The following is a 72,089-nucleotide window of genomic DNA, read 5'->3' as shown; positions in this document are numbered from 1 at the left end:
TATGTTATGGCGTAGTTACGATAGGAGTCGAATTGATGTGTACATACAGAAATGTATTATATTATTGAATTTGAGCTTTTATGTTGATTCCACACGCTGTATCAGGCGTATATAAGAAGAGACGATCTCCATAGAAAAAAAAAATATTCCGAATGTTTATTCCGAATAAACTTTCTCAAACACCACCACCACAGCAAATCTATGACGTCATCAACAGTTCTCGTTTTCTACTTAACACTGTCTCTACATTGTGCTAACTAATCATCGTTTCATAAAACAATAACATTTTCGTGGTTTCCATGGAAACAAGTACTACTATTGGCTGCTATATATTATTGTTGTCTATTGGTTAACAACTAGTTACACATAAATCTATTAACCACACTAAAACATGTTAAATAAAATAAAACAATTATATCCGTGGTGTCTATCCTTAAACTTCTTCTGTACTTTTATATTGTTTCAAACACAAGTTTGACAATGTGTTATCTGCTTCAAATTGTAATCAGAATGTGGCATGTGAATCTGAATGTGAAATAAATAACATTTGAAAGAATATATTTCTGGGCATCTTTAAATCTCCTGAAAACGAACAGCGGCGTTAATTCCTGAGCTGAAAGAAATAGAAACTAAGTTGACACGAATACAATTAACTGCTTCCCATGATGTTGCCAGCATTTTCGATTAATAACAATATTAATTATTGAATTTTCCATATGATTCCACCTGCTCAAATAATTTTGGGGTGGTTTGAAAATCTACACAACTACACCGAAAAGATGTCATTGCTTGCATTTTGAGTTTTAATTTATTTTGAGGGAATGCTTTTGTTTTTACATTTCTCAATTAAAAAAATAAAAATAAATAAATACCCAAAAGGAGCGTCAAATGTGGTTGATAATAATTTAAAAAGCTCATTACTGAATTACATACAGTCGAAGTAAAGAAATTAGTCTAGTACGTGGCATTACGGACATATTTAATTGCATTCTACATCAATTGTGTGACACCAAAATAAAAAAAAACAAAGTGATTGGTAAAAAGCGCCACGATCCATTCAAATGAGCGGCTGCTGAATGGGGGGGGGGGCGTTTTCACTTTAATTATTTAGGCCTAATTTGTGGTGGGGGCGCAAAATTGATATTTCACCCAGGTCGCCGAAATCGATCGCTCCTTCTGTGTATATTACCCAGCCAATAGTTTATATAATATAATCTAAGCTATTTATGAATACGTATTTTTACTAATCGCTATCACACACTATTGCGCCGCTCTATATATTTTTATAGCGCCCTAGGCAACTGCCAGCACTGACTAGTTTACTACATCATTCAAATTCAGACTAGAACATCATTCATCTAATTGCATTTATTGACGTCTTCTATTAAAGCTTCATTGGTCATATCAGAATTATTGAACAATTTTAAATGTAAGATTTAAAGATCTACTTTAAACTAGAGATGATAGAATCAAATCATAGTTTTACGCAAATTATAGTTAAATGTTTAATAAAATTATGTTTAACTAAATTAAGAATCAGCAATAGCACACAGTTATGCCAGTGCATCTGATTTACCAGATCTCTGATAAGAACGTTCTACTTTTTAGTTTAGATTTCTGTATCGCTTCTCAGCTGTAACGACACTTTCCAGTGACATTGACTTATGTTTTGTGTGGTCCAGTCCATACGGAGACCATCTTGGTAACGTTACATTGTTAGGTGCCTGTAATGTAGAATAGACATTGAACTGTGATTCTGTTCATGGAAGCTTAACCTACACCAATCGTCTGTATTTGACTCAATGCCCTAAATGTAAACAATGCATTTCTGTAGTTTTATTAACGACACGGATGTGACGACCTCAGAAGTGTGTTCGAAGTATGTTAGCACCATGTTATTTTAGTCTACTTTAACGAGCCAAGGTTTGTAACATACACACCGAGGACTGCAACATGTCGACCTATTACTTTTACCTCCCATTACAACAAATCTTTGTTTTCAAGGGAGGCAACATGTAAAAATAAATAATGGTGAGCTGTTTATGTATAGTAAAACATTTCCCTGATAAATGTAAATATTTATATGTTGTTTTTTAAATGGATATTATCATTTATTGCGAATTAGAATTGAATTTATGTATGCTAAAAAGGTAATTTGTTGTGGTCTTTTTTCATGCTATATAAACACATTAGCTATACCAACTGCGTAACTTATCGACCCGTAATAATTCAGATTTATAATTGCCTGTTACGTTTCGCTAATTTTCTGTATAGTTTTGGTAATTTTTTTTGTAAATTTAAATTAATTGTGTGTGGGATGGGGGTTACGAATATGTAATTGCTATCTCCGGCCGGTATTTATTATTCAATTATAGGTAAGGCATTGTAGTTTATTATCAATGTTAAACTCATCTAAAACTATAAAGCAATATCGCACTTTATCCTAACAATTATTTTTACTTCAGCACCCTTATAAAAATATATTTGCGCCCTCTATTCCTACCCTCTTGTAAGGTGTTATATAATCCTTCATCTTCGTTCTTAAGTTTAATGTGGGAAGAGATTAAGTATAAGTGTCAACTGGTTATGCACCAAACAGTTCATTAACTCAGATTTCAGCCTGCTTTTCTTTCTAGATTTGCTTCCATAGTCTTTGTTCAATAGCCTACACACAAAAAAAGAATATCTAGAGTTTATAATAATTTCCGCAATACAATTAATCTAACATTTTAATAGTCTAAGTTTAAACGTCTAAACAATAATTTGTAAAATATCTAAGAGGTTTGAATTTTATTAATTTTTAATGAAAAAATTGGAATAAGGAAACAAAAAAAACTGATAAAGAAATATGTATTTTGTTTGGCATGTTTATACTTTTGTACCATCATATTTTAATACATAGTTTCGTTATTCGGTTTAAATTGTTCGTGGCACCCAAGTGACTGTCATGTCACATGTGTGTGAGACTTTCTAAATGTGTGCTCCACCCGAGTGACTGTCATGTCACATGTGTGTGAGACTTTCTAAATGTGTGCTCCACCCGAGTGACTGTCATGTCACATGTGTGTGAGACTTTCTAAATGTGTGCTCCACCCGAGTGACTGTCGTGTCACATGTGTGTGAGACTTTCTAAATGTGTTCTCCACCCGAGTGACTGTCATGTCACATGTGTGTGAGACTTTCTAAATGTGTGCTCCACCCGAATGACTGTCATGTCACATGTGTGTGAGACTTTCTAAATGTGTGCTCCACCCGAGTGACTGTCATGTCACATGTGTGTGAGACTTTCTAAATGTGTGCTCCACCCGAGTGACTGTCATGTCACATGTGTGTGAGACTTTCTAAATGTGTGCTCCACCCGAGTGACTGTCATGTCACATGTGTGTGAGACTTTCTAAATGTGTGCTCCACCCGAGTGACTGTCATGTCACATGTGTGTGAGACTTTCTAAATGTGTGCTCCACCCGAGTGACTGTCATGTCACATGTGTGTGAGACTTTCTAAATGTGTGCTCCACCCGAGTGACTGTCATGTCAAATGTGTGTGAGACTTTCTAAATGTGTGGTCCACCCGAGTGACTGTCATGTCACATGTGTGTGAGACTTTCTAAATGTGTGCTCCACCCGAGTGACTGTCATGTCACATGTGTGTGAGACTTTCTAAATGTGTGGTCCACCCGAGTGACTGTCATGTCACATGTGTGTGAGACTTTCTAAATGTGTGCTCCACCCGAGTGACTGTCATGTCACATGTGTGTGAGACTTTCTAAATGTGTGGTCCACCCGAGTGACTGTCATGTCACATGTGTGTGAGACTTTCTAAATGTGTGCTCCACCCGAGTGACTGTCATGTCACATGTGTGTGAGACTTTCTAAATGTGTGCTCCACCCGAGTGACTGTCATGTCACATGTGTGTGAGACTTTCTAAATGTGTGGTCCACCCGAGTGACTGTCATGTCACATGTGTGTGAGACTTTCTAAATGTGTGCTCCACCCGAGTGACTGTCATGTCACATGTGTGTGAGACTTTCTAAATGTGTGCTCCACCCAAGTGACTGTCATGTCACATGTGTGTGAGACTTTCTAAATGTGTGCTCCACCCGAGTGACTGTCATGTCACATGTGTGTGAGACTTTCTAAATGTGTGCTCCACCCGAGTGACTGTCATGTCACATGTGTGTGAGACTTTCTAAATGTGTGCTCCACCCGAGTGACTGTCATGTCACATGTGTGTGAGACTTTCTAAATGTGTGCTCCACCCGAGTGACTGTCATGTCACATGTGTGTGAGACTTTCTAAATGTGTGCTCCACCCGAGTGACTGTCATGTCACATGTTTGTGAGACTTTCTAAATGTGTGATCCACCCACCGCCACTTCCTCCTGATCATTAATGTCATGGGTTCCTGCCTTTACCTTCTAGACATGTCTATGTTAGACAATAAATTGCCCTGCCGAACCTATTTCAATAAAATCTTAAGATATCTGTTAATAGTGTTATATGGCTTGTCTCTGTTGGGTTTGGAGACTCTAAATGTGGATTAAATATATGAATAAACAAAGGGAAAAACATCTATACATGTGTTCACCAAAGTCTAATAAACAAAGTATTTGAGTAAAATCTACAACCAGAAAAATAGTACGTAAAATGTCCAGTCATAAAAATAGGTCTAACCGAAGCACTTGACTATGTCTCCATTAAAATTGGCATGACAATAATTCTACACATTAAAGGTCTCAGATCATATCAGCGTAGTAAAACAATCTTTGCAAACCTTTTGCACTTAAGTATATTTTGTACAATAAGATGTTATTGTGTTGCAACAATTTCGCAATATCGCACATGTCAGATACCAGTGCTGCATAAGGTCCACAAAAAAAAAAAAAAGAAATAGACACGGTGGTAGTTACTTCCCATTTTTACTATGGAAAGAATCCAAGGGGTGCTACCTAAGAATGTAAAATTGTATTAAAAAGGAAGAAATAAGAGAAATATATATTAATAAGACATAATTATACATCTTGAAATTTTCTTTTTTATTTCCAAAAGAAAAATTATAGTGTTTTTTATGACGTTTTATATTTTATTATTTTTAAAAAGTTTGTACATATTAAAACAATATACTTATTAACTCATTAATATATAGCATTGTAATTATTTAGATTAAACAGTGTTGCATTGCAGATGATTGTTCCAAATGTCTTCAATGTTCTTTTTGCGTTTCAGTACGCAACCATACATTTTATGCTAATATTATGTAGATACTTGACGACCATTGTTATACACAAAGTAACTGCACATGTGCAGTAGTACAAAAAGAGACACCCTGCACATACACGCACTAACCTGAATCTCGCAGTATCGTTAACTTAATTTTATTTTTCTCTTTAATTCTTCTACTTTACTATTTCTATCAGAGTATCTGATTTATTAAAAAAAAAAAAAAAAAAAAAAAAAAAAAATTAAAAGAGCAGGGTTTGTAAGGCGACGATTTTTTCCTATTCTTTTTTCCAGTGTAGATGTAGGAACAAAATATTTAAAACATTCATGATTCGAAGGCGATTTTCACACTTTGTTCGTACAGTTTAGGAAAACTTAGCTTAGACATAACATTTAATTTTAGAACCAGTTCAAACACCTAGTGCCGATATCCTGCCAGTGAAATGATTTTTATAAACCGTTAGTCAACAAATGTGATACACTGTTATTTGACCACAAGTGATTGACCATTGGATGTTTGTTTTCGCCCACAGTTTGGCTTTTTGACTTTTGCTTTTGGTTCACGTAAAGCCTACTAAATGTTTGCTTAAGTATAAAATGGGCACCAATTAGGCATCAAGTAAAATATTTGGTGATCTAATCGACAGATCTGCAATCAGGGGCGGAACTACAGTGCCGCCAGACCCCGCAATGCGGGGGGGGGGGGGGGGCACGCCATTTAGGGGCCCATAGCCGACTATAATAAATTTATGCTAGTTAAAAAAAATAATTTTCTTGAATTTTTTACATGACGTTAAAAGATTTGTAAATAACAAACAGATCTACTAGAGTAGAGATGTTTTACAGTAGCTAACACATGCTGTTGCGTAAAAATATATATATACCTGAGCTGTAGTGTGAAAGATAGGCAAACGTTCAAAACATTTCCATGACTTATTTCCCTTTTTTAAAACGTTAAATAGGGGTGATCATAAGCTCATTTTAATATGTTTGCACTAAACAAATTAAAAAGCAATAACTTCTCTTAATTATTTTTTTTTTAAATACACACTAAAGAATAACATAGAATATAAAGGAAATATATTTAAAACAAATAATAAAAATACATAAAAATATAAAAATTAACATAACACGAGAAACCATTCCACATACAAAGCTTTCACGCTTTATATTCTTTTGATAGGCTATAGACTAGATTGGGGGTTACCAACCCTGTGCCTGCGGCCATGGCCCTTTAGCTAAACGATTCTTATGTGCCCTCCTCTCACTATTCGACAGAGACAGAATTTTTTTTCATAAACATTATTTTAAAACATGATTTATTTTTATTCATTCGTTACAGTTTTATTTTTTTTTGACTGCCTAGGTTTATTAAATAGGTTCAATATTTGTCCCAACTTGTCTAGCGGCGAGCCAGACTGCACTATCCTGGAACGGCTAATGCCATTTGAATCATTTTTCGGTTCGACATATTTATGCAAATCATTGTTTTCAAACATGAACTTAATAAAATCAAGATATAGATCTCGACTCGCCGATGGGCATCTTTATGATTGTCTGCTAACAGGATAATCGCCATACTCTCCTAATTATAAAGCTCTGGCCAATGAAATGCAATGCCAAAGATTACATCGACTTTATTATATTTTATAATTAAATGTTTTCTTTGTATTTATGTGTTTTGTTTAATTTCTTTACGTTTTGTAAATACATTTCTCTGTGTGTATGCAATTTGAAAAAAATGCCAAATAATTTTATTATTTTGAAACATGTTTGTTTATTATTTATTAATACATGATGACTATAAGAAAATAAGAAAATAAATTATGGGAAAATGACATGTTATGGAAGGAGTTTGTCGATTTAAAATAGGTGGTGCCCGCCACCGTACCGATATTTTAGAATGTGCTCTAGAGTAAAAAAAGGTTGGGAACCCCTGGTCTAGTATATTCATAGTGTCTGTCACCAAGGAATTTGGTTGTGGAACGCCCACAATAATGGTTTGGAAAGGTCAAGGCCTCTCACAGAAATCTTAACAGGGTTGGAGGGGAATAGTCTAACGTCTGTCTTCCTGTGATCTAAACTATGCTTAAGTCGTTATTACTTTTTTTTTCTTAACTGTTTAGGCCTACACTGTGTTGCCCTATAAGCTCCATTGTGCACACACACACTATGAGAACGTTTTATAAAAAAAAAATCAAACTAAGAATTGATAAAACAGCCCTCTGATCTCCTTCTACATAAAATGTGATAAAGATGTCTTAACCATTTTAGATAATCTTCGTGATAATGCTGTCTAGGATACTCTATTCCATATACAATGTTATAAAATTTACCCTACATTCCCCATTCAACACACGTGTGATATTGTTACGAAAAGCTTTAAGATTCCCCCAGTTTTTTACAATGCTGTGCTACACCTTACCTCTCATTCCACGAACATTATGTTCGTATATACATTTTTCAAAGGCCTATAACTTAAGTACAGTTTCAGATAGATACATGAATTTCACATGTAGGTAAACGATCTAATTATCTGCCTTTTGACAAAATTTAAGTAAATCCCGTTGACCAGAAATAGTAATTTACGCTATTTCTGATTTTTCAAAAACGCATGTCAGTTTATAAAGTACTAATAATATTCCGCACTATTATACACATATTTTTTTCGCAATTCTTTTTTCTACGGGATTATATTCTATTTTAAAACGTTTAAGTAATCAAAATGGATTAAAAATCATGTCTCTATCCCGAGGTGCCATCCCCCGTAGTGTTATATAAGAATATTCGAGAAAGTTTAGGGGAAATAGCTCCCGGTTCATTATTGTAGTAATTATGTAAATGAAAAAAAAAATCCTGCATGAATAAAAAAAAATATCATCCTAATGATATTTTACTTTTCGTTACACTGTTTGTTTATTCGCTTCTTGGTCTTTTGGATAAGAACAAAGTGTAGTATATGTTCTTGATTCTGCTCTGACCATTGAATTTAGCCAAGTTACTTCCCATTATAATAAGTCATCGTTTTCAAGGGATGCGACCTATACAAATAAATAATTGTTGAATGTTTATGCTTAGTGAAACACTTGAAATATAAATGTAAATAATATCCTCTTATGTATGTGTTTAATAATAATAACTATTACTGAAAATTGGAAATTAATTTTATGTCGTTTAAAAATGGTCATTATTTCATCCATTTTGCTTTTATTTGAACGCAATAGCTATAATAAGTGCGCAACTTATAGACACTTTATTATTCAGATTAATATCGTTGGTCTTTTTATTTCCCGCAGTAGTTTTATAATTATTTTTAAATTTATATTATAAAATATCGATGCTTTGGATTTTCCATTCGGATTAATCTGTGATAAAATTCCACTGATCGTCAATGTGTCAACAAACAACTATTCAGCTTTATCATATAAAAATAATTTTAGATATAAACATTAGTATGTACGTAACTGATATTAATTAGACAATAAATATTTATACATATATTTTAATGTTTGTTTAATTGTGAATAAGATGTCGTTTCAAAATATTTTATTGTTGTTCTATAGTTCTATGTATGTCAACGTGCAACTTTCCCTAACTTGAATCAGTTACTCATAAGAGCTACGTGGACTCAAGTACAATCTACGGACTTGAACCCCGATTCGAACTTGAGACTTTCAGGTTAAAAGACTAGACTTTACGTGGAGAACAAATGATTAGATTTAAGCAATGTTTTAATTTTGGGCTTAGCTATTGGTTACTAGATCAAGCCATAATATCTGTATGGTGTACATTTTATGTGCAATCGGACATATGCATATCAGTGGAAGACCTAAAAATGTCTGCAAAATTAGAGATTAAATAGGGACCTATAAATCTAGCCATTTCAATTTGAATTACTTTTAACTTGAAGCAATATATTTTGATAAATCATGTTTGGACCCGACTGGTACAAAAAGAGTGAATAAACACAATTACACTCTAAGGTAATACACGATTTCTAGCCGGTCAAACTCTAAGCACTTTTTCTTTAAATGAATAGAAAATAAGTCACATTTTTATAGGCTAGCAACAAGTATAATTATCACGCTACTTAGCCTTCATTGTGTTTATTAAATATTAATTACTGGTTGCGCCTCATCTTCTCCTTGGTAAATGATTTAAGTCTACACACCAGACGTCCCTCATACCAAAGTCACACAACCACAGACTGATATGGAAACAGAAACACCAATATTCAAGGGAAACTAGTTTTAGCAAAATAGTTTTTTTACAAGTCTATAAGAAAGACGCTTCGTAAACTAATAGTTAGTGCAAACGTTGAAATATGTGATGTACTTTATGATGATCATAGCTCCATATTTAAAAAAAAAAAGTTACATAACTGAAGTACTTACTTATTAAAACATACATAACACAAGTACAGTTTCTTATATACACTATGAATGTTTTTGTGTGTATTTTTGTTAAATTTAACTTCGGATCTAAAATAGCACTTTCTTTTCACACATCTTTTTTCTCTTTTATATAGGAAAAATAGACTCACGTCAGTGTCCACCACACGAGTGGCGTAGCTACCGTAAAGCTAGCGTAAGCAAGGCATAGGGGCCCAAGGCAAATAGGGGCCCTGTTTCGAATGTTTGAGCAGGGGGGAGGGGGTGCAAATCGAAAGTCTGAGGGGGATGCAAACCGAAAGTTTGAGGGGGAAGGCGGGGCGTGCAAATCGAAAGTTTGTCCCCAGTCGCCGGGAAGGGTCGCTACGCCTCTGAGGGGCCCACTAACACTTTATGCATAGGGGCCCAAAAATCCTAGCTACGCCACTGCGCCACACCCTGATAAGTACACAACGACCACGCTAAACTCTTTCTTTATAACATTGTTCTCTTTTTAATTTAAAAAAATGTATTTTTTTTATCTAGAAATAGTATTACACATTACACTGTATTAAAATGGTTATTATATATTATTCTGTTGTTTCAGTTATCATGAAATAAATATGATTTTCTAAATATAAAAAAGCGTATCTAATTTGCTGTGTAGTTTCCAATCACCTGTATGTGATACAGTCTTTGTTGTTTTAGCTTTGTTTACTACACATCACACGGTCCACGTCTTTAGCTCTCTCCCCCACCCCACCCCCACCCGCACTATCACCACCCCATCCCGCACTACCCAGCATATTACTAGCTACAGTTGTTGCAAGAGAAATAACATACATTTTTTTTTGTAGAGATGGCAGGTGACCCAGGAATAAGCCACTCGTTAGACAATACATAGTCTAAAGTCTAAACTAAGTTAAGATACAATTATGTTTCACCATTCTAGACATACAATTAACCAGTCATTATTTTAATTTTAATTGAAATTCAATTTTAATCTAAAATGTAGAACATGTTTTATTCCTAATTATTTCTCTTTGACTCACATCATGTTTCAATGGGTAACAACCTCCATTAAATGTAAACAAAGCGTCTAACAATAAAGACTATTTAAATTTAAACAACTAAAACAATAGATTAAAGTAAAAATACAAACAAATAATATATACTTAAGAAAACCGTATAATATGTCCTAAATAATATTGCCTAAATACGAAGATACTACCCTGTAGAAGCCTAAATACATAACAACAGGTAATAGGTGTAGCAAGACTCTTACACTTGCAAGATCCCCACCATCTCCCCTTCCCTCCTCACAAGTTGTTAACTGCTGGTTTCATACTACTTAGTAAACAAGCCTTGTGATAAAATCCAGTACACATATTTTCCATTTTAAGCCTAATGTTAAGTGTGATAAGCTTATTGTGCTCATTGTATAACCATATATTGTGGCGCTACTTAAACCATCGATCACATTATTGTGTTTGTAACAGTTAAATGTAGATGAATGTATGTTTGAGTGTGTATCTTAAAAAGGCGATATGGATCTAAAATGTAAGGTGGGTGTGCGCATGCGCTAAGGAAAGGAAGGAGAGGGTAAATAGCGCGGGAACTGCATGGCGATGTTTGGGAGTGAAGGCAATGTTCTTATGAAACAATGAAATTATGGAAATTAACCAAACAAGGGTTGATTTTTGTTTTGAGGGTGTGCCATGAAATAGGTAGGAGAAAAAGGCCGTGACAGTGTTCTTTGAAATTATAAAGTAATTTTAAAAAATGTGTTCATATATTTTAATTTGCCCTTACTTAAAATATGATGTCGAATTTCAACATTTTAAATATGTGTTCTTTTTATTTCTACGTGCGACTTTCCCTAATTTGAATCAGGTACTCATAACAGCTGGGTGGACACAGGGATAATCTACGAACTTGAATCCCGAGTAGAATATGTAACATCCATAATTATTTAGTATTTATTCGCAGTGGCGTCGCTAAGTCGGGTGTAACATGGTGCGGCATCTCAGGGTAACTCCCCCACCCACCAAATGAAAAAAAAATAGGCTCTTATAGTCTGTTTCCCTCTTTCTCTCTCTGTCTCTCTCTCTCTCTTTATATATATATATATATATATATATATATATATATATATATATATATATATATATATATATATATATATATATATATATATATATATGTAATTATATATATATATATATATATATATATATATATATATATATATATATATATATATAATGTCTCGCTAATTGTGAGTAGGTTGTCGTTTCAAAATATTTATTTCTACGCGCAACTTTCAGTGACTTGAATCAGGTACTCATTAGTGCTGGGTGAACTCAGGGACAATCTATAGACTTGAATCCTGATTCGAACTTGAGACTTTCACGTTAGAAGTCACAAACACTACCAAACACTACCATTCGACCTAAACATCACATGTCAGTTACCTAATTAAGTAGTCCTTATACTGTATTACAATTATAACTATCTATAAAGTTTTACTTGAGACAAAGTCAGGGGGATAGGTGTTGAACCCAAGTGTTTGGTTCAGAGTTTATCTTCATTAACCAATCAGTAACTAGAATACATATACGTCGATCAATCAGAGAAGCTGTACCAATTCTACCGCTTTTGCTACAATACACGAGCTGGGTAAGTTTTGCCACAATATTAAGCTTTACTACTAACATGACTATTGACCTATTCAACTAACATTTATCTTTCTTGTGTCCGACTTCGTTTAGGTGCAAACAATGTTTTAACTACTGACAAGACAATAAACATCTTTAATTCCAAGTCTAGCATTTAACTTGTATTGTATACATTATAGTTTGAGTTATTGGACATAAGATTCACAGTAGTAGTCCCAAGTATTTATTGCGAAATTAGAGATTAAAATTATATCTAGTCATTTTAATTTGATTTTCTTTTACCTTGAAGCGAAATGTGTGTAGATAAGGTATGTAGGCGATTTATCGTTTAAAACATACAAATAAATTGTTTTTTTTAAAATTTTATTATCCTCTTTATACTACTCATTTTGTTTCTATTATCTAAGTTATAAGTTCAACATATTGATTTAATTTCAACGAAATTTAAACCATGATTTTGATCCTTATCACATGTGTCGGAAAAGTGTCCTATCGAGAAGTAGCTTACATTCATGCTATCTTCTATTTAGAAAAACAGTGGCCTCTGGGAAAACGATCTTTTAAAAAAAATGTATTTAAGAATTTATATTAAATAACATCACATCATAGGGCTACACATTTTATTTTGATAAATAGAGTTTAGACTCGACTGGTACAAACAGTGTGAATAAACATAATCTTATATTCTAAGACAACAGACAATTTAAAGCCGATCAAACTCTAAGCTTTTTCTTTTAATGAATAGAAAATAAGTCACATTTTTACAGACAAGCAATATGTATGGTTACCAAGCATTTAAGCACACACTGTGTTTATTAAATAGTTTTTGTTAGTTAAGAGAAACATACACTCAAAGCCCCAAATGTAAACAATGCATTTCTGTAGTTTTATTAACCACACGGATGTTACGGCACCAGAAGTGTGTTCGAAGTATCTTAGTACCATGTGTTTTTTTTTTTTGTGTACTTTAACGAGTCAAGGTTTGTTAACTACACCCCGAGTACTGCAACAGGTCGGCCATTACTTTTACCTAGTTACTTCCCATTACAACAAATCTTTGTTTTCAAGGAATGCAACATGTATAAATAAATAATGGTGAAATGTTTATGTATGGTAAAAAACTTGAATGATAACTAAATATTTTTAAATAGTTTTTCAATGGATATTATCAGTTATTGCAAATTGGAATTAATTTTATGTCTGTTAAAAAGGTAATTTGTTGTGGTCTATTTTGCTTTTAATTGAACACATTATATATACAAACTGAGTAACTTATCGACACTTGATAAATCAAATGTGTCATCATTACGTCCTCTCGCCATGGTTCCTGAACAGTTTTGATAACTTTTACTTTATAATTTGAATTAATTACATTTTTTGTGTGGGGAGGGGAAGGGGGAGAGGGAGGGGGCGGGTTCTTTCTATCTCCGGCCAGTATTTTCAGCTTAAGTAGGGTGTTTTATTTAATGTGTTATTGAATTTAGTATCCAATTATAGTTAAGGAATTGTAGTTTATTATCAATGTTTAACTCTTCTAAAACAATAAAGCAATATCGCACTTAATCCTAACAATTATTTTTACTTCAGCACCCTTATAAAAATATATTTCGTACCCTCTTGTAAGTTGTTATATAATTCTTCTTCTTCGTTATTAAGTTTAGCGTAGGAAGGGATTCCCTCCAACACAGTTAAGTATAAGTGTCAACTGGTTATGCACCATACAGGCCATTGACTCCTATTTCAGCCTGCTTTTCTATCTGGATTTACTTTATAGTCTGTGTCTAACCTAGAACAAACAACAAGACAGCAGTTGTTTGCTTTGGAGTTGTCTTCTAGGAAAGACAACTCCAAAAGCAAACAACTGCTGCCTTGTTGTCTGATCTTGGTTAGACAAACAGTATGGCAGCAAATCCAGAAAGAAAAGTAGGCTGTCAATCCGAGTCAATGGCCTTTATGGTACATAACCAGTTGACACTTATACTTTTTTTGTGTTGGAGGGAATCCTTTCCCACATTAAACTTAAGAACGAAGATGAAGAATTATATAACACCTTACAAGAGGGTAGGAATAGAGGGAGCTGAAGTGAAAACAAATGTTTAAGTGCGATATTGCTTTATTCTTCTAGAAGAGTTAAACATGTATTATAAACTACATTTCCGTACCTATACATGTATAACCAATTCATTAAAACATAATATGAAACATCCTCAGAAAACTGAAAATACTGGCCATAGATAGGAATCAAATATTCGTAACCCCCCCCCCCCCCCACCCCTACACAAATTAAAAAGAAATTAAAAATATAATTGAATAAAATAAAATACTGCCTTACTCGTTACACAAAACTATATTAAGAATGTGCGTTTTAAATCATTCATAACAAATAGAAAACGCCTTTAAAAAAAACAAAACCTACAAATATTTCGCAAAAAAAAAAATATTAAAGTATTTTAGCTAGCTCTGGTACGATAAAATTAGTAATCAAATAATAAAACTATAGGATTACCCCGATCCACTTTACAAGCCAATGATTTTTGTTTGTTCTTTCTTTACGGACACCACCGGCTCAGGCTCCCTAGCCAGGCAGCCATCAACACGACAAACTCCGACTAACTGGCTTGGGTATCGGTTTGATTACCGTGTATAGCTCGCTTTTGTCATTTGGTTCTCACCAGGCTTATCTTCCAACCTACTGAAAGCGGGGCTAAGTCGTACCCCACCGTCCAGTACCCGGCTCAACCGTAGGAGGTAAATAACAAAAAATCTGCGTCAAATCAATGATTACTGACAGATAGAGAAATGCATTCTGTATAAAACAACATTCCCCATTTAAAGATATTCCAAAAAGTCGGCACTTGGGCTGGACCTAGTTCCCAAGCGGCTGTCAGCTGTCCGTATACTTTCTACTTCACCTATGCTCACTGTTCTCTGATGAGTGTTTTTATCCTGCTTAAAGCTGTATTTCTTTATAATATTTTTATTGAGTTTTGAAAATAAAATAATATAAGTATTAAGATTTGTGCATGGAAATGGAGAGCCGCAACTTGACATAAAAAGAGCCGCATAAGGTTGCCGACCCTTGCGCAACTATATTTCAGTATACATAAAGTATGCATTTAGTTAACGACATAAAGCAGCACCTTGCACATAGGCCTGCAAGCGCAAATCTAAATCTCGATGTATCTTTTCCTTCATTATATTTCATTATATTGCCTTCTTTTATTAAGCTAATTATCTTTTTCTAGTAAGATTTCTGATCACATAACATCTTAAAAGGATCGAGCTTTGTGAGGTGCAAACATAAAATGTTTAAAAAAAATTAGGTGCCCTTAATTTAGGGTTCGAGGGCGATTTTTTAATTTGTTTTCTATTATTTAGGAAGACTTGAATAACTTAATGAAAATACTTAAGCTAACCTTTATTTTTAGAGCAAATTTAACATCTGCCAGTGAAATAATTTTTTAATAAAACCGTTGGTCACTGTATGGGATACACTGTGTTTTGTCCACAAGTGATTCGACCGTTGTGTCAACATAGATGATTTTATTTACTTTGCTGCTCGGGTAAAGTATTTTTATAATGTATTTCCTTTATAGCTATACTGTGTACAGTACTTAGGTAACTGTTTTAAAAACGCTAAAGCAATTGGAAAAATAAAAGATACACGTATCTATATGCATTAACATTTTAATTTAAAGTATATTTTTAAAAAAAATACCGTTCGTTTTTGTTCTTTTATGTATAAACCATTATTTAGAATTTAAATTAAAAAAATAAATAAAGAAATACTTTTAACACTTGCGTTATGTAAGATGTATCAACATTTAATTGTCTGCTTGCGTTAGAACAACTTCAAATGGGATAATTGAACAATAAAATCATTATCATTTGTAATATCCTGCCTTTAAAACTGTATGCCTTTATAGTGTTTTAAATTAAAAAATAAAATTGCAAACTTTAAACATTTTTTTTGCGGTTTACGACACAAGTGATCTTTGATAGTTGTAATGTGCAAATGTAAAATAAAACGTCAACTTATCTTTTAAGCATTAAGTGATAACTGTCTAGAGGAAATATTTTGAACCAAGCATCAAATCTCTCACAACCATACTTAAGACCGCCTGGATTGGAAATGGGTTCTAATTACAATGTATTAAAACAAACGTGTTCTGGACAATGTCAACACTTACAGTAAAATCCCAAGTGACAATTTCCTGAATGGGGCAGACAAGAGCATTGTTAACGTGACAATACTTTTATTCTTCATGTGGCGTATGGGGGAATGTGTGCTATACTCAGGTACATCAGTAGTCGTAGAATATTTCATTGTTATTTTTTTTTCTACTAGATATGAACTCGTTATTGGAAACACAATGTGTATGATTCTATTAGGAAAAATATTGTCTATATTAAGCTTTCGTCTTTCACTGAAAATAAACTTTTTTTTTTTTTAAATCTACTCAACCAGAATCATGAGTTCAAACTAGTGCTATGATCACACAATTTATATATGCTTTTACGATTGAATGAACTCTAAATTGGAAGCATATTTTTATTCATCATAAACAGAAAAGCAGTTACCACAATGCATCAACCACGATATAGAATGTGGTGTAACATTGTATTAGTATATATATATATATATATATATATATATATATATATATATATATATATATATATATATATATTGATTTCTACTTTTATATGTGTTTATCAATACAAAATAATTATCCATATTTCGTGATAAATTATTTTTTCCCAATGTTGCTAGCGTCCCATTGTATTAAAAAAAAATATTGATTTAAAAAAAAAAAAATCTATAGTCATTCCTTCATTCAGTGCCCAAAAGCTAAACCATATCAAAAAATTATTAAAAAATTGAGACCTTGGGATAATATGGGTTAACTTTCCCCATCGTGAGTCAGGTACGCAGAGCTGCATGGACAGAGGGACATCCCACCCACCCTCCCCATGAGGGTAACCGTGTCATTCTGTGTATTTTCTGTAATTATAACAGAGAGTGATAGCGTTACCTAATAAAAATAATTTTTTGTGTTTCGAATAGAGATTGCATTAAGTCCGCGATTCATATTGTTTCGCTGCATAAATCACACTAAAGAAAACCTACCCTGGCCTTGCTCGGCGTATCAGTTCCAACCCTGACGTCGCCTCAATGTTTTGACTTCCTTTCATGATCATTATTGTTTGACTCGCTAAAACTGATTTGAGCATCCAAATAACGCAAGAAAAAAAAAGAAATAATACCGGGCAATGTTATTTCTCTTTTACTTTCTTGTGTATACAAAGTATAGGAAAACATGGTAATCGTGCAAAAAAAAAAGAGATTTTTGCAAATCTCGACGTTTTACAACTCTCTGAGTCGGAAAAAACATAGTTTTGCAATCTTGTCCGTATGTGTGTGTGTATGTGTCTGTGTGTCTGTAAACACAATAACTTGAGTATCGTTAAAGCTAGGTTGGTGAAATTTTATATATAAGTATTATATCAAAGGTGTAGATCCGTATACTGGTTGTCAATAGGAATTGTGAATCGTGTTTTTGAATTGAAAGATGAAATCAAGTTGTTCTTGGTAGTGCAAGGGAAACAAGGCCCTTTGATATACTTTAACGACAAAGAGTGGATGGAGATTTATTCGAACATCAACATAAGCTTAACCTGAAAATGAACGAATATTATCTCCTTTCTTGATAATCACATGGCATTTTTATTAAAGCTGCAAATTTGGCCAAGAAAAAAAAAATATTTGAAATATTGCCATGTTTGAGAAACTGATTGTGAGATGTTTAAACATTTTAAAGAGGATTCTGTGCATCTTGAATTTCTTGAAAACGAACTTCGGCGTTATTTTCCCTGAGCTGTAAGAAGAATAATCTGCATTGACACGTAACCCATTCTCTGCTTGCGTTGATGGTGCCAGCATTCCCAAGGAATTACAAGATGAATTCTTAAATTTGCGGTATGATTTCTCGTCTAGTACCGTGTTAAATGAAAAACTGATCACACAATTTGGTGTAGTATGCACCGTTCATACCTAAACGTGAAATCGATTGAATTTTGAGTTTTAGTTCCTTTCGTGTCTACATATCTTTGCGAGAATAGATTTTCAACACTTCTCCAATAAAAAAGCAAAACATAGAAATAAATTAAATGCTGAGCATGAAATGAGGTTGCCGTTAACAAAAACTCCACCGCGAACTTTGAGGATAGTGAATAACATGCAATTTCACCCATCGCTTTAAAGTTATCAGGAATAATTCATATTAAAAATATTCTTTTAGTATTTATTTTCCTTATTAATTTCGTTTTTGTTATTTCTATGGGGTTGCGGGTGACTTACTTTTTATAAAAGGGGGTCGCCACTCGAAAAAGTTTGGGAACCACTGCTTTAGATTAAATAAGAATTAAGTGAATAAGCTTTTGAAAATGTATATTCATTTTCGAGGGTAGATCTGTTTGTTTAAAAATAAAGTTTAAATTATTGAAATTATATATATTTAGTCAACTGTTTAAAATGGTTTAAGATTTCGATGAAGATTATAAATAAATTGACAAAATATTGTGTCTGGATTTATTATATAAAAGTATTAAAGATTTTTAATATTTATGGTTTCTATTTATTTGTGTCTTACAGTGTACAGTGTTCATTTTTATAGAAACATGTTTATATATGACACACCTAATTTGTATTTTGAGTACGAATCCAGTGTGTTTAATTATATCAGACCACACCCCCCCCCCCCAATTAGCTTACATTTCTGTCTACACTGCCGACATCTGTACTTCTTATTTGAATCAGCGATTTTTTTCTTTAATTATATATATATATATATATATATATATATATATATATATATATATATATATATATATATATATTTATATATATATATATATATATGTATATATATATATATATATATAAACATTGACACAGACCGTAGAATTAGCTATCAAAAACATTTGCAGGAATTACCAAACTAAACATAGACACAGTGGCGTAACAAGGTCGGGGTGTCAACCGGTGCGGCACATAATGGTGTCACCCCCCCCCCCCCCCCAACGGCGTAGCGACCCTTCCCGTGGACACATTTTCGATTTGCACCCCCTTCAAGTTTTCGATTGGCACCCCCCCCCCCTCAAGTTTTTCTCTATATATTTTTCTATTTTGGGTCTTGGTGTCAACCGGTGCGGTCCGCACCCAAGCCCCCCCCCCCCCCCCCCTCGCTATGCCTCTGCATAGACACAGACCGCAAAATATGTTGTCAAGAACATTTGCAGTAATAACCGAAATTAACATTGACACAGACCGCATATTTGTTGTCTGTTATCATTAACACTTAGATACTTTGTTGTGTTGGTTACTTGTACACACACTCTCCCCTGGAAGGAAATCATTAAAAATATTTTTATATAGGTTTAACCAAACCTTTGTTCTTCCTACTCCCTTAAGAAAGGTTCAATAGTCTGCCTCTGACCGGGAGAAAAAATATCTTAGAGAAACCCTGCTTGTAGTTATCACCTGGGGTTTATTGAAAAAGATGTGTGACTAAACCATTCTTCTTCCAAGTTACACTGCAGCATTGCTAATCGAGATATGCGAGACATTATTTTCTTACTGTGATTAGTTGAAGCGTAAGGCAACAGTGTTACCTTTCGACAACATTATTGTGTTACCCTCCCACAACATAATTTTTTGGACAGTCTATCTTCCATAATTGTGAACATGAAATAAATATACCCATCCAACAATCAAACATGTTGGTAATTGACACCATGGATCTTAATAAACACAAGCAAATGACAGTTTTTGAAATATACTTTAATTTAAGAATGTTAAAAGAACAAAAGTCAACAAAATGTTAATAGAAAAAATATTATCATTGTTAGTCTGACACCAACCTATGGACAAGACAACAATTTACTGGCAAGACACCACTCCGTGGAAAAGACATAAATCTTTTGACAAGACACCAATCTGCTAACAAGACATCAATCGGCTGACTAGACACAATTCTGCTGACAAGACACCATCAATCAGCTGAAAAGACAGCATTCGCCGAGGAAGACACCAATCTTTTGACAAGACACCAATCGCCGAAGATGACATCTTTTGACAAGACACACAATTTTTACATGACACCAATCTACTGACAAGACAACAAATCTACTGACAAGACTACAATTGCCGAAGTAACCAATTTTTTGACAAGAAACCAGCTTGCTGAGAAGACACCAATCTGCTGACAAGACACCAATTTGCTGACAAGACACCAATTTGCTGACAAGACACCAATCTGCCGACAAGACACCAATCTTCTGACAAGACACCAATCAGCTGACAAGACACCAATTTGCTGACAAGACACCAATCTTTCGACACGACACCAATCTTCTGACACGACACCAATCTTCAGGTAAGACACCAATCTGCACGCATACTTATATTTGATGTGGAGACAACAGTATGGAGCCTCCAATCAATGTAAGCCTACTTACAAGGCATCACATCTCCATAGATGATCATGTTTTCAATTAGCCAACAGTTACATGAATGATCTAATATAGTAAACACGTCGCATGATCAAACATAAGGCAAAACATAATATATACATAGATACACTGCTAGTGGGTACAATTTTAACTTTCTGTATTTAAGTACCAATTTACAGCAACAGGCTTGTAAAATAAAATGTTAACCACAACATTAACAAGTTGTGACTAAATGGATAGGCTACACGAAACTAAAATCCATATAAACTATAAACAAAAACCTAATACAGACACAATTATGATATGAGATGACATCCATTGCGGACGTAATGGGAAATAGTAATGACACACCAAGGAGCTAGTTGGGTGATTTACAACGTTGACGCAACTTTGCGACAGAATGTATAGAACCGGGTGTTTTAAACTTTTGACGCAAATTTGGGACAGAATGTTTAAATAGACTCGAGTGTTTTAAAATGTATTCTGGATGCACTTTGATCTCCGACAACAAGACATCTAAAACAGCTTTTATCTTGCTTATACTGGTACCCTTAAGCTTAGTAGATGAGAGCAGTTTATCAGCTGTTTCTTTAGAACATTTCAGACTCATTTGTTTTGCAGCCTTCTAAAGCAACAAGATCTGCTTTTAATCTCTTGTAAGTTATATTGTTCTCACATAGCTTTAAGAAATTATCTACCGATATACCTGCAGCCAGCATTACCTGCCATATTTGTTTTAATCTAGGCACAGAATATTTAAACAGTTTTCTATGCACAATTACATAATCTGAATCTAGTTTTGCTTCGTTTAGTAAAAAGTCTAAAATACGAATCAGTTTATGTGTTTTGATGTTACGCAGATATAGACAAGATGACAGATAATTAGCTTCTCTTTCGTCACATCAAAGTCTTATTTGCAGAATCTCAGATCGACATTTGCATCCTTGTAATGCATCAAGCTCATCACACATGTTTTTGTAGGCGACATCAAATATGCTAGAGCTCTGTCCCAAATATTTAAAAACTTTGTCCTGACTTCTGACAGGATTGTCAGTCAACAAGGACCTAGCCTGTAACAGCTCCAACCTCCTGTTGAGTTCCTCGTGTGAAGTGTGGAACAATGGCCTTAGATTTGTTGTGATCAGAGACAAAGGTAAATTGTAAGACAACAGCAAGTTTACCTTTTGCTCAAGCAGTGGTATAGACATGGTTCCCAAACCTGGATTTTGAGAAATAAGTGAATCAACATCCTTTTGATTGCAACGAAATATCTGAGCAATACGTTCAGATTTATTGGCACATCCTTCTAGTGCATCAAGCTCATCACACATGTTCTTGTATCCAATTTCAAATTGCTTGCCATTACATTCCAAATAATAAAAAACTTTGTCCTGACTTATGACAGGATTGTCAGTCAACAAGGACCTAGCCAGTAACAGCTCCAACCTCCTGTTGAGTTCCTCGTGTGAAGTGTGGAACAATGGCCTTACATTTGTTGTGATCAGAGACAAAGGTAAATTGTAGGACAACAGCAAGTTTACCTTTTGCTCAAGCAGTGGTATAGACATGGTTGCCAAACCTGGATTTTGAGAAATAAGTGAATCAACATCCTTTTGATTGCAACGAAATATCTGAGCAATACGTTCAGATTTATTGGCACATCCTTCTAGTGCATCAAGCTCATCACACATGTTCTTGTATCCAATTTCAAAATGCTTGCCTGCACATTCCAAATAATTAAAAACTTTGTCCTGACTTATGACAGGATTGTCAGTCAACAAGGACCTAGCCTGTAACAGCTCCAACCTCCTGTTGAGTTCCTCGTGTGAAGTTTGTAACAATGGCCTTACATTTGTTGTGATCAGAGACAAAGTTAAATTGTTAGACAAAAGCAAGTTTACTTTTTGCTCAAGCAGTGGTATAGACATGGTTCCCAAACCTGGATGTTGAGAAATAAGTGAATCAACATACTTTTGATTGCAACGAAATATCTGAGCAATACGTTCAGATTTATTGGCACATCCCTCTAGTGCATCAAGCTCATCACACATGTTCTTGTATCCAATTTCAAATTGCTTGCCATTACATTCCAAATAATAAAAAACTTTGTCCTGACTTATTACAGGATTGTCAGTCAACAAGGACCTAGCCTGTAACAGCTCTAACCTCCTGTTGAGTTCCTCGTGTGAAGTTTTGAACAATGGGCTTACATTTTTTGTGATCAGAGACAAAGGTAAATTGTAGGACAACAGCAAGTTTACTTTTTGCTCTAGCAGTGGTATAGACATGGTTCCCAAACCTGGATGTTGAGTAATAAGTGAATCAACATCCTTTTGATTGCAACGAAATATTTGAGCAATACGTTCAGATTTATTGGCACATCCTTCTAATGCATCAAGCTCATCACACATGTTCTTGTATCCAATATCAAATTGTTTGCCATCAAATCCCAAAGATTTATATACTTTGTCCAGACTTCTGACAGGATTGTCAGTCAACAAGGACCTAGCCTGTAACAGCTCCAACCTCCTGTTGAGTTCCTTGTGTGCAAAGTACAGAGGTCTCGGATTTTCAGTGATCAGAGACAAAGGTAAATTATAAGACAACAGCAAGTTTACTTTTTGCTCTAGCAGTGGTAGAGAAAAGGTTCCCAAACTTGGATGTTGAAAAATAAGTGAATCAACATCCTTTTGATTGCAACGAAATATCTGAGCAATACGTTCAGATTTATTGGCACATCCTTCTATTGCATCAAGCTCATCACACATGTTTTTGTATCCAATATCAAATTTCTTGCCATTACTTTCCAACAAATTAAAAACTTTGTCCTGACTTCTGACAGGATTGTCAGTCAACAAGGACCTAGCCTGTAACAGCCCCAACCTCCTGTTGAGTTCCTCGTGTGAAGTTTTGAACAATGGCCTTAGATTTGTTGTGATCAGAGACAAAGGTAAATTGTATGATAACAGCAAGTTTACTTTTTGCTCTAGCAGTGGTATAGACATGGTTCCCAAACGTGGATGCTTTCTTATAAGTGATTCAACTTCATCTTGGCTGCATTGGAATATTTTACTAAGTGAAAAATAAATTTCTCTTGACACTTGGGTTCTTTGATTCTTATCGAAACTTTTTACTGCATGTTGTTTTATTGTTTGTGAGTAAAAAAACTTTTTAATTTGTATTTTAGGAGGAAAATATTCATTATTGGACAATATGGAAGTTCCACACTTTGTTAACAGTGGCTTAGGGCACGTTTTAAACACTCCCCTTATAAGCAATGAAGCCATTAAGCTTGAATATTCTAAACAATCAGGTAAGTATAGCTTGTGAATTCCAAAAAAGCATAAAATCCTATGTGTATCTGCAAATAAAGATATAAACGTTATATAATGACCGTCTGTTGTTTAATAGAACCAAACAAGAGTTGTTAAAATAGACTTGTTATTTCCAAAAAAGGAAGATTGCAATAATGTCAAAAACTAGAACGGCATTTAGGTTAGATTGTTCCAATACGGAACCATGTTCCAAAAAAACCTTCACAAAAATGTCCCAATTTTTTTAAAATATGTTTAATGATATATGTTACGGGCCAGTTGTAGGTTAGTTTAGAATAGGTTAGAATAGTCTAGAATTAGGGGAGAGTGCCTGTGTGAGTGGAGTTCACCTTACTGTGTAGTTACCCTTGTGTGTTTATGTCTTGTAATCCCAAGGTCGAATGCGGGTATAAAAGGGCGAGTGAACGATTGTGGGGGAAGTCAGCGGGTTAGTAGCGGTTAGGACGAGGGCTGTTATGGTACGCTTGAATGCATTGAGACAAATAAAAGGAGTGAAGTTATACACGAAGTGTTCTTGAATTCGAATCTAACCCGGACGTAACAACTGGTGGCCAGTATGAATCAAGTAGAAGCATAAACTTGATGCTGTCCTGTCGTTTGCCTGATGCTGTCCTGTCGTTTGCCTGATGCTGTCCTGGTGTTTGCCGGTTGCTGTCCTGATGTTTGACGGTTGCTGTCCTGATGTTTGCCGGTTGCTGTCCTGATGTTTGCCGGTTGCTGTCCTGATGTTTGCCGGTTGCTGTCCTGATGCTTGCCGGTTGCTGTCCTGATGTTTGCCGGTTGCTGTCCTGATGTTTTCCGGTTGCTGTCCTGACGTTTGCCGGTTGCTGTCCTGATGCTTGCCGGTTGCTGTCCTGATGTTTGACGGTTGCTGTCCTGATGTTTGCCGGTTGCTGTCCTGACGTTTGACGGTTGCTGTCCTGATGCTTGCCGGTTGCTGTCCTGATGTTTGACGGTTGCTGTCCTGATGTTTGCCGGTTGCTGTCCTGATGTTTGCCGGTTGCTGTCCTGATGTTTTCCGGTTGCTGTCCTGATGTTTGCCGGTTGCTGTCCTTACGTTTGCCGGTTGCTGTCCTGATGCTTGCCGGTTGCTGTCCTGATGTTTGACGGTTGCTGTCCTGATGTTTGCCGGTTATTGTCCTGATGTTTGCCGGTTGCTGTCCTGATGCTTGCCGGTTGCTGTCCTGATGTTTGACGGTTGCTGTCCTGATATTTGCCGGTTATTGTCCTGATGTTTGCCTGTTGCTGTCCTGATGCTTGCCGGTTGCTGTCCTGATGTTTTCCGGTTGCTGTCCTGATGTTTGCCGGTTGCTGTCCTGATGTTTGCCGGTTGCTGTCCTGATGTTTGACGGTTGCTGTCCTGATGTTTGCCGGTTACTGTCCTGATGCTTGCCGGTTGCTGTCCTGATGTTTGACGGTTGCTGTCCTGATGTTTGCCGGTTACTGTCCTGATGTTTGACGGTTGCAAACGTCAGGACAGCAACCGGCAAACATCAGGACAGCAACCGGCAAACATCAGGACAGCAACCGGCAAACATCAGGACAGCAACCGGCAAACATCAGGACAGCAACCGGAAAACATCAGGACAGCAACCGGCAAACGTCAGGACAGCAACCGGAAAACATCAGGACAGCAACCGGCAAACATCAGGACAGCAACCGGCAAGCATCAGGACAGCAACCGGCAAACATCAGGACAGCAACCGGCAAACATCAGGACAGCAACCGGCAAACACCAGGACAGCATCAGGCAAACGACAGGACAGCATCAGGCAAACGACAGGACAGCATCAAGTTTATGCTTCTACTTGATTCATACTGGCCACCAGTTGTTACGTCCGGGTTAGATTCGAATTCAAGAACACTTCGTGTATAACTTCACTCCTTTTATTTGTCTCAATGCATTCAAGCGTACCATAACAACCCTCGTCCTAACCGCTACTAACCCGCTGACTGCCCCCACAATCGTTCACTCGCCCTTTTATACCCGCATTCGACCTTGGGATTACAAGACATAAACATACAAGGGTAACTACACAGTAAGGTGAACTCCACTCACACAGGCACTATCCCCTAGTTCTAGACTATTCTAACCTATTCTAAACTAACCTACAACTGGCCCGTAACAATATACAACATGCTTGTTGACGAATTTGTAATTGTAATAATTACATTAAATTTGCGCAAACAAAAACAAGTTTGTAAATATTTTGAATTTGCGTTATTTAAAAAAAACCGGGAGTGATCTCCCCTAAACTTTCTCGAATATTCTTATATAACTTGGAATATAGACATGATTTTTAATTACTTAAACTTTTAAAAATAGAATAGAATCTCATAGAAAAAAGAATTGCGCACCAAGCGAACGCCAAAACAAAATGTGCATAATAGTACGCAATATTATTAGTACTTCGGAAATAGCGTAAATTAGTACTTTCGTTCAACGGAAATTACTAACATTTGATAGAAGATAGAGAATTAGATCTTTTACTTACCAGTGAAATTTCATTTATCTATCTGAAATACTACTAAAATTATAGGCTTTTGAAAATTTCAATGTAGAAAAAGTACCACTTCCGTTAATCGAAAATCGTTAAAAAGTGGTTATGGATCTACGATTTTGATAACATACTTATATATGAAATTTCATAAACCTAGCTGTAACGGTACTCAAGTTATCGTGTTTACACACAGACAGACACACACACACACACACACAGACACAGAGACATACGGGCAAGATTGCAAAGTTATGTTTTTCCTTATCATTGAGTTGTAAAACGTCGAGATTTGTAAAAATGTCGAATTTCATTTTGCACGATTACAAGACTTTCTCTATACTTCGTATATACGAGAAAGTAAAAAAAATGCATTAATGTTTACTTTTTAAGAAGCATTTTTTTATACGTACACACTAAATGTGGGCTTTAATATTTCTTCAGGCAATCATCCATTTAGAAAGTTGACTTTTTGAGACGTATCCCACACGCACGATATATGCGATACAAGACAAAACATTTCATATGAAAATTAATCAAATTGTATACAAACAGATTGTGTGAGTACATACAGTCAGGTTTAAAAAGCCTTGGTATCTTATATTAAGCCAGTGGCGCTTCTTTTCGGACTTCAACCAGTGACACCACATACGACAATACACCGACGTGAAACAGTGCATATTTATCTGATTAATCAACTGATGACTGTTTTATAAATCGAAAAGTCACATTGATATTATCTAGCTGTTATGGGGCGGGGGTGAAAAAAGGAAAAAGTATTTAAACTTAACAGGAAGATAATTAATTGTATAATCCATCATGGCACGACACCATTAACCAGAAGTGTGGTCAAACCCTAAATAACGGCACCGCGAGACATCCGATCTTATGACGACACGTCTAGCAATAAAAACTAATTACATATTTTGATTACTTTTATTTCTTAGGTCTAATATCCATTAGATATTTGGCTTTCGGGATAGTGTCACATTCGACTAAACGAACTAGAGGAAGTGTCTTTTTAAACAGAAGTCAAAAACCCAGTTTCAATATATCTCGCGTCGATCGGTAGTGTTAGTATTTATTGCAAACATACCAGTCTATCGGTCTACATACTTTCTTTACAAATATAAATGAAATAAATTTACAGCTGCCATGCAACTAAATGATATTTAAAGAAATGAAAAAAAACTAAACATTATAAATGACGTCAGTGTGTGATAAGATGGGGGTGGGGGAGGGGATCAAAGGGTCACATTGTTAGGCGCGTGACAAGGTGGGGGTGGTGGTGGGGATCAGAACGTTACACTGTTAGGCGTGTAACAAGGGATCGGAACGTCACACTGCTAGATGCGTGACAACTTGGGGGAGGGGATCAATACGTCACACTGCTAGGTGTGTGCTAAGTTTTTAGAAGGGTCACACTGCTAGATGTGTGACAAGAAGGGGCCGGGGGAGGGGATCAGAACGTCACACTGCTAGGTGTGTGACAACGTTGGGGGGAAGAAGGGGAATAGAAAGTCATACTGCTAGGTGTGTTACAACGTTGTTGGGAAGGAGGGGATTAGAAAATCATACTGCTAGGTGTGTTACAACGTTGGGAATGGGGGAGAATACTGAACATCCCACTGCTAGGTTTGTTACAAGGTGGGGGTGAGGGAGGGGATTAAAAATTCACACTGCTAGGTGTGTGACAAGAAGGGGAAAGGATACGGAATCTACATTGTTAGGTGTGTGATACGGTTGGGGTGGGGATCAGAACGTCACATTGTTAGGTGTGTGATACGGTTGGGGTGGGGATCAGAACGTCACATTGTTAGGTGTGTGATACGGTTGGGGTGGGGATCAGAACGTCACATTGTTAGGTGTGTGATACGGTTGGGGTGGGGATCAGAACGTCACACTGCTAGGTGACCTCTGTGGATAGTTTGAAAAAGAACTCTTAACTCAATTTGTTTCATCCTTATTAAGAACCAACATATTGGAATAATTAGCATTACAAGATCTAGTCGGACATGACGAAACTGAAAAAAATGTTTTTGAAATTTTAGCTACCTACAATATGACAATATACAATTTTTTCTACCTACAATTTTGGCTACCTACAATTTTGACTAGATTTACCTACAATTTTAGCCACATACTATTTCGACTACCTAATAAATTAGACTACCTAGAATTTTGGCTTACTATAGTTTTCGCTTCATACAATATTGGCTACCTACGATTTTGGCTACCTACCATTTTGTCTACATACAATTTTGGCTACATACAGTTTAGCTACGTATAGTTGAGGTCATCTATTACTATTCTTGCTACCTACAGTTTAGCTACGTATAGTTGAGGTCAACTACAATTACTATTCTTGCTACCTACAGTTGTGGCTACCTATAGGTGTGACTACTTTTTTGTCTACCTATAATTTTGATCTGGTCGTAGAAGACGAAAATAAAGAAATGTTTGCATTGAAGAGAGATGCAATCAATTTTAGATACCTACAATTTTGGCTACGTACAACTTTGGCTGGATTTAGCTACAATTTTAGCCACATACAATTTCGACTACCTACAATTTTCGCTACCTATATTTTTGGCTTACTATAATTTTGGCTACATACACTTTCGGCTACCTATAATTTTGGCTACCTACACTTTTGGCTACCTATAATTTTGACTACATATAATTTTGGCTACATACAATTTTTGCTACCTAAAATTTCGGCTACCTACAATTTTGGCTACCTATAATTTAGACTACCTATAATTTTGGCTACATACAATTGTGGCTACCTATATTTTTGGCTTACTATAATTTTGGCTACATACAATTTCGGCGACCTATAATTTTGGCTACCTACACTTTTGGCTACCTATAATTTTGACTACATATAATTTTGGCTACATACAATTTTTGCTACCTAAAATTTCGGCTACCTACAATTTAGGCTACCTATAATTTAGACTACCTTTAATTTTGGCTACATACAATTGTGGCTACCTATATTTTTGGCTTACTATAATTTTGGCTACATACAATTTTGGCTACCTATAATTTTGGCTACCTATAATTTTGGCTACCTACAGTTTCGGCTACCTACAGTTTAGCTACTTATAGTTGAGGTCAACTACAATTACTATTCTTGCTGCCTACAGTTGTGGCTACCTATAGGTGTGACTACCTTTTTGTCTACCTTCAATTTTGATCTGATCGTAGAAGACGAAACTGAAAGAATTGTTTGCATTGAAGAGGGATGCAAACAATTTTGGCTACCCACAATTTTGGCTACCTACAATTTTGGCTACCTACAATTTTGGCTACCTATAATTTTGTATGTGTGTGTCTGTAAACACGATAACTTGAGAACCGTTGCAGCTAGGTTGATGAAATTTCATATATAAGTATTATATCAAAATGGTAGATAAGTGTCAACTTTTGAGCGATTTCCGATAACCGGAAGTGAAACTTTTTCTACTTTGAAATTAAAAAAAAAGATTAACTTGTGTACTAATTCAGTTAGATAAATGTAATTTCACGTGTAAGTAACAGTTCTAATTCTTTGCCTTATATCAAATTTTGAGTAATTTGTGTTGATCGGATGTAGTCAATTTCGCTATTTCAGATTTCTCGAAAAACGCATAATATTTCGCATTATAATGCACATTTAATTCGGCGTTCACTTGATGTGCAATGTTTTTTCTACGAGATGTTATTCAATTTTAAAGTTTAAGTATTTAAAATGGATTAAAAATCAGTCTATATCCAGAGTTGCCATCCCCTGTTGTTTCACACTAGAATATTAGAGAAAGTTTAGGGGAGATCACTCCCGGTTTATTTAGTAAAATTATAGTTAGAGATTCAGGGGAAACCACTCTAACTTACAGATGACCGCTTTTTATATATTTAATCTTGTTCGCAAACACTGCCGTTTAAAGTTAATTTCTGGCTAATATTAATATATTTAGCCATTGATTTTGGTTAAATATTCAGTTACCTATAAAATACTTCTATATGGCTGTTAAGTAGATCACCAACCAGTTATATTGCTCATACAGTGTTTATTGAGCCGTAGAACTGGTTGGTGACCTACTTACCAGCCCTATTAGCGTACCGGTCCACGCGCGTTGCGCGGGAATAGGCGCCGCGTGCGGCCCCTTAAAACTAACAGGCGCCATCGTACCAAATAGCATCCTGTTAACAATCATGCAGATTGCGTCATGCGCTAAAGTGACACGAATGAATATGATTTTTTCTTTAACACGTAAAAAAAATTATTTGACGTGTTTTAAACAGTGTGACTGATGCAATAAGTTACTAATGGTCGATTATTATTATTATTATTATTATAATTATTATTATTATTATTATTATTATTATTATTATTATTATTATTGTTGTTGTTATTATTATTATTAAGTATTTTCTAATTTTTTTAAAATGATTAATATATAACAAGGTGTTGTTTTATTTTCTACTTTTCAGTAATTCACAATTTGTGAATTCGACAGTACCAATGCTGCCACTGAAAGTATTTGCTTTAAAACACTATCAGTAGGTCGTTAAGGACGATAACCCCCCGTCCACCCTCTTTTCCCCAACCCCTACCCTAACACCTCTCCCCCCCCCCCCCCCGTGAAAGCAGCCTCCTTTTAGTTACCTCCCCTAAGTTAAAAATTGTTTCAAACTAAATTATCTGCCTCTAATAGCCGTCACTAAACCCGGCTATACGATTGTAAATATTTAGCATGAACCACAGCTCACCAGACCATGTGGGGGTGGGGGTGGTAGCGATATACCTAGAGTGGAAGAGAGGGGGCGGCTAGGCACGCTTACAGCTTGGTGTTTTCCAGGGTATCCAAGAAGTGTATCTATTTATAGATTGGGTAATCTGTCGTTTTAGATACGTAAAATCGCCCGCGACTAGTAATGTGAAAAACAGGTGACCCCTTAAACTTTACTAATTATTTCACATTTTCAGGAGGATTTATGTTTTGAAAAATACAAAAATGTTTCCTTGTTTCATTTATGTACCTCTTTTTAAACAACAGAATTAAAACTTTTCAGTAATAAATGAAGACTAGCGATGTTTCCAACAGATGCACTCATGCTCATTTACTATAGCAGCCATCTTAATTATTTTTTATTGTAAACTTATAGCGCAAGATTCAGGGGAAGCCACTCTAGCTTACAGATGGCCGCTTTTTTTAAATAGCAAATCCTGCTCGCAAACACTGCTGTTTAAAGATAATTTCTCGCCTATATTGATATATTTACCCATTGATTTAGGTTTCTTATTCATTTATCTATAATATTTGACACAAACATATCACAATATAGATTAGATATACTTCTATTACAGCCTTGATAATGAGGTAACGTTTTCGTACATTAATACCCGCGGGCGATTTTACGTACCCAAAACGATAGATTACCCTCAGATCTACTAATAAACAATACACCGATATCTTAACTAATGTTAATTGTACAAACCCAACCCTTTCAGTAGGTAGCCGTCTCTATAAATGATAATGCTTCTCTGGTATGGGTAGACCTGCGTAATAGCCAACACTTTTTTTTTACCGTCTTTATTGAATTCTCAACACACACTTCGTCTGATGCAATGATTGGCACATGTTTCTACACCAGCACAGCACTGACCTTGGTGGCAATGGCAGTTGCGTAGCGAGGGGGGGGGGGGGGCGGGGGGGGGGGGGACATATGTCCCCGGGCGCCGACCTTAGGGGGCGCCAAAATGGGTTGGAAAAATGCATTGAAAGAAAGGTTGAGGGGGTGCAAATCGAAAGTTTGAGGGGGGGGGGGGATGCAAATCGAAATCGCGAGGGGGGGGGGGTGCAAATCGAAAAGTTTGTCCCCGGGCGCCGGGAAGGGTCGCTACGCCTCTGGCCGATGGTTGATCATAAGACTTCTAGGGTAGTATGGGGGTCGTCCATAAATGACGTCACACTCGTAGGGGAGTAGGGGCGTCCGTAATTTTGTGACGGTGTGCGATGAGGGGGAGGGGGGGGGGGGGGGTTCAGATGGTGGGACGTCACATTTTGTTTGCAAAAAAACGAAAAGGAATGTTAGAAAACGTTAGCAGCCGTTATTATCGCGTTTTAGAAAACTGTTTTAACAAATTGTAATAGGAATTGATTAAAACATTATGTTGAGAGAGTTCAGACAAGATTTTGGAATAAAATATAGATATTTTAAGAAAAATTCAACTGCAGTTTTGAGGGAGGGTTGTGGGCTGAGGTGTGACGTCATTTTAAAGGGGGGGGGAATCTGGCTTTTTTGTGACGATCTATGACAGTGGGGAGGGGGGGGTGGAATCATAAAAAAAAGCGTGACTTCATTTATGGATGGCCACTATGCTATTGTTAACGTAGGTGGATGTGTAATTCAACAAGATTTCTTTCCATGTATTAAAACCTCAAGCTATCTATTGTTTAACAGTAATGCGTTACATTTCATTACCTTTTCTGTTTTATTATATTTGTTCCATTCAACAACTTTCAATAACGAAAGTAGCTATAACTAAAAAACAAAGACAAAAAGTGGTGTGATATCTTTTGAACGTCGTAGGACGAAGGAGATTCCGTGATTATGCGATGAGGAGGAGTGGGTGGGGTTTCAGATGGCGTTACGTAATACTTCTGCCGTTAGTTCGCATTTTAGACAGCTGTTTTAATACATTGGGAAAGAAATTCATTCAAGTACTCTCTTTCGACCAAGCTCAGTCAATATTTTAGAAAAAAAAAATATGTTTAAAAATAAGTTCGGAATATGGGGGTGGGGGAGGAGGAGAATTTGTAGGCTGAGGTGTGACGTCATTTTAGGTGGGCGTCTGGATTTTTGTACCGATGTGTTACGGAGGGCGGGAAGGAGAAGGTGGGAAGGGGGGGGGGTAAAATCGTCAAAAAACGTGAAGTTAATTATTTAAGACCCCTATAGACCTAGTATACTTCCAACGGTAATTGGTACTTAGTCCGACCATGTCTATAATATCCCATTAGAGGCCGTCCATAAACGACGTCACACTCTAGGAAGGAGGGCGGAGCTTCGGAACTTTGCAGCGATGGGAGAGGGGGGGGGGGGGGAGGGTGAAGAAAGTTTGATGGCACTCTTGTCCCGCGAAGTCTCAGACAACATGTTTTTATCGTTTAAAAAAACGATTCCAGCCGAGCATGTCTCTGACCACACTATCCCTTCATATGTTTAGGACAAAGAAACAGATGAACTCTACTTCACCTTCCCTTTATTCCGCCAAGTGCAGATAGGCAACTTTATCATTCACATCTCAAAAAAAAAAAAAAGAAAAAAAAATGCATTGACGTGTCTCGAACCCGTGCCACCCACATGAAAGCCGATTACACTAACAACTTAGCTATTTAACCCGTGACAGATGAATGTTGTAATTGCATTTTTTGAATAACATTGAGTTTACGAATTAATTAGATGTTCATGTTAACTATTAAATTTCCTAATATGATGATGTCATCAACAACTCTTACATAACCAAAACATCATGGGCTGTTCAAAACTCTTAATTATGAAATACACACAGAGGCGTAGCGATGGGTGGGGGGGAGGGGGGGAGGGGGGACGGACATATGTCACTGGGCGCCGACATTAGGAGGTGCCAAAATGGGTTGTAAAAAGTAATCGAACATTTGAGGGGGGTGAAAATCAAAAGTTTGAGGGGGTTGCAAATCGAAACTTTGTCCCCGGGCGCCGGAAGGGTAGCTACGCCTCTGAATACACAGTAGCAAAGTTTCAAATAAAACGACTTAGCTTTTAATGACGTTGTATTGCAATAAACTCACAACATTACAAAACCATTTTGCCCTATATTCTGTATTTCTTATTCCATACACAATGTAACAATGTTGCACTGCATCTGTAAACCTACAGCAAATCTTTTGATTTTCAGCTTGTGTTTTTAAATTGAAGCTGTGAAAAACATTTTAGCATTGTGCTAGTTACTTCCCATTTATATAATCATTAATGCCAAGGGATGCTACCTGAAAATGCAATGAGACATATAACAAGTAGTAAATAAAAAAAAAATAATGAATATATCCTTTGATAAATTAATATTTTTACTTCCAGGAAGTAAAGTTGCACGTAGTAATGTATGCTTAATTCTTAAAAAAAATATTAGTATGCTTTATTTCCAGTAAAAGCAATGGGAATATATCTTAAATAATCTTTAGATTAGTAAATATTCAGATCAAGCAGAATTCTCTCAAAGTTTCCCATTTAAAGTCTTCAATCTTTTGCAATACCACATATATTTACCTGTACAGGAGGCACCTAGATCAACAAATAGGTCGTCCCGGCCTTTTCGCTCAGATCAAAGTGTAGTATCTGTTCTTGATTCTTAACCATTCGGTTAGTCCAGTGGCCGGCAACCTTTTGAGACGGAAGAGCCAAAAGTTATAATTTACAAAATATTCCAATTTTTAAAGAGCCACTAACACTTTTAGTTCTATTATGGCATTTAATTAGGATTAAATGAATACATGTTCTGTTTTATTTGAAATAAATAGCTTTATGTATAAAATTATGTTTATTTATATAAAAAAATACAAATGTTTCGCACAAAACATATTAAAGTATTTTAGCTAGCTAAGTTCTGATAAAATTAGTAATCAAATAATATAACTATAGGAGAGTGGCGTCGCCAGGTCGGTTTTCACCCGGTTCGGCACTTCGAGGTGTCATAACCACCCCCCCCAATATATATATATATATATATATATATATATATTTATATATATATATATATATATATATATATATATATATATATATATATATATATATATATATATATATATATATATATGTAAGTGTGTATGTGTGTGTGTGCTCACCTACACAGACCTATAATTTAAATATATGTAACATACAGGTACATGCATGTGTATAAGCTTTAATCACTGCAGACTTGATGGTAAGGATGTTTATCTATAGTCTGTATATTTTGCTTTTTCTTGCCTTGGTGTCACCCCCGACATGGTGTCACCCCGTGCGGCCGCACCCCCCTCGCCGCCCTCACTACGACTCTGCTATAGGACTTTCCCAATCCATTCTAGAAGCTTCTATATTTTTTTGTCTTTCCTTGCGGACATCATGTCAGGAGATGTCTGCCATTATTCAGGTAGGCCTCAACACGGCAAAGTCCGACCAACTGGCTTGGTTATAACCCCTCCCACTGGACCCCGACCCTATATAGTCATATATATATATATATATATATATATATATATATATATATATATATATATATATATATATATATAGGATAATATACGTATACATTTTTGAACCCCTCCCATGACCAATTCCTGGCTACGCCACTGGGCTATTGCCCAAGCGGCTTCAGCTGTCTGGATACTTTCTACCTCACCTACTGTCGTTTTCCCTAATGAGTTTTTTGTATCCATTTTAAGGTGTTTTTCTTTACAGTATAATATTTTTATGAGTTTTGAAAATTCAATAAAATGTGTGTATGGAACTCGAGAGCCGCCCCTTGACATCAAAAGAGCCGCATGCGTGTGTGTAAGCGCAATAATATAAAACATGAAAGCTTTCTATAAGTAAAGGTGTCTCGTGTTATCTTTATTTTTATGTTTTTTTTTATTTATATTATAATTTTTTAAAAATATTATTGATTTAATACATTTCCTTCTTATACGATGTCATTCTTTAGTAATTACTTATAAAAGAATCACTTCTCTTAATTATTATAGATTTTAAAGTTGTACAGTACAAATCTATTAAAATGAGCTTATTGTCACCACTATTTGACTATTTTTAAAAAATAAGGGAAATTGTAGGAGAAAGACTCGGCTTTCATAGTGGTTTAAAAATAGAGGGAAAAAGAATATACAAGAGCGCGGGGTGGTGTCTATAGAATAAATATAATCCAACCGCAGCTACGGTAATTTTTTTACAATACAACCATTAAGTCAAAAATGAAAAAGAAATAACTTTTTTTTATAAAAACTATAAAAAAAATATTTGTTATGGTCGGCTCTGGGCCCCTAAATGACGTGCCCCCCCCCCCCCCCCCCAAAGCATTGCGGGGTCTGGCGGCACTGTAGTTCCGCTCATGCTTTCAACTCATGATAATCTCGAAGACCTATACTCAAATATCAACTCGATCACTCAAATGTTCATATCGTCTTGTTTGACTCAATGCCCTAAATGTAAACAATGCATTTCTGTAGTTTTATTAACGACACGGATGTGACGACCTCGGAAAAGTGTTCGAAATATATTTGCAACATGTCTAATTTTGTTGGTCTACTTTGAGGAGCCAAGGTTTTTATTATACGCAACGTGCACTGGAACAGGTCGACTATTAATTTTGCCGAGTTACTTCCCATTGTATCAAATCATTGTTTCCAAGGGATGCAACCTCTAAATATAAATAATTGTTAAATGTTTATGCTTAGTGAAACACTTGAATTATAAATGTAAATGGTATCATTTAAATTATTTTATGATAATAACTTTTATTGAAAATTTGAATTATTTTTATGTCTGTTAAAATGGCTATTTATTTGTTCTATTTTGCTTTTAAATGAAAGCAATAGCTATAATAAGTGCGCGACTTATATACAGTTGATAATTCAGACTTTTCATCGGTTGTTCAAATCGGACAGCGAGTATTTTTGATAATTATTTTTAAATTTATATTATAAAATATCGATGCTTTGGATTTTCCATTCAGATTAATCTGTGATAAAAGTCCACTGATCGTCAATGTGTTAACAAACTATTATTCAGCTTTATCATATAAAAATAATTGTAAATATAAACATTATTATGTACGTAACTGATATTAATTAGACAATAAATATGTATACATATATTTAAATGTTTGTTTAATTGTGAATAGGATGTCGTTTCAACATATGTTATTGTTGTTCTATAGTTCTATGTATGTCAACGCGCAACTTTCCCTAACTTAAATCAGTTACTCATAAGAGCTACGTGGACTCAAGTACAATCTACGGACTTGAACCCCGATTCGAACTTGAGACTTTCAGGTTAAAAGACTAGACTTGACGCCGAAAACAAATGTTTAGATCTAAGCACTGTTTTAATTTTGAGCTTAGCTCTTGGTTACTAGATCAAGCCATAATATCTGTATGGTATACATTGTATGTGCAATCGGACATATGCATATCAGTGGGATAAAATGTCTTGCAAAATTAGAGATAAAATAGGGGACTATACGTCTAGCCATTTCAATTTGAATTATTTTTAACTTGAAGCAATATATGTTGAAAAATCAATTTTGGACCCAACTGGTACATATAGAGTGAATAAACACAATTACAATCTAAGGTAATACACGATTTCTAGCAGGTCAAACTCTAAGTACTCTTTCTTTAAATTAATAAAAAATAAGTTACAGTTTTACATACGAGCAACATGGATAATTATCTCGCAACTTAACACTGTGTTTATTAAACATTAATTATTGGTTAACAAAAACATGCGCCTCATCTTCTCCTTGGTAAATGATTTAAGTCACCACACTAGACGTCCCTCATACCAAAGTCACACAACCACAGACTGATATGGAAACAGAAACACCAATAGCCAAGGGAAACACGTTTTAGCGAAATAGCTTTTTACAAGTATATAAGAAAGACGCTTCATAAACTAATAGTACAAACGTTGAAATATGTGATGTACTTTAAGATGCTCATTTCTCCATATTAAAAAAAAAAGTTATATACCCCCCAGAGCAATTACACCCTTCCTATCAATTACCCCCCCCCCTGTCAATTACCCCCATATGTAATTACCCCCCCCCAAACTATATATATATATATATATATATATATATATATATATATATATATATATATATATATATATATATATATATATAACAAAATCTAAATGTAAAAACATGAATCAAGTTTTTAAAAAGCAACATAAATCATTTTTGAATTTTTATTTTATGAAATAAAAAACAAACAAAAGGAAAACTTACAAATATTCTAAAATATATAGGCTAAAACAAAATCTAAATAAACTTACATGAATAAAATGTAAAAAACAAAAAAAAAAAAACAACTGACAACATAAAATAGTATATTTCTGAATTAGAAAATGGAGGAAAACTTACAGACATTTAAATTTGAATATTGTAAGCTATCCCTGTTAAATAGTCCATGTAATTTCTGTTGGCATAGTCCTTAACGATGTTAAAATACGAGAATTGATGTTACCACATTTTGTTCTTGGTGGTTCTACTGGATGTCCGCCCAGCCGCTGACCGTTGACCACTTTGTGAAAACCTTGCTTGCGTTTGAGAATATTGATGAAGCTCCAGATTTTTGGATGGTCAGCAGCAACTGCAGCTTGCCAACCCTCGACGCTGTTGTTGGTGCGAGGTAACTCATTTTCCACCCTGTGGTGTATGTGAGGCTCATAAAGGGGAACAGCTCGGCCACGACGTCTTACTCTTCCAATGTAATTATCCTCAAAACAATTAATTGTTTATCTTTGCTTTGCATTCAGACATTTTTGTTCCATTTCCTCGACGCTTTTCACATTCATAACTAACTGCACCTCCTGTTATTTTTTTTTTTGTAACATAAACATATCCATTGTGCATCACTTTTTGAATTCCACGAATACTAAGAACTTTATCCATACTAAATACGAATAACACAAAATTTAGTTTCTCTTATTTTGAATCATAGACAAATCGTATATTTCAGATGACTTGCATCTATAAACTAATGCGTCTAACGAGTCTACCCAAATATTAATATATATATATATATATATATATATATATATATATATATATATATATATATATATATATATATATATATATATATATATATACCCGACACCGCGGTAATGACAGACTATGAAGTAGACAACAAAAGAGAAGCCGCCTTTTGTTTGACGCGACACCGTGGGTGGCACGACGGTCAACTCAAAAGACAACGTCAAAAGACAAACCGACGGACATCAAACGCAAGCCCCATGAGCAGCGGCAACACATTTAGGGTGGAACACATTTCATTCGACTGTCACACAAGTGGTGCCTTCCAAAATTAGAATTATATATAGACTACTTCAAAAGTTAAAATCGACTGGACATAAAAATACTATATAAACTGCGGCACCACCTTTAAGATTTACATTTTTTCTTCCTATACATATAATGATCTTAAGTTAACCGTGGGGAGGTGGGGTAATGTCTTACTGCTATTTTTTTGGGCCGGGGGGGGGGGGTAGTGTCCGGGGGGAGGGTAATTGACAGGGGGGTAATTGACGTACATGAGCTAATGCAAAATCCTAACTATCTACTTCATTAACTGCAACAATGTTTCACCTTTATAAAAATTAAATTGACCAGTCAATTTTTTTATGTCCAATCGAAACTTTTATAACATTTGGAGTATCTTTTATTCTTAATTATTTCCCATTTACCGACAATATTTACAGGGGCAACAACCCCTGCAGAAACCCGACTTCTGCATTATGCTGTTCATTCCGTATGCAGACCTTGTAAACGTCACATTGTTGGGTGACTGTATTGTACTAAAGAAAGTAAACTGTGATGCCGTCCATGGAAGCTACACCATCACCAATTGTCTGTATTAATTTTGATTCCAAGTCCCAAATGTAAACAAGACAGGTCTGTAGTTTTTCTCCATGACACGGATGTGACGACCTCGGATGTGTGTTGGAAGTATGTTAGCACCACGTCGTTGTTGGCATAGAGTCTGATAACAGTTGGAACGTTTCTGTAACATCTTGGTCTGGTACTTGACTAGACAACAAACGATGACACATTTTTGTTGCTGGTTTCATACTGTCTATTTGTTGTGAATGGTTTAAAATTCTAACACTTAAATACAGTTTTCCAGTGGGAAATAAAATATACAACACACTAGACATATTTTCCAATGTATTTAATTTCTGCATCAACATTGTATTCAGAATTCTAACTCTACTATCCAACAAATGACTAACTATGACTTTCTATTACTACTCCTCAATTAAAACCAGGACAGTAACGTAATTAAGTGAAATGTAGCGTATGACAGTATCATTTCCTTTATTGAATGTACTGACCGATAATAATACAAAACTGACAAGATGCTTGTATTTGGGTCGTAATGACCTGAGTTACGGCCTGGTATAAAACAAAACTGACAAGGTAGAGGTCATCAACTGGTGCAGTGAAGATGCTTGTATTTGGGTCGTAATGACCTGTTATGGCCAACGACTGGACATACAATAATTAGTGAGCTGCCATCCTCACTTTTAAGGAGGCTTGTATAAGCAGTGAATCATGTACAGCAACTGTGATTCTGTTTACAACTTGTTTTAATTTTGCAGCCATGTTTGAATATTCTTTAGTTAAGCTTTTAAGCTTTTCATTATTGGTTTCGCTTTGAGCAATTGTTTTGTTAAAAGTTTCCATTGCATCAGCATTTCGCAGGCCATCTCATTTTTTTTTAATTTAATTAAGTTCCACAGTTAAAGAATTTTTTTTACTTGTAAGCTATGAATCGTTTTATACGTTTCTTGTGTTAGATCTTCAATTAATATAGTAAGCAATTAAAATGTATAAATGTTTGCTAAACATACATATATTAACATTTTATTCCAGTTTTATTTTAATACATTATCTAGGAATTTAAGCTTTCATATCTTAAAATAATAGCAGCGTAGTAAGAAAATGTTTGTAAACAGTTAGCCCTTAGGTCTTTTATTCTATACGAGCCGACCCGCGGTGTATCATACGCCGTTATTTAGTTGTTTTCTTACTTTTTAGTAATTCATAATTTGTGAATTCGACAGTACCAATGCTGCCACTGAAAATATTTGCTTTAAAATACTAAACCCCCATCTTGATGTGGTTATGCTGCTTTTATTTCCAAGTATCGCACATAGTATATGAATGTCACGCACCAGTCGTTTAGAAATTGCATGTATGAAATAAGAAAAAAATAAGACACACCGTGTTTGTTACTTCCCATTCTTCAGTCAGAGATAATATAAATTGTGTTATTTAAAATAGAGGTCCCTCACAAAATTGACATGTTTTTTATTACTTCCCTTTATTCAAAGTTAATTGAATCAAGGGATACAACTTTAAAATATCAACAAAACTATGTATTAAAATAAACATCATTTAAATAATATATGATGGTATAATTGTATCAACATGACAAACAAAATAAATATTTTTATCAGCAGAATTGCGAAAGAATTTTGTTTTATTTATAAAATCCATTTATTCGTCAAAAATTAATAAAAATTTAAACACCTCAAATGTGTTACAAATTATTTCGTTGAAGTTGAATAATTGACAATCTATTTTACTCTCTTTTCGTTTTCATTTAGATCTAGTGTTCAAAATTATGTTAAAAAATTTGATGTTGATGTAGGCTACTTGCTTTAATTGCAAATAAAAGTATTTAAAAAAAAAAAAAATCGAAATTAAGGATAAATCACCCAGACTTCTGACACTTTCATTTGACCTTCACCCCTTTTACTGTCTTCCTTCGTAATTCTTTTATTTTTATGATCACATACATGACATCATGTAAATATTCATTATGAACATTTGCAAAACATTTCGTTTTCATTTGAAACTATGTAAAAAAAATGTGATGTTGATGTAGGCTTCTTGTTTTAATTGCAAATAAAAGTATAAAAAAAAAAAAAAAATGTGTGTGTACAGCAGGGATTGGCAACCGCATGCGGTTCTTGGGAAGCCAAGATGCGGCTCCCCAGCAACGCCCTCCCCCTCCCCCGTCGAAGAAATACCTGGAAGAAACTGCTCTCCAGTTTCTTGCACAAATGTTAATAGTTATATTGTTTCATAATCAAAACTCGTAGCAAATATTATACCGTAAAGAAACTCAACTTTAAACAGAAAACACTCATCAAAGAACAAAGAGAATAGGTGGAGTAGAGAGTACACGCTTTGACACCTGCCCAACAGTTGTGCTGTGACTAGCCCCATGGTGACTATACTATGCTTGCCACTGTCCATGTGCCGACCTTTTCGAATATCGTTAAAGTTAAATGGAGAGTGTTATTTTATTCAGAATGCATTATTATACCTGTTAGTATGCATTAGTTTGACCTTTGTGACGTAGTATTTTTGTTATTACGGTGGGGTTCGAATTTAACCTGCATCAGTGGAGTGGAAGATAAGCCCTGTGAGAACCAAAGGACAGTAGCGGCCGAAACACGGTAATCAAACCGATATCCAAACCAATTAGTCGGAGTTTGATGAGGCCTATATGGCTAATGTGAGACGCCTTCTGAGCCGGTGATATCCGTAAACAGCTTCTATATATAGTGGATTGCGATAGTCCTATTCTATAGTTATATTAGTTGATTACAAAGTTTATTACTCTGGCGAAACAAGTGTTAATTTTATATGTATCGTTATTTTTTTTCATATGTAAAGGTATTTATTTTAAATAACATATACAATTTATTTACCTAATCCTATTAAGAAAAACAAATAAAAATAAAATAAACATTTTAGTGGATCTTAAAAAACTGGGAAATTTGGAAAATTGTAACTTGTGTCTCTTCCGTCTTAAAAGGTTGCCGACCCCTGTTTTAAGGGATCATTTCTAAAGTTGGTATTGCCGGGATGTTGAGCAAATGCCTGATCAAGCCTCAACTCTATTGTCTCACTGTTGAGCACAAGGATTCACGGTCTGTCCGCCCGCCACATACATAATTGAACTTTATTTACTCCAATATCTTCATGACATATTAAAAAAAATTACCAGCAACAACAAAGAGATTGCGTCCTTTGATGTTCCCTCTAAGGCGAGAGCCTGGGAGAGGAGCCACAATGACTACGTTTCGGGTGGCTTAATGAAATCTTGAGCCCCACCTTTTCAGATGCCACAAACTCAACAATTCTCTCAATTGAACTACCTGAAGATGAAAGCCCAGATCTTTTCTCCACCCAACCAACCCCAGCAGAGTCATGCAGGTGGTAATTCAAACTAATGGTCATGTCAATCTGCGTGGACACATCATCCAAAAACTTATCAGCTCACACCAAATATTGCTAATGAACTACATCAGCTCACACCAAATATTGCTAATGAATTACATCAGCCCACACCAAATATTGCTAATGAACTACATCAGCCCACACCAAATATTGCTAATGAATTACATCAGCCCACACCAAATATTGCTAATGAACTACATCAGCCCACACCAAATATTGCTAATGAACTACGAACGAGGAGACACATGGTTCTTCTCGTCAGAAAGCTCGTCAGAAAGCTTTAACGTGGCAGAACTGAATAACACAACTAAACAATACGGACCTTACTCACTACACTTTACAATATACCATACTGACAAAATCAACGGTACATTCAGATGGGTCCCTACCGCACTCAAAAACGACACCCTGCTAAAAGGACTAAGAATAATTAGCAAAACAGAACCATGAGTCAACATAATTCCACACACAGACACTTGAAGTTTTACCATCTTTACAGACAAACCGTCAACCATCCCTCACTACAAAATTCAATTACAAAAGCAAATCTATTAACATTCTCATAACCATCCCATGAAGAAAACAAGCATGCCAAACATTTTGTTTTTTGTTGTTTTGTTGTCTACTTTAACATACACCCCGAGCACTGGAACATGTCAACCATTATTTTTTCCGAGTTACTCCCCATTATATCAAATCATAGCTATCATGGGATGCAACCTTTAAAAATAAATAATAATTACATGTTTATGCTCAGTGAAACACTTGAATTTTAAATGCAAATGCTATTATTTCTTTTCTTAAAAGATAATAACTATAATTGAGAATTAGAACTGAAATATTGAATGTTAAAAAAAAAGTCATGTATTTGTTTCAATTTTGCTTTAAAATCAACACATTAGCTATAATAAGTGCTCATATTAAAAACGCTTGATTATTCAGATTTGCCGTGGTTGTTGCGGGTTTTCATTTTTTGGAAATACTTTTGATAATTATTTATATTTAAATATAAATTATAAACAATCGCTGTTATGGAAATTCGACGTTTGATTTATTCGGATTAATCTGCGATAAAAGTCCACTCTACGTCAATGAAAATGCTTTTAGATATAAACATTATTATAAACGTAACTCATATGTTATACAAAAATAAAATAGCTTTCAACCGAGAAATAAAAAGTAGATCTTCCTTGAACACGTCGTGACAAATATCTGACGATATCAGCTGATACATTTTCCCTTAAATTATATATTTTATTTTTTAAATTTTATTTCATCCTGTAAGGTTTGAATAGTGTTGGAGGGCGAGAGACGACGGGATTTCATTAAATAAAACTCAGCTCACATGTTTACCATATTACATGTGAAAGATTTAACAATTGTTGTGTACTGTTAAATGTGATAAACGTTATATGCTCCTCTTATAACCATATAATATGCCGCCATGATTGTAGGTGAAGCATTGTTCAAATTATTTTGTTCCTTTGTAAGTTAGTATTAATTCAACAATAAATATGTATAAATATATATATGAATAGGTTCTTTAAACATATTTTATTGTTGTTCTATAGTTATATTTATTTCTACGAGCAACTTTCCCTAACTTGAATCAGGTACTCGTAAGAACTGGGTGGACTCAGGGACAAAATACCGACCCGACTTGATTTACGATTCGAACACGAGACTTTCAGGTTAGATGTTATAAAATCCTCCGTTCGTCCTCAACATCCCATGTTAACAAAGATAGTAACCAAGAGCTTAACTCAAAATTAAAACATTGTTTGAAACTAAAAATGTGTTTTCCATATCGATTCTAGTACAAGAAAGCTAAATGTTAGTCTTGAACTTGAACAGATTTACTATACATATTTGAATCTAAACGAATTCAGACACAATAAAGATAAATGTTAGACTTAGAGTTAAAGAGTTCAATAGTCCTGTAAGTCATATTAGTAGTAAAGCTTAACAAAACTGCAGTTTAATTATTTTAACATTAATGAAGCACCATCACCAATTTAACGCTAATCAATTGTACTGTTACAAAAAGTATACAAACTTGATGTGTTATACTAAATATTGTATATATTAGCAGAGGCGTAGCGATGGGGGGGGGGGGGGTGTGGACCGCACAGGGTGACACCATTTAGGGAGGTGACACCAAGGCAAAAACAAAAAATAGCAAAATATATAGAGAAAAATTTGAGTTAGGTGGTGCGAATCGAAAATTGAAAGTTTGTCCCCGGCAAAAGCCTCTGGGGGGTGACACCATTATGTGCCTTACACCCGATCTCGCCACGCCTCTGTATATCAGTGTAGTAAACTTAACTCTTCTTGATAAGTCAATTAAGTTTATCCATACAAAATTAAACTTCAAAGGAGTGTGTGGGGATAGTAAAGCAAATCCATGTGATCTAAACTATGATGAATTAGTCAATTATTTTCATTACTTAATTTTACAGGTCTATACTGTGTTGCTCTATACACTTCATTTTACACAAAATATGACATTGTTTTATTACAAACACTATTCAAACTAAGAATTGATAATACAGTCCTCTGATCACCTTCTGTATACATGTGATAGAGATGTCTTAACCATCTTATTTAATCTTTGTGATAATACTGCCTAGGACACTCTATTTCACATACAATGTTATAAAATGGTTCTTAGCTCTACACTTAACACCAAAAGCTTAAAAAGATTCATCATGTTCTTTAAATATGGTGCGCTACACTCTGTACATCTCATTCCACGGCTAATTTAAAAATGTTGACTTAAACGTTGCCTTATTCCAAACAGACGTTGTAAAGTTATCCTAAAATCTCAGCCCTAAGCTGTATAATGTTGTATAAGAGTTTTATCACCACATAATGTAGTAATGCTGTTCTAAGCTTTTAAATCAACACAAAATATAATAACTTGCAATTTCACTTGAATGTGGTGTCTAAAATAGAGACATGCCTTACATAAATTACAAGCGTTTGTTACTTCCCTTTCAGCTTTCAATTTACCCAAGGGATACAATCTAAACTTATTATAAAATAATTTATTAAAATTAATATCATTCACATATATGTAGGTTCACATTTATAGACACCATAAGCACAACAAATATTTGTTTTTCAGTAACAATGATATTTTTTAAATGTCTTTTTAAACCATTTTTTGTTTGTTAAAAATATAGTTAAATAGAAACACCTTTGATATTTCATACATTATTTTTTACAAGTATCTTCTTTGAAAATTGTGTGACATTTAGATAAAATTATAATATTTTAGGTAGTTTTTCTTTTATTTTGAACTATTTTTCGCGAGTTTAATTTAAATGTACTGCAACACTATTGCAGGGGTCGGCAACCTGCGGCTCTCTTGATGTCAAGATGCGGCTCTTCAGCTCCATACACTAATATTAATAATCTTTAATATGTTATTTTTAAAACTATTTATTTTTTGCAACACTCTGTATTGAACGTATAATTATAAATATAAACAATAAACATTTGCTATTATATTAGAATGTTTAGTTACTCCCTATTTTCAATGTAGGCCTACTTGTCCATACCAAATTGAAACATTCAACTTCATGTTGAATATCACAAAGAAACTAAACGTGCTAAATGTAAAACTGCGAGGAAAGGAAAGTTCGAAGGCGATTTTTACATTATTTCCCTACTGTTTACGAAGACTTAAAAAACAAATAGCATTTTATTTGAGAACAAGTTCAACATCTTGTGTAGATATGCTGCCAGTGATATGATTTGTTTATAAAACCATTGGTCATTAAATGGGATACACTGTGTGTTTGACCACAAGTGGCTTGACCGTTCGGAATAAATAATCCTTTAGAACTAATCTTATTATATATTAAGTACAGTTCATCTAAGGGATGGTGTGGTCAGTACTATGCCTAGCCGACTTGATTTCCCCAATGTAAGCCAGGTATCCAACAGAGCTGAGTAGACTCAGCAACGTCAGGAATGTATATGTGGGTAAAAACACAATAAAATAGAACATTAAAGAGGAAAGATTGTAATAAGTGATTTTGTATTTGAATTAATTTAAAAAAGGTCAATTAAAAAAAAAGAAAACAACTTTACATGTTTAGTTTAACTTGATACCAAATGCAACCACAATAGTGTATGGGTAGAACTGAAAATAGTTTGTGAAAAATGGGACATGTTTCGACTAAAATATGTATTACTTTAGGCTTTGTCCACTGTGAGATTTAAAAGTTTGTTTTTGTCTTCAAAAAGCCTACTTGAAGTATTAATACTTAGAAATAAAGCGCCATTTAAGCAACATGTACAACGTTTTAAACAATTAACAAGTTATTGATCTATTAAAAAACAGATTGCGAATCTATTATAGTTATATTTATTGGTATAGTATAGTATTTGTCTGGTTATTTAAACTACCGTTTTATACAATAACAGTTAATCACAATATATTTTTCGGTTTGAATCATACATCGTATCTCAGCTACAGCTACCTTTTCCAGGAAATGTTACTTTTGTCTCGAACAGTCCATACGTAGTTCATTAAGGAAACAAGCGAATTATGCGTGACTACATTGTATAAGAGACAGTGGACTGTGAAATCTTCAATAGAAATATTGTTTCCGTTTGAGCTTCACCATCACCTATTGTCTGTATTTGATTCCAAGTCCCAAATGTAAACAAGACAGGTCTGTAGTTTTCTCCACGACACGGATGTTACGACCACAGATGTGTGTTGGAGGTATGTTACCACCACATCTATTGTGTTCTATTTATTGTTAAACGCCACCTTAACTAGCTAAAGTTTTCAACATACACCTGTTCAATGAACAGGTCGACCATCACTTTTTTAAATTACTTCCCATTACATCAGTTCATGTTTTCAAGGGATGCTACCATTAATTTAAAAAAAAAAATTGATTCCATACTGAAACATTTGCACGAAATACAGTTAATTTAATTTTTTAGATTTTTAAAGAAACAGTAAAAGGATTTTGAAATTGTGAAAAAGGAGATTTTTAAATGAATATTTCAAATTTCAAAGTTTATTTAATTTCTGCATCCAGTGGCGTAGCCCGGATCGTCTCAGGGGGGGTCCAATTTTTACCCGGGGACAAACTTTCGATTTGCACCCCCCCCCCCTCAAACTTTCGATTTCCACCCCCTCATACTTTATATATATATATATATATATATATATATATATATATATATATATATATATATATATATATATATATATATATATGTGTTACCGAGTCTATTTGCTTGTAGTGCCAAATGTTACCGATTTCACTGCTGACAGAGCCAAATGTTACCGAGTGTATTTACTCGTGCTACCTTTGACCAGCACACAACATCGACCACAATATAGATACTCGGAAATGCAGGTTTACATTGATCTCTTTATTACATGAATCAATAGAAATGCTCCACATAACAATGTATCAATGTTCCATAAGAATACAATGAACCAACTGACCCCCACTGTCCTCACTAGTCCTCACATATCAGAATGCACGTGTCCATAATTCCTATCCTCACATAACACACACGTCTACACCGTTCAATAACCAACTTGATACTGCCCCGTTCTCAACTGTCGCCTTCCTATTTTATCTCCTCGTATTCGTAATCGTATTCGTAATCGTATTCGTAATCGTATTCGTAATCGTATTCGTAATCGTATTCGTAATCGTATTCGTAATCGTATTCGTAATCGATTCTAATCGTTGCATCAGAATATTAATTGCGCAGCTCTGTCGTACAGTCTGATTATTAGACCACCTGCACTGTTGCGTCAGCCCAGTTTGGCCTTGGTCATGTCAAAGTTGACAGACTGTAATACGTTCTTATGTCTCTGGTAACTCTACTAGTTACATATATATATATATATATATATATATATATATATATATATATATATATATATATATATATATATATATATATATATATATATATATATACCTTAGGGGCCTATGGGAGATGATGACCCCCCTAACCCCCCACCCTGCCTACGCCACTGTCTGCATCAACAATCTATTCAAAATTCTAACTCTACCGTCCAACAATTAAGTTCAACTAACTAACTATGACTTTCTATTACTACACATATTTACTCTTCAACTCAAACCTAACTAATCTACTTCCCAAATTCCAACTCAACTAATAATCCCCTAACACCTAATGTCTAACTGTTTACTACCCGTTCTAACCACAAACTGACCACGGTCGGTTCGTTTTTAATTGGTCGGGCTATTTGATTGGTTTTATTTCTTTGGTTTAGCTCGGCTGTTTCCTAACTAAATAGTTACGTTTTCATCATAACAATGCTAAACATAATAAGGATCTGTAATTTTATTATAAAACATGTTTCTAATACGTAGATAATGACTTGAGTCATTACAGGTGAGCATAACAATTAAATTTGCATGACAGTTGCACACAATGTTGTATTAGATTTTTGGTCAGAGTTTCTACTTATCAAATGTGTACATTCTCAAAAGACACGTATTATCTAGTTTAAACAACAGCATATCCCCTTTATTAAGTGCTCTAATAGATTTTGCAAAAATTACATAATTGGTTTTTTTATTTCTGTCTACACTATTTAGCAGCTAGTGCAAGGGTCGGCAACCTGTTGAGACGGAAGTGCAACTTTTCAATACAAAATTTTCAAATTGTTAAAGATCCACTAACATTTTTTATGCACTTCGTCGTTAGTGGAAATTGGCTGTCCGCTGTCCATATACGCTCTACTGCAGTGGCCACGTTAGGTCATGTGTCACCCGGTGCTGAACATCATGGTGATGCCCCCCCCCCCCCCCCGATAAAAATATAGGCTATATATATATATATATATATATGTATATGTATACATTTATAAAATATGTTCATCAAAACTAATATTTTAAATTAAAAACTTGTATATATGTTACACATTATTTCTTTTTAGGCACATTTTTGAAAATCAGGTAACAGTTTTGTACACTGCCCTGTTTTCTAAATATAACTTTGTTTTAACACAGGAGTCGGAACCAGCGGCTCTGGAACCGCATGCGGTTCTTTTGATGTCAAGATGCGGCTCTCCAGCTCCTTGCGTAAATATGAATAGTTATATTATTTTATTTTCAAAACTCGTAACAAGAATTATACTGTAAAGAAAGAAACACACAGGTTTAAAGAGAAGAAAAAACACATTAGAGAACAGTGAGAATAGGTGCAGTAGAAAGTATACGGACAGCTGCTTGGGCACCAGGCCCAGGCCCACACCTGTGCTTTGGACAGAAACGTGGCAACAATTCCATGCTTGCCACTGCCCAAGTGCCGATTTTTTTGTCGAATATCGTTAAATGGGGAATGTTATTTTATTCAGAATGCATTTCCATATCCATCAGTAATCATTAATTTGAGTGACGTAGTGTTTTATTAGCTTCCTATTGTTGAGCCGGGTACTGCACTATGGGGTACGAGTTAACCCTGCGTTCAGTGGGGTGGAAGATAAGTCTGGTGAGGACCTAAGGACAGAAGCGACCGGTACACGGTAATCAAACCGATATCCAAGCAAGTTAGACTGAGTTTGCCGTATTGAGGCCTGCCTGGCTAATGGGAGGCACCTCCTGAGCCTGTGATGTCCGTATAGAAATAAATAAAAAAGTTAACTTCTTCTCAGGTAGATTGGGATAGTCCTGTATTTTTAATTGTTGATTACTAATTTCATTATTCTGGCGAAACATGTGTATGCTTTTATGTGAACAATTATTATTTCATATATAAAGCTATTTATTTTAAATAACAAATCATTTTTTTTTAACTTATCGTAATCAAATAATAAAATATTGAAATTTAAAAAAATGTTAGTGGCTCTTTTAAAAATGGGAAATTTTGAAAAAAATTAAGGCAAGGCTCATCCGTCTCAAAAGGTAGCCAACCCCTGTTTTAACACAACCGAATTATCCTTTTTGGTAAGATTAAAGTGCAGTGTCTGTTCTTGAAACTGCAATAATCATAGCATAAGGTTAGTCGGCCTTTTTTAGGGTCGATTGCCGGGGTCAGGAGGCGGTCAAATCTACTCAACTCAACAAGTAAACCTAGATCGCCCTGGGGTGGCGCCCACACTTCCCACGAACGCTCCAAACTCTTGACAAGAGCCACTTTGGTGGTTTCAATATACGAGTGGCTAATCATCTATTTCGATTTTTCACCAAGACAACGCCTACATAGGAGTAATCGTAAGAAGGATGTTTCGGCACGACCACATCGAACTACGATAATCTCGACGAACTAAACTCAAAGATCAACTCGACAACTCAACTTTCACAACGCACGACTATTCATCTCCCAACGAACTAAAAGTATTACCCAAATAAACAATCCTACCAACGCTACTATGTGACACTCAACTTGCGTTTTCCAACACACGATTACGCCATCTACCAAGAAGCAACGAATCAAATCTCGAACACTCTAAAACGATATACTTTCAACTCATGATAATCTTGAAGACCTATACTCAACTATCAACTCGATCACTCAAATGTTCATATCGTCTGTATTTGACTCAATGCCCTTAATATAAACAATGCATTTCTGTAGTTTTATTAACGATATGGATTTGACGATCTACGGAAGTGTGTTCGAAGTATCTTAGCACCATGTCTATTTTTTTGTCTACTTGGAGGAGCCAAGTATGTTCACATACGCCATATTTTGACACCACAAGCCTCAAACATAACAACTGAACAGTAACCACAGCTAACACCACCACACCAGACGTTCTTTATACCAAGGTCACACAACAACAGACTGTTATGGAAACAGAAACTTCAATATAAAACAGAAACAAGTTGTAGCAATAGCTATTAAAAGTATTTAAAATGGACAACTTTGTTAACCAATAGTTAGTACACACTTTGACTATAAGATATGCGATGTGTATTTAATTAAATTAGCTTTTATTCAATGCTTTTCTTGCTTGTTTTAATCAATGTCCTAAAAATACTTGCAGGGGAAGCAGCAGCAGTACCTTATTCCCCACCACTTAGATACGTCACGTCTTGAACTTCTTTGTAACTTGTACTTTAAGGTGATCATAGCTCATTTTAAATACGTGTTTGAGTTTGAGCTACATTCAGCTTTAGCAAGTGTTCCTAACTTATCCCTTAATGAATCTCTATCACTTCGCTAATACCATGATTTGACCACAATAACACTAAAGACTTTACAGGTAGTCCAAACACATGAAAAACTTTAGCATATTAAGCATGGACTTACTAAAATATCGCTTCAATAAACTATTAACATTAAATAAATGAGCCAACGACAATTTAGCGTAATAGAGTACTATAACAACAAGATGCTCGAATTTCTTAAAGTGATAACAATGGCCTTATTCTAACAGCAATTATTATTTGGATGTCTACCATCGATACCGTCTTTTCTAGATACTTGGCGTAAGTCTAATTAAAGTAGCGTTGTATGACGTAATACAATGCTCTGGTAGTGTAGAGGAAAACATTGTTACGTTTTGTGTAGAACGGTGGAGCACAATGACTCAACACATGTCCCGTAATATGTGTGCCGACATCATATGTCCTTTAATATGTGTGCCGACAACATATATCCCTTAATATGTGTGCCGACAACATATATCCCATAATATGTGTGCCGACAACATATATCCCATAATATGTGTGCCGACAACATATGTCCCATAATATGTGTGCCGACAACATATATCCCATAATATGTGTGCCGACAACATATGTCCCATAATATGTGTGCCGACAACATATTATGTCACATTAAATGTGGCCTTACAACATATGTCCAATAATACGTCAGCCTACATCATATGTCCAATATTATGTGTTCCTAAATCATGTCCCATAATATGTATGCCTATAACATACATACAATAATATGTGTGCCTAAAACCATGTGTCCCGTAATATGTGTGCCTACATCATATGTCACTCAATATGTGTGCCGACAACATATGTCCCATAATATTTTTGCCTACATCATATGTACCATAATATGTCCGACTACAACATTATGTTCCATAACATGTGTGTTTACAAAATACATCCCACACAATTTATGCCTACAACATACGTCCCATAATATGTGTGCCTAAAACATGTGTCCCATAATATGTGTGCCGATAGTAAATGTCCCATAATATGCGTCTCTACAACATATGTCCCATAATATGTGTGACTACAACATATGTCCCATAATATGTGTGCAGATAGCATATGTCCCATAATGTGTATGCCAACAACATACATTCCTCCTGGACACTTACCCCAGCCATCTTTGATAAAACATGAGCTTCTATCAACATTCAAGACATTACATTAACTGTCACAGTAATTGCTCCCTTTAATACCCCGACCTTCTACAATGTTGTTCACTCTACAGTCGGCTAATGTTCTGTAGAGTCCAGCCAGAAAAAGACCAGGATGGCAGGTGACCCAGGAATAAGCCACTCGTTAGACACGACATAGTCTAAACTAAGTTTCTATTGAATCAGTTTGAGCTACGTTCAGCTTTATCGTGTTTTCCTAACTTATCTCTTAATGAATCTCCGTCTCTACGTAAATACCAGAGAATGACCAGTACGTTTGTACCAGTGTTTCTTTCAATCAACTCCGCCCCCTCAACCTTACAAACACAATAAAATATAAAAGTTTCTAAATGCTTTAGCTAGTGTCTGATGGTTTGGGGGTGTCTCTCGGTAGTTTCAAGTATCCTGGAGAAAAATGCCTAAAACAACATGACTTGCACTATGTAAATCAGTGCTTGCACCCCAGTCATCTTCTTACCAACCAGAGTGTACACTGACCTCACTCACCAAGAAAGCGGGTACATCAACTTGAGCATAGGACAGTTTCTGAAATACTACTTGCTATTTAATTAAATAATTCATTGATTAAAACCAGTAATTCACATGTCCATTGTCCTGGTTTATTGTGTTGATGAACCAGAACAACCGTTCAACATACTGTTCTACCGTAACTACACTACATTTCACTTAATTGTGTTACTGTCCTACCCTTTTCGCGTTACTTTCTTACGCTTACAACGCTACTCTCATATTCTAGCTACACTACTGTTCTAACATAAATGCGCCTATGTCAATTCCTAACTACGCTACCGTCTTGTGATAGTTCTAATTGAACAACGTTTCTATATATTTGCTATTAACATTGAAGAAATTATAGTTTACGATATACACACATTGTTCTGCCTAATGTCTAACTGTTTACTACACGTTCGAACCACCAACTGCCCTAACGCTTTGATTGATCAGCTGACCGTCACACGTGACCACGGTCGGTTCGTTTTTTATTGGTCGGGGGAATTCGATTTGGTTGTATTTTTGTTGGTTTGCATCTTTAATTGTACTAGTGTAATTCGATGGTTCAGAGACAGTGCTATAATAAAACATACCCAGTTTAATAAACGAACCGTCAAACATACTTATATACATATGTAATGTCTTATTTTCTGAATTGTATTGTTTGTATTGTACTGATGACTAAATATAAACAGAAAAAAAAATCAGTAATGTAAATAATATAGTTCAAACATTAATTATTTTGAGTACATGTGACCAATTATACCTAAACGTATTTATCTTGTTTTTATTTTGGAGAATGTTAATAAAAGAAACGTACCAGCTCATGTTTGCCAGTGATTAATTTAACATTAAAAATATGATATTGAAATATAATCAACACATTAATTTGACGTCTGCTTAGTTATTCGGTTTTGATGGTGTAAGAATAGCGTTGGTAAACAACTATTAGATTGATTCGAAAATGTGAGGTTGAGTTGAATAGATTACCTTTTACTCCATTTTGTCCGGACCACGGCTGTGTATTTTACCATCTTCCAAGATATCCATGTGGTCTTGTGTTCTTTAACAAGACTCCGACTACAGGTATGTTTTAGCGCCCTACACTTCCGCCTTCCCTGGGGGTTCCACCCAAGGGCTGTCTTGTCACATTTGTGTGAGCCATTTGTCAGCTACTTCTTATCTGTAATGCCATGGTCTCCTGCATTGTCCTTCTAAATGTGGGTGTGTTATACTCGGTGTCCTTAACTACTAGATTTATTATTAATAACACAGTATTGGAAACAAAAATAACATTTTTTTTTAAATGCAGGCTTTAAAATATACTTTAAACTACACGTAATAGAATAAAATCATAATTTTACGCAAATTATAGTTAAAAATCGATACAATTATGTTTAACCAAATAAATGATCAGCAATAGCAAACAGTTGTACCAGTGCATCTGATTTACCAGATCTCTGATAAGAACGTTCTACTTTTTAGTTTAGATTTCTGTATCGCTTCTCAGCTGTAACGACACTTTCCAGTGACATTGACTTATGTTTTATGTGGTCCAGTCCATATGGAGACCATCTTGGAAACGTCACATTGTTGGGTGACTGCAATGTACAATAGACAGTAAACTGTGATTCTGTTCATGGAAGCTTAACCTACACCAATCGTCTGTATTTGACTCAATGCCCCAAATGTAAACAATGCATTTCTGTAGTTTTATTAACGACATGGATGTGACAACCTCGGAAGTATGTTCGAAGTATCTTAGTACCATGTCTTTTTGTTATTTGTTTTCGTGTCTACTTTAACATACACCCCGTGCACTGGAACATGTCAACCAATAATTTTGTCGAGTGACTTCCCATTATAACATATCAATTCTTTCAGGGGATGTAATCTAGAAAAGTAAATAATGGTTTAATGTTTATGCTTATTGAAACACTTGAATTGTAAATGTGAATACTGTGATTTTGTTTAATAAAATATAAAAACTTTAATTGAGAATTGGAATTGACTTTACGTCTGATAAAAAGGGTCATTTATTTTTTTCCATTTTGCTTTTCATATTATACATTAGCTATAATAAATGCGCAACCTATAGACGGTTGATAATTCACATTAACCAACGCTGCATCCACAAAAATTGTTTAACTACTTCTGATAATTATTAATTTCAAAAAGTTCACTGAAATGTTTTTAACAAGCTTTTTATTTTATATTATAATACCGTCGTCGATGTCCTCGATGCTGCTTGTGCGGTTTCACCGCCTGGCAAGACTCGGCTCGAAAAAAAAAGTGTTTAATTTAAATAATAAACTATCGCAGCTTTGGATCTTCCATTTGTAGACATTTTATTTATTCCGATTAATCTGTGATAAAAGTCCAATGTTCGTCAATGTGTAAACAAACTAGTCTTCAGCCTTATCAAATAAAAATACTTTTAGATATAAACAATATTATGTAAGTAACTGAAATTAATTAGACAATAAATAGGTATAAATGTATGTTAATTTTTCGTTAGTTGTGAATAGGATGTCGTTTCAACATATGCTATTGTTGTTTTATAGTTCTATGTATGTCAACGCGCAACTTTCCTTAACTTAACCAGCACTTATAAGAGCTCGTGGACTCAAGTACAGTCTACGGACTTGAATTCCGATTCGAACTTGAGACTTTCAGGATAAAAGACTAGACTTTACGTGGAAAACAAATGTTTAGATTCAAACAATGTTTTAATTTTGAGCTTAGCTCTTGGTTACTAGATCAAGCCATAATATCTGTATGGTATACATTATATGTGCAATCGGACATATGCATATCAGTGGGAGCCCCAAAAATCTCTTGCGAAATTAGAGATTAAATAGGGGCCTGTACATCTAGTCTTGTCAATTTGAATTATTTTTAACTTGAAGCAATATATGTTGATAAATCAAGTTTGGACCCGACTGGTACATATAGAGAGAATAAACACAATTACACTCTAAGGTAATACACGATTTCTAGCCGGTCAAACTCTAAGTACTTTTTCTTTAAATGAATAGAAAATAAGTTACAGTTTTACAGGCAAGCAACACTTATAATTATCACGCAACTTAACACTCACTGTGTTTATTAAATATTAATTATTGGTTAACAAAAACTTGCGCATCATCTTCTCCTTGGTAAATGATTTAAGTCACCACACTAGACGTCCCTCATACCAAAGTCACACAACCACAGACTGATATGGAAACAGAAACACCAATATCCAAGGGAAACAAGTTTTAGCAAAATAGTTTTTTATAAGTCTATAAGAAAGACGCTTCGTAAACTAATAGTTAGTACAAACTTTGAAATTTGTGATGTATATTTTACCTTCATTAAGTTAGTTATTCTGAACCGACTGTTATTGCTTGTTTTAATCAATGTCCTAAAATAATTGCAGTCGAAGTTTGTTCTTGTCCCCCACTCCTTAGATGCATCGAGGATTGCATATATTTGTAACTTGTACTTTAAGATGATCATTGCGCCATATAAAAAAATACGTGTTCTTTAACTCAAGCATTTACTTATTAAAACATACAAAACACAAGTACCATTTCTTAGTATTTTAAACTGATAAACCTGGACTTGTATTGCTTTTTTTTTTTTTTACGAAATTATGTCATACCCTAACTATGTAGTAGTTTTACTTAATTTTGTACTATCTATCCTCAGTAGGCTGATGTCCTTTTCTAACTATTGCACTGTCCTATTCTAGCCAAACTAGTGCCCTACCCTAAATACTCTACCGTCCTATCCTAACTATGGAAGGTTTTAAGCAGTGTTTCTTTCAGACTTATTTTCTCTATGCAGGGAAGGGTGCAATATATTTTCGTTAGTATTTTGTTAATAAGCAATTAAAATGTGGATCTGTTTGTTAAACATACATATATTAATTTCCACAATTTTATTTTTAAAATATTATCTAGGAATGTAGGGTATCAAATCTTAGAACAATAGCAGCTTAGTAACAAAGTGTTTGCAAACAGTTTTCCCTTAGGTCTCTTTTCTTTAGTGATTCAATTATGCTGATTTTATTTCCTAATTTCGTACAAAGTATGTAAATGTCTTTTAGAAATTGCAAGTGCGAAAAAAGAAAAAAAAATCGTGTTAGTTATTTCCCATTTTTTAGTCAGAAATAATACAAGGGACGCTACCTTAAACATGTTTTTGAATGTCATAAAATGAAAAGCAAATTGAAATACATTTAACAAAGCGTCTTAAAATACTTAAAATATTTTTTTTTCGAAAGAAAACGTATAACAAACGCATGCAACTTTTTAAAAACTTTATTGTTTTACAGTTAATCTGTATGGTTAATGCAATACATATATCAAATAATTAATCTTTACTAAAATAATTATTTTTATTTTTACAATGTTTGTATCCTTCCTTCATCTGTGTACACATTTGTTTGCGTTTGATTACACAACTATATTTTAATCTACGGAAACACTTTAGATCAGGGGTTGGCAACTTTTGAAATGGAAGAGCCAAAAGTTACAACTTACAAAATTTCTAAGTTTTTTAAAGAGCCACACACATTTTTATTTCAATATTATGATATATTTTATTAGGTTTATATATATATATATATATATATATATATATATATATATATATATATATATATATATATATATATATAATATATATATATATATATATATATATATATATATATATAGCAATGTAACAATAGCATGCTACGACAATATGCTTTTACAGTATATACAATCATTGAGCAAAGCAGTACACATAGGGCCTACACTAACAACATTTGATCCAACATGAAATAACAAAATATGCAAAATACAACATGCAGTAATATAATGGTGGAAAGGAACGTTTAATAAGCTTCAAATAAAATGAAAGAAAATTAATGAGAGGGTTCTATTGTTAATCTATACAATAGTAAAGTTTTCTAAACAAAAGCGTTATTTTGACACATATACATGAGGTTGCCATAACGACCAAGTCTAACCGTTAACTTTCTTGTACAAGACTTGACAATGAAAACCATCTTTTAAATTAAAATAATATTTCAGTTTGATTCAAAATCTGGGGCACTAGATCAGGCCTTAAACTCGATAGTGTATACATTCAAGTTATTGAACTGTTGTATCGCATAGGGAGCCAGACGAATCACGGAAATTTAATATGGTCATTTACATTATTTTTTTTCCTTTTAAGTTTTAATGCATCTTAAATGGATTAAATAATTAGTGATAGTATGTAACATAATAATTAAATTGCATTAAAATCATAAATAAACTTTACATTATCGTTGTTTCATTGGGCAATGTTGTAATACTCATTGCCTTTATCTATATATCAATATAAAAATACGAATATTATATGTTTGATTTCAAATAAATATATTATCTCATTTTAATCGCTATCATTTTTGTTTCACATTTTCTTTTGAATAAAATATATTCACTCACTAATTTTGATCGCTATAAATTCGTTTGACATTAAATAATCCATTTGAATACAATAGTGTTTTAGAACTGTCAACACTGGAAGTGGATTTTGATATATTTTGTATTCAGGCGACCATCCATTGGGAATAAATTGGAATTTGTGTTATCGTCCATTTGTAAAAGTGATCTTTGGAAAGCGACATTGAGACTACTGAATTTCGGGAATTAAATGTGTTTGTATTCTTTCATTTTCATTAAAGGAATGGGGAATAAGCCATATAAGGCTAGTATATATATATATATATATATATATATATATATATATATATATATATATATATATATATATATATATATATATATATATATATATATATGTATATATATATATATATATATATATATATATATATATATGTATATATATATATATATATATATATATATATATATATATATATATATATATATATATATACGTTTTCATTGTACATTTTCAGATGTGGTGACACGCCACCCGGGTTGTTGATTTAAATGTTAATTACTAGTAACTGAAAAAATTCAACTTAACATCATTTCCTCTGTAAATTTTGCAGCTGGTGTCACCCTTGGGTGAAGTGTACAGTTAACAGTAACGATGTTTATATATTGGATGTTATTAATACAGATGGATATAGCATTTTTTTAAAGTTATCAATGCTACGTCATGGTTTCCACTCCCCACCCTTGTTAGAATTTGTTAGGGTGTATTTAAAAGACTTTTTCACTCTAATTAAACATTACTTAATTGATAATTTTTTGTCTAAATATTTTGCTATATTTTTAACTTGGTGTCACCCCCAAAATGGTGTGACATTAAAAGAGCCGCAAACGGCTAGCGAGCCGCCGACCGCTGTTCTAAGCATTTAAACCTACACAAAATATAATATCTTGTAATTGCACTTGTGGTGTCTAAAATAGAGGTGCCTAACACAATTGACATTGCGTTTGTTACTTTCCTTATAACAATCAATATAACAAAGGAATACAACCTAAACCTATTTACAAAACTATTCCTTTAAATACTTACATTGCCATCAATGTAAGTACACATTTAGAGAAGCGCCAAGCAAAACAAATATTTTAATGGCAGTAAGAAAGTGTTTGGTGTATTTTTTTTCTTACAAATAACACAGCGTTGCTTCCCTTTAAGCAAACAAAATAAACAAGGGAAAAAACCAAAACGTATTTATAATAATATTTCTAAAAATAAAGAACATTCCATATATATATGTATACGTTTATAGAAATGCTAATGAAAACTAATATTTTAAAGTTCGTAAGCAAATTTATAGTATTATTTACTTCCTACAACCAACTTTTTAAAATTTATTTATGTTAAACTTAATTGAAAACATGTATATATGTTACAAATTATTTCTTTTAAGAAATTTTTTTAAAAGATAGTAACATTCATAAGTGATGTCCTGTTTTCTAAATATAATTTTGCTTTAGCACAGGAAACTTCACCCCTTTACTGTCATCCTTTGCAATTTTGTATAATCAAATATATGACATCATGTAAGTATTCATTATGTACATATGCAAAACCTTACGTGTTCATTTGATGTTCAAAACAATGTTAAAAAATTTGATGTTGATATACTTGTTTTAATTGCAAATAAAAGTATTAAAAAAAAAAAAAAAAAATTAAAAAAAATTAAAATTAAAAAAAATAAAAAATTAAAATTATACCACAGGAATCGGAACCAGCGGCTCAGGAACCGCATGCGGTTCTTTTGATGTCAAGATGCGGCTCTCCAGCTCCTTGCATAAATATGAATAGTTATATCAGGGGTCGGCAACCTGCGGCTCGCGAGCCGCATGCGTCTCCTTTGATATCAAGATGCGGCTCTCCGGCTCCTTGCACAAATACTAATAATCTTAATAAAAAAAAAAATATTTGAAATAAAAAAATTTTAGTGGCTCTTTAAAACCAGGAAAATTTTGAAAATTGTAACTTTTGGCTCTTCCGATTCAAAAGGTTGCCGACCCCTGTTATATTATTTTAATTCCAAAGCTCTTTTAAAAAATTATACTGTAAAGAAGGAAACACACAGGTTTAAAGAGAAGAAAAAAAAACATCAGAGAACAGTGAGAATAGGTGCAGTAGAAAGTATACGGACAGCCGCTTGGGCACCAGGCCCAGCCCCACTTCCGTGCTTTGGACAGACACGTGGTAACAATTCCATGCTTGCCTCTGCCCAAGTGCCGACTTTTTCGAATATCATTAAATGAGGAATGTTATTTTATTCAGAATGCATTTCCATATCCATCAGTAATCATTAATTTGAGTGACGTAGTGTTTTATTAGCTTCCTATTGTTGAGCCGGGTACTGCACTATGGGGTACGAGTTAACCCTGCGTTCAGTGAGGTGAAAGATAAGCCTGGTGAGGACCTAAGGACAGAAGCGCCCGGTACACGGTAATCAAAGACAGTTAGATTGAGTTTGTCGTGTTGAGGCCTGCATGGCTAATGGGAGACACCCCCTGAGCCTGTGATGTACGTGTAGAAAGAAAAAAGTTAACTTCTTCTCAGGTAGATTGGGATGGTCCTGTATTTTATATTTTTTCCTAATTTAATTATTCTGGCGAAACAAGTATATGTTTTTATGTGAACAATTATTATTTCATATATAAATATCTATTTGTTTTAAATAAGAAATCAAATTTAGTTACCTAATCCTAATCCTAATCAGATAATAACATATTGAAATAAAAGAAAATGTTAGTGGCTCTTAAAAAACTGGGACATTTTGAAACATTTAAGGCATGGCACTTCCGTCTCAAAAGGTAGCCGACCCCTGTTTTAACACAACCGAATTATCCTTTTTGCTAAGAAAGTGTAGTGTCTGTTCTTGAAACTGCAATACTCTAAGCAGTGGCGTAGCGAGGTCGGGTGTCACCCGGTGCGGCACTTAATGGTGTCACCTCCCCCCTCCAGAGGCGTTGCGTCCTTTCCCGGGGACAAACTTTCATGTTTTCGATTTGCATTCCCCTCAAACTTTCGATTTGCACCCCCCTCAAACGTTTGATTTGCACCCCCCCCCCCCTCAAGTTTTTCTCTATATATTTTGCTATTTTTTGCCTTGGTGTCACCCCCCTAAATGGTGTCACCCGGTGCGATCCGCACCCCCCGCCCCCCCTCGCTACGCCCCTGACTCTAAGCCATTTGGCTAGTCGGCCTTTTTAAGGGTCAATTGCCTTGGTCGGGAGGCGGTCAAATCTACTCAACTCAACAAGCAAACCAAGATCGATCTGGGGTTGCGCCCACACTTCCCTCGAACGCTTCCCTCGAAGGTAGAATGTTTCGGCACGACAACATAGAACTATGACATTCTCGACGAACTATACTCAAAGATCAACTCGACTACTCAACTTTCACAACGCAGGACTATTCATCTCCCAATGAGCTAAAAGTATTACCCAAATAAACAATCCTACCAACGCTACTATGTGACACTCAACTTGCGTTTTCCAACACGATCACGCCATCTACCAAGATGCAACGAATCAAATCTCGAACACTTTAAAACGATATACTTTCAACTCATGATAATCTCGGATACCTTTACTCAACTATCAACTCGGATCACTCAAATGTTCATATCGTCTGTATTTGACTCAATGTCCTAAATGTAAACAATGCGTTTATGTAGTTTTATTAACGATATGGATGTGACGACCACGGAAGTGCGTTCGAAGTATCTTAGCACCATGTCTATTTTTTGTCTACTTTAACGAGCCAAGGTTTTTAACATACACCACGAGCACTGGAACAGGTCGACCATTATCTGTGCCGAGTTACTTCCCATTATGATAAATCATTGTTTTCAAGGGATGCAACCTCTAAAAATAAATAATTGTTAAATGTTTATGCTTAGTGAAACACTTGAATTATAAGTGTAAATGATATCAATTTGTTTGTTTTTAAATAATAACTATTACTGAAAATTGGAATTAATTTTATGTCGGTTTAAAAATGTCATTTATTATATCCATTTTGCTTTAAATGAACGCAATAGCTATAATAAGTGCGCTACTTATAGACTATTGATAATTCAGATTAAACGTCGTTAGCTGGCTCTTTTCAACTGTTTTTTGGATAATTTTTAAAACAATTTATATCATAACATATCGCTGCTTTGGATTTTCCATTCGGATTAATCTGTGACAGGGGTCGGCAACCTTTTGAAGCGGAAGAGCCAAAAGTTACAATTTTCAAATTTCCCTGGTTTTAAAGAGCTACTAACATTTTTTTGTTTGTTTTATATATTTTATTTTTTATTAAGATTATTAGTATTTGTTCAAGGAGCTGGAGAGCCGCATCTTGATAACAAAAGAGCCGCATGCGGCTCGCGAGCCGCAGGTTGCCGACCCCTGATCTGTGATAAAAGTCTACTGATCGTCAATGTGTAAACAAACTATTCTTCAGCTTTATCATATAAAAATAATTTTAGATATAAATATTATTATGTACGTAACTAATATTAATTAAACAATAATAATGAATACATATATTTTAATGATTCTTTAATTGTGAATAAGATGTCGTTTCAACATATGTTATTGTTGTTCTATAGTTCTATGTTTGTCAACGCGCAACGTTTGTCAACAGAAAATTCATAGAGAGCGACCACAGCCTGAGGAGCGCAGGTATCTGGGTATGCTGGAGAGGATAAAAGACTATGTAGAAACAACAAAAGAATACCATAAAAAAAGAAGAAACTTTTAAAAATCTGAAAAGAAAGGCTGAGGACAGAAACCTTGATGAGTTCTATTTTAACATGACGAGAACCCAGAAACTGGATGGTGAGCACCAGCTACGTGAATCTCAAGAGCCAGTTGTTACTGAGAAGCAAGAAAAATTGATATCCACTCAAGACAGAAGATATGTGATTTACGGGTTGACCAAGGAATCAAAGAAAATAGAAAAACTAAAGCAGTCATTGCATATGATTGACAGCGACCAAAAGAAAAATACCTGATATTTGTCGATTCTAAAAAAAATAAGCTGAGAGTTTTGATGCTGCCAAGTTTTTTGACAATCATCCAGCTTTCGTAGACAGAGCTTTTAACAGACCAAAATTAGGTGCACTTCAAACAGGGACTTTCTCTTAAAACTCTGAGGAACTTGAATCTGTGATGACAGCTAAAGACGCAGCTTACAGGGAGTTAACCAAGAGAAATGACAGAGCGCGGGAACATAAAATTATTACTGACAAGCTGGAATCCAAACTATTTGCCTAGGACAAAACCCACAAGAAAAAATGTGTGGTTCCAGAGACCAAAGAAAGCGCTGCACAATACAAATTCACCTTCAAGAGACCAAAGAAAGCGCTGCACAATACAAATTCACCTTCAAGAGACCAAAGAAAGCGCTGCACATTATAAATTCACCTTCAAGAGACCAAAGAAAGTGCTGCACAATACAAATTCACCTTCAAGAGACCAAAGAAAGCGCTGCACAATACAAATTCACCTTCAAGAGACAAAAAAAGATGTATTGTATTGTAAGCGTATTAATAAATTAAAAAAAAAAAAAAAAAAAAAAAAAAAAAAAAAAAAAAATAAAACATTAAGTAAACCATCTGAATGGAATGAAAATAGGCTACAAGTTAGAAAGGAATATTGCTACTAGTAGTGATAATTCAACTTGAACAATACTCATAGTGTTGTGGTCTCTTTCGGCATAAATATATTTTGCGTTTATACACACATTGTTAAGTAAATCATCATAAAAGAATATAAATAGGTTACAAGTAAGAAAGAAGTATTACTATTGTAAATCTGTATCAGTCCTCAATAGCCGATGATGAAAACTGCAATACTGAGGCAAACATGCAATAAAATAAAGACTAAAATAATAAATAAATAACAATAATTAAAAAAATCAATAACAGGGACGGGTAGATGTAGATGCTTGGATGATCATATTGAAAGGATTTTTGTCCTCGTATTTTGACTGAACTCACTTATTTAATTAAATATGATGTACACCTCTCCGACATCAGATAAAAGTATATCTCACAATTTAAATCAATTCAAATCAAACTAACATTACTTTTTTATGGTCCACTAATTTCTCCGACTACGCCTTCCCATTCACCACCATCCATGTATTTATATCCCTCTTCCTCCTGACTTTTTTGTATTTTTCAGAAAGTGACCTCATACTTCAAACAACTAAAATACTGAGTACACGCCGGTATGAGAGTCAAATAAATAGCTATCAATGTATATCTACAACAGTCCTCATATGTCGAATGATGAGCATAGTTATGCGCTAGCAGAAAAAAATTGGGACATATAACACTAAATAAGTAAAACGATGTTTTAAGAATCACTATTGTACAGGTAGGTATATAATAAAAACTATTTTAAACTAACGTATATAATTAGTTGAATTTTATTACGGCAAGTTAATTGGGAGAGTCTTCGATGTGTATACGTCCAAAATAACACATTACAAGTTGACAATTCGAAAACATGTAAACTTCAGCACATTAAACATGGACTTGTTGAAATATCGTTTAACAAACTATTAACATTGAACAAATGAGACAAAGAAAATGTAACATATTACACTAATATAAATATAACAACAAGAAGCTCGAATATCTTAAATTGATTACAAAGGCCTTATTCTAACAGAAATTATTGTTTGGATGAATACTATGTGCCGTCGTTTCTAGACACTTAGCGTAAATCGGGCAGATGAGGCTCGTTAGCTGGGGACAGCCACTCTTCTAGGAGAGACAACTCCAAAATTAAACAACTGCTGCCTTGTAGTTTGTTCTTGGTTGGACACAGGCTATGGAAGCAAATCCAAAAAGAAAAGCAGGCTGAAATCGGAGTCAATGGCCTCAATGGCGCATAACCAGTTGACACGTAACGCTTAATTATGTTGGAGGCGTGGTCGAGTCGGCAAAAAGGTCATGGTTGATAAATTCGAACAAATTCTCGAGTACAAACCCACTGGCAGATAAATCTCGATCCCCTTCAACACTAATAATTAAGAACGAAGAAAAAGAAGAAGAAGACACAGTAGTAGCGGTGTATAACATAATACAATGCTCTGGTAGTGTACAGGAAAAATGTTTTACGTTTTGTGTAGAACGGTGGAGCACAATGCCTCAACATATATCTCTTATTACGTGTGCCGACAACATATGTCCCATGTATGTGTACCGACAACATATATCACATTATATGTGACCCTACAACATATGTCCCATAATATGTGTTCCTAAATCAAATCATATATCCCATAATATGTATGCATAACATACATACAATAATATGTGTGCCTAAATACCATGTGTCCCATAATATGTGTGCCGACAACATATGTCCCTTTATATGTCCCAAAATATGTGTGCCTACAACATATGTTCCACAATATATGTGCCTACAACACATGTCGCATAATGTGTATGCCAACAACATACATTCCTGCTGGACACTTACCCCAGCCATCTTTGATAAAACATGAGCTTCTATCAACATTCAAGACATTACATTAACTGTCACAGTAATTGCTCCCTTTAATACCCCGACCTTCTACAATGCTCTTCACTCTACAGTCGGCTAATGTTCAGTAGAGTCCAGCCAGGAAATGACCAGGATGGCAGGTGACCCAGGAATAAGCCACTCGTTGGACACCACATAGTCTAAACTAAGTTTCTATTGAATCAGTTTGAGCTACATTCAGCTTTATCGTGTTTTCCTAACTTATCCCTTAATGAATCTCCGTCACTAGGTAAATGCCAGTACGTTTGTACCAGTGTTTCTTTCAGCCAACTCCGCTCACTCAACCTCACGAACAAAATACAAAAAATAAAAAGTTTCTAAATGCTTTAGCCAGTGTCTGCCTCACTGATGGTTTGGTGTGTCTCTCGGTAGTTTCAAGTATCCTGGAGAATAAACCGGGAGTGATCTCCCCTAAACTTTCTCGAATATTCTTATATAAAATAACAGGGGATGGGAACTCGGGCGATAGACATGATTTTTAATCCATTTTAAATACTTAAAGTTTTAAAAATAGAATAAAATCTCGTAGACAAATTAATTGCACACCAAGTGAACGCCAAATAAAAAAGCGCATAATAGTGCGCAATATTATTAGTACTTCTAAAATTTACATTAGTTTTTGAGAAATCGAAAGTAGCGTAAATTACTACTTCCAGTCAACGGAAATTACTCAAAATTTAACAGAAGGTAGAAAATTAGATCTTTTACTTACATGTAAAATTTCATGTATCTATCTGAAATAGTACTCAAGTTATATGCTTTTGAAAAATTCAAAGTAGGAAAAGTACCACTTCCGGTTATCGAAAATCGCTCAAAAGTTGATACGGATCTACGATTTTGATAAAATACTTATATATAATATTTCATCAACCTAGCTGTAACGGTACTCAAGTAATCGTGTTTACACACGGACACACAGACACACAGACACACACACAGACATACGGACAAGATTGCAAAATTATGTTTTTCCGTATCAGTGAGGTGTAAAACGTCGTGATTTGTAAAAATCTCTATTTTTTATTTGCACGATTACAATACTTTCTCTATACTTCGTATATACGAGAAAGTAAAAATGCATGAAAACAACATGACTTGCATTACGTAAATCAGTGCTTGCACCCTAGTCATTTTCTTACCAACCGGAGTGTACACTGACCTCACTCACCAAGAAAGCTGGTACATCAACAAATACTACTTGCTATTTAACTCAATAATTAATTGATTAAAACCTACAATACACAAGTCTATTGTACTGGTTTATTGTGTTGATGAACCAGAACATCCATTCATCAAACCACGATAGTGTTCAACCGTAACTACACTACATTTCACTTAATTTTGTTACTGTCTTACCCTTTTAAGTTACTTTATTACGGTTACAACGCTACTATCATATTCTAGCTACGCTACTATTCTAACTTAAATGCGCTTATGCCAATTCATAACTACGCTACCGTCTTAACTACAGCAATCTTTCATCATTATAGAAATAAAATAAAAATGTCAATATATTATTCTCAATTTAATCAAAAATGTAAAACTAAATACAATTTATACTATAAATACTAAATTAAAGTAAAAAGAAAACAACGTTTTGTCCATTAATAATAAAAATTAATTTAAAAGCATTTTAGTTAAAAACTTTTGGCGATTTTAAATAAGTAATTGCATAATGTGTGATAATTCTGATTGAACAACGTGTCTATATATTTGCTATTAGCATTGACGAAATTATATTCTACGATTATAAGAACATTGTTTAAACTATTTGCTAAATGAATAATTGGGCCTAAGAAACATTGTTTTGACATATTTCAACTTTAAATAAATACATTAACCAAATCAAATCAAATTATGTAATTAACAATAATGATAATTAAAAAACAACATAAATAAAACAATTGGGATTAATCAAGACACTTAGGTGATTAGAACGTAATGATATGTTTTTATTCATGTTTTATCTTAACTCTCTTATTTCAGTAGTAACACTTTATTTCGTGTTCACCCTTACGACAATACGAAATATTATATCTCACAATGTTAATTTAACTAACATACATTGTTACATTTAGATTGCCCGCAAATGCCCCCCCCCCCCCCGCCACTCCTCTTCTCCCCTCCATGTATTCGATATGAGAGTCAAATAAATTGCTATCAATGTAAATTTACAACAGTCCCCATATGTTGATTAATTAGCATAGTTATCGATACATGTACTTACACATTTTTCAGGGAGCAAACATTTAAGGCTAGAGTCGTCAAAAGTCTCAACAACAAAGTCCGTAAAATATTTGACCGAATGTTGTTTGCTCATGGTCGTTTTCTGGATATGACATCTGCCCGAATACGAAAAAAAAAACAGATCGGACATTTACCTGAATACGACAAAAACCAGATCGGACACTTACCTGAATGCGACAAAAACCAGATCGGACACTTACCTGAATGCGACAAAAACCAGATCGGACACTTACCTGAATGCGACAAAAACCAGATCGGACACTTACCTGAATGCGACAAAACCAGATCGGACACTTACCTGAATGCGACAAAAACCAGATCGGACACTTACCTGAATGCGACAAAAACCAGATCGGACACTTACCTGAATGCGACAAAAACCAGATCGGACACTTACCTGAATGCGACTGATGACCGAAAGCCGTTCGCCCGAAAAAAAAATCCCTATTTGATACGAGTTATATAAAATATGAAAAATTTTATTGCACATTTTCATTTTGATATTTGTTTTAACTTTTTTTTTCAATAAATCTCGAATTTAAAGTTTTCCTATCTTAAAAATAGCAGCTTGTTATGAACGTGTATGTAAACCGTTTGCCAATATGTTTTTTTTTTTTTTTTTTTTTAATATGTGATTTTGTTAGTACTATATCCCAAAAAAGACACATAGGTAGTTACTTCCCATTTTAATAGTCAAAACAAATCAAGGTATGCTAACTTAAAATATTTATGGTATTAAAATCTTCAGTTTTATTATTTCGTTTATATATGAAGGTAAAGCGAAGAAACAACGGACGTAACAAGAAAGGTCGAGGCCATGTTAAATATGTACGTTATAAAAACTGTGCACAAGGTCCTTTGATATACTTTAACGACAAAGAGTGGATGGAGATTTATTCGAACATCAACATAAGCTTAACCTGAAAATGAACGAATATTATCTCTTTTCATGATAATCTCATGGCATTTTTATTAAAGCTGCAAATGTGGCCAAGAAAAAAAATATTTGAAATGTTGCCATGTTTGAGAAACTGATTGTGAGATGTTTAAAAATTTAAAAGAGGATTCTGGGCATCTTGAATCTCTTGAAAACGAACTTCGGCGTTATTTTCCCTGAGCTGAGAGAAGAATAATCTGTATTGACACGTAACCCATTCTCTGCTTGCGTTGATGGTGCCAGCATTGCCGAGGAATTACAAGATGAATTCTTAACTTTGCGGTATGATTTCTCGTCAAGTACCGTGTTAAATGAAAAACTGATCACACAATTTGGTGTAGTATGCACCGTTCATACCCAAACGTGAAATCGATTGACTTTTGAGTTTTAGTTCCTTTCGTGTCTACATATCTTTGCGAGAATAGATTTTCAACACTTCTCCAATTAAAAAGCAAAACATAGAAATATATTAAATGCTGAGAATGACACGAGGTTGCCGTTAACAAAAACTCCACTGCGAACTTTGAGGATAGTGAATAACATGCAATTTCACCCATCGCTTTAAAGTTATCAGGAATAATTCATATTAAAAATCTTCTTTTAGTGTTTATTTTCCTTATTAATTTCGTGTTTGTTAATTCTATGGGGTTGCGGGTGACTTACTTTTTATAAAAGGGGGTCGCCACTCGAAAAAGTTTGGGAACCACTGCTTTAGATTAAATAAGATTTAAGTGAATAAGCTTTTGAAAATGTATATTCATTTTCGAGGGTAGATCTGTTTGTTTAAAAATAAAGTTTAAATTATTGAAATTATATATATTTAGTCAACTGTTTAAAATGGTTTAAGATTTCGATGAAGATTATAAATAAATTGACAAAATATTGTGTCTGGATTTATTATGTAAAAGTATTAAAGATTTTTAATATTTATGGTTTCTATTTATGTGTGTCTTACAGTGTACAGTGTTAATTTTTATAGAAACATGTTTATATATCACACACCTAATTTGTATTTTGAGTACGAATCCAGTGTGTTTAATTATATCAGACCACACCCCCCCCCCCAATTAGCTTACATTTCTGTCTACACTGCCGACATCTGTACATCTTATTTGAATCAGCGATTTTTTTCTTTAATTATATATATATATATATATATATATATATATATATATATATATATATATATATATATGTGTATATATATATATATATATATATATATATATATATATATATATATATATAAACATTGACACAGACCGTAGAATTAGCTATCAAAAACATTTGCAGGAATTACCAAACTAAACATAGACACAGTGGCGTAACAAGGTCGGGGTGTCAACCGGTGCGGCACATAA

At 34.5% G+C, this 72,089-nt stretch overlaps 1 pseudogene; it reads left to right on the top strand.

Moving 5' to 3' along the window:
* Nucleotides 1-23,784: 23,784 nt before the first annotated feature.
* On the top strand, nucleotides 23,785-65,405 carry LOC131939252 (putative U3 small nucleolar RNA-associated protein 11; annotated as a pseudogene).
* Nucleotides 65,406-72,089: the final 6,684 nt, after the last annotated feature.

Source organism: Physella acuta, unplaced genomic scaffold (assembly GCF_028476545.2).
Source record: "Physella acuta isolate Inbredline_101_S28 unplaced genomic scaffold, ASM2847654v3 ptg000271l, whole genome shotgun sequence".
NCBI classification, from domain to species: domain Eukaryota; kingdom Metazoa; phylum Mollusca; class Gastropoda; family Physidae; genus Physella; species Physella acuta.
Note: the sequence above shows the minus strand (reverse complement) of the source record. Positions and strands in the feature narration are given on the sequence as shown.